Source organism: Pangasianodon hypophthalmus, chromosome 8 (genome assembly GCF_027358585.1).
Source record: "Pangasianodon hypophthalmus isolate fPanHyp1 chromosome 8, fPanHyp1.pri, whole genome shotgun sequence".
In the NCBI taxonomy this organism is placed as follows: Eukaryota; Metazoa; Chordata; class Actinopteri; order Siluriformes; family Pangasiidae; genus Pangasianodon; species Pangasianodon hypophthalmus.
Genome location: NC_069717.1, coordinates 10,278,713 through 10,337,380, shown reverse-complemented (window position 1 = coordinate 10,337,380; position 58,668 = coordinate 10,278,713). Strand labels below are relative to the sequence as shown.

The 58,668-nt window shown below is 39.9% G+C and overlaps 3 protein-coding genes across 4 annotated transcripts in view; all 3 read left to right on the top strand.

Annotated features, from left to right (window-relative positions):
* The first annotated feature begins 10,349 nt into the window (after positions 1-10,349).
* On the top strand, positions 10,350-20,662 carry si:ch211-156j16.1 (uncharacterized protein LOC564557 homolog). Of its 2 annotated transcripts, none has more exons than XM_053236471.1 (4): positions 10,350-10,602; positions 17,000-17,503; positions 17,657-17,762; positions 18,362-19,235. In XM_053236471.1, the coding sequence occupies exons 1-4, from the start codon at positions 10,539-10,541 to the stop codon at positions 18,477-18,479; spliced, it is 792 nt and encodes a 263-aa protein (XP_053092446.1). In that variant the 5' UTR covers positions 10,350-10,538; the 3' UTR covers positions 18,480-19,235. The 2 variants fall into 2 exon arrangements, with proteins under 2 accessions (XP_053092446.1, XP_026786625.3); XM_026930824.3 differs by lacking the exon at positions 18,362-19,235 and adding an exon at positions 19,300-20,662 and having other exon boundaries at positions 10,356-10,602.
* A 12,611-nt stretch (positions 20,663-33,273) lies between these two features.
* On the top strand, positions 33,274-42,327 carry prdm2a (PR domain containing 2, with ZNF domain a). Its single transcript, XM_026927791.3, has 3 exons — positions 33,274-33,426; positions 34,724-34,825; positions 35,004-42,327. Exons 2-3 carry the CDS (start codon positions 34,807-34,809, stop codon positions 39,629-39,631), a joined length of 4,647 nt encoding a protein of 1,548 aa, XP_026783592.3. The 5' UTR covers positions 33,274-33,426; positions 34,724-34,806; the 3' UTR covers positions 39,632-42,327.
* A 2,938-nt stretch (positions 42,328-45,265) lies between these two features.
* rimkla (ribosomal modification protein rimK-like family member A) overlaps positions 45,266-58,668 on the top strand; it is an 18,566-nt gene continuing 5,163 nt past the window's right edge. The window contains exons 1-4 of the mRNA XM_026918291.3: positions 45,266-46,178; positions 52,519-52,749; positions 55,562-55,648; positions 56,774-56,977. Coding sequence (XP_026774092.1) covers positions 46,016-46,178; positions 52,519-52,749; positions 55,562-55,648; positions 56,774-56,977 — 685 coding nt within the window. The 5' untranslated portion in view covers positions 45,266-46,015. The remainder of the gene's footprint in view (positions 46,179-52,518; positions 52,750-55,561; positions 55,649-56,773; positions 56,978-58,668) is intronic.

Below are 58,668 nucleotides of genomic sequence, written 5' to 3'. Positions count from 1 at the left end.
CTCGTCCCTCTATGTGCTGCACTTGTCATCCTGTCAGCTCCTGATATCTCTGTAGTTGTATCTCTTCATCCTCTGGAGTCCTCCTTTTCACAGTCTGCACTGCTGACACGATGAAGCTTGCACACAGCATGAAGTGAGCAAAATTGACTGCGCTGCTGGGAAGAAGATTACATACACACATGCAAAACAATATCACTAAGGCATCATTTTCATATAATTGTCTTTCCGCAGCAGGAAGAGCAATATCTAAGCCCAGAAGCATATCAGTGAGAGCAGCAGGTTAGGAGTCTAGAGCATTAGCTCATGTTAAATAGTTAATGTAGCTATTACTGAGTTACATCACTCTGCCTCTTCCTGCTATCACTCATTACCCCACTGATATATAATATTCATACAGGAAAATCTAATTCAACTGTTTTTCTTATCCATCAAATTCACCTGCTCTGACTTGGAAACATGGACACATACATAATGTCTGTAAAAGTGATACTAATAGACAGGGTGTGTCTGCCCTTAACATCTCCTCCTGTCTTACACACACACACACACACATACTTTGTAGAAGGCTAGAGAGCATACACTATTTTTGTGGTACACTTAGCATTTGATTTAATCTTGTCTGATTAATTTTAGTTTCATTTTTTTAATGGAATTGAGTAAAGCAATTCCCTTTATTGTAAATATGTTGTGCTCTAAAAAAATAATATGCTGTTCATTCAGCGTCTCTCCATCATCGCTGTGACACTTATTGCTTTTACAGCCCAGTGAATGTCAGGCCAGACCCACCCCCACCCTAAAAGGCAGCAGGTCAGAGTTCCTGTTTTCCATTATGCTGTTGGCTGAATTTGCAATCAATCCAGTTGGAAGCACTTGTGCCTCAGCTGCCCTGTGAAGATCCTGACTCATGCTGAAGGACGTTTGTGAAAATTGGGCCATTTATCTGTAGCTATAATGATGGCTTTTGGGTTGTAATTATGCTCATACAGGTGCAGGCTAATATCCTCCTCCATCTGTTCAAAAAAAGAAAGAAATCCTTACACACAGACCTAACAGACATTCTGTTTCACTCCTAAACACAAGGGGAGGTGAAAAATCACTTGGATACCACCTTGTGTGTGTGACCTTCCAACGAATTCAAGGCGTGACATACAGCGAAGGACTTGCAATAAATGCAATAAATCATATTCCCACCTTTTCCTTTCTGGACCACATGTATGGAGCTATCTGCTTAACAGCTTGTGACTACAGTCAGAGATATACTCTAGGTAACCTGTGCTCCAAAGCTGGTGATACACCCCTATCATCTCCTATCCTCTATTCTACCACCATCATGTATTTTTCTTACATTCGATTACCTTTAGGCAACTCTGTAGCACTAGCCTTTTTAACTTCACTCACCACACTGTAAGAGAGTTCTCTCTGTGTTATTTGCTCAGTAGCAGCACCCACCTCTCATCCACTGGGACTAGTTCTCCCTTCTCAAAGCTTTTCACATCCCCCACCATCTAGCTGACCAAAGAGACTGTGCATATGTGCTGCTAGAAAGGTTGGGTGGGTCTCCCTTGCCATGCCGCATGGTTTCTTCTCGAGACTACTAAGATAACTGGACTCAGCTAATGCGCATACTGGGACCGGAGTCGGGTTCTCTCTATTCTCCCCTCCTCTCTGTGCTGGGTCAGGTCCTCCCTCTGTGTTATGGGCTCAGAGTTGTGGTTTCCCCTAACTGTACTGTACACTTTTCACTGCTGCATTATCTTCATTAGCTGCTGCTACTGTGGAGTCAGATTTCCTCATTCATCACTCATTCTCTCCACCGCATTGAGTCCTCCCTCTGAGTTTTTCCTCACAGAGTTTTCTCCACATTCACTGCTGTCTACTGACTAGGAAGCCTGTGGGTTAGCATTGCTAACATGGTCAGGTTGGTTCCATCGTCACGCCTATGTTACTGTGTTTACTACTAAGCCTGATATGTTAGCCGGATTGGAATAATCTTTCACCACACCAGTTCATTTTTTTTTTGCCATTTTTCCATATCCCCTGCTGTCTGACCAACTAGCTTTCTTGTTATACTCCTGGCATGTTTTCTCCCCAACATTACACAATAATTCTAGGTTTAGCAGAGTCATGCATGTATGCTCAGGAGAGTTTTAGCACACAAGCCAGGTCCTGTGCCTGAGGGTTTGGCCCTTCAGAATGAATTGGCTACTGAGGACTTGCCACTGTCTAGCACTGTTGAGGAGTCCTTGATGAAAGGTTATTACTTTGGAGATTGGGCAGCCTTCACCTAAGGGCATAAAATGCCCATGTCCTAGAGGTTCTTGCATTCACTCCTACACTAAAGGTGTATGTGGCAGCCACTGAACTGCATCACAGCACCATGGATAGTATCTCCTTGGGGATACATAAATTTGTGACAACCTTTTTGAAAGGGGCGAGGTGACTTTGTTCTCCATGATCCCCTGGGAGCCCGACATGAGATCTCTAAGGAACCTCTTTACAAGCCTATGCAAGATGGGGAGATGAAATGGGTGTCTTTATAAAGCTACCTTTTTTTTTTTTATTTTGATTACACCAGCATCCTGCATGCATTGGTAATGAAAATGAATCTGGAGTGACCTTGTGGGTGAACCCGGGATTTTTGCTGAAGGTTATATGACCCAGTTTGGCAAACCAATCTATTGATCTTGCAACATTCTATGAAGGTGAGCTTCCTATTTACACCAAACGGTGACCATCCATCATCAGATCTGCATATTTGTCAGAGAGCAAGACATGTGGGCTCCCTTGTCTAAACAGAGAAATTTCCATGACTGTGACCGTGACAAGATGGCATGGCATGGCATGACATAGTATGACTGTGTATTTGAGCAAATACAGCATTATTACAGCAAATCACCTTGTGACATTGATGTAAGATCTAGGTGATTCTCACTGCCCCTACAACCACAAATACATACATATCTGTTGAACTGTGTAAGGCCTTTTACTTACTCTATGCAAGTACGCAGATGTGACCACAAATGCACAAGTTGACGCAAGTCGTAGCTGCAACTGGCTAATCAGCAAGCAATCAGCAAAGATAGAAGCAAAATGTATATTTGCATACTTCTTCGATTTTGATGTGACTGGGGTAAATTTCCTATATACAATGTGTTACAAATTTTGAACGCACACAAATTCCAAGCTCGTAGGCCGGGAACCTCCCTTGTGGATCCCATTTAATTGTTGCACTTGTTTATTTATGTAGTAGAGGTGTGATGTAATATCATTATCTGTATTTGAATCTGTATGTGTTTAGTGCTCAAAATATTTGTATCTGTTTTTGTGTACAGATGTAAACTGGAAGTGGGCGTGGTCTGTGCCACTATGCTCTAGCTGAATATCTTTGCCAGAACTAAATTAACAGCGCTGCGCATTTCTGATATATATCTCTGGTTTCCCGAAATGATTGAGAAACAGAAAGAAATCCAACCTTTTCTACCTTTTCTCGAACATTTTGGGCTCGTTTCTAGCTCTCTTGTGCGGTTTTTGAGTGTAGTTGGGTGAGAAACTTGAAACCTGGCAACCCTCTCCACGAGCTATCGCGAGAGTTCAACATTAAAGTAAAAACCTCATGCGACTTTTCTTTTGTTTCGTCCAGGCCCTGAGGCTAGCAAGCTTTATGATAATAATAATAATAATAATAATAATAATAATAATAATAATAATAATAATAATAATAATGATGATGATAAAGTCCCTACAGCACTAACTGATCTTTGTGTTTCTCTTCTCAGTCTGTGCCATGTGCTTGTGAATGCACTGCAGTGCATGATGAGCAGTTTATAAACTGTATATTTAATGCACTAAATATAATTTACTGCATGATACAGCTAAACATATGCAAGACATTGACCAAATTATTCATCTCAGTATCTGCTGTCTGCTTCTTGACCAGATTCACTGAAGAAATTTCAGGATATCATACTGAACCAGTGTCACCAGAGAGATAATTGGGAGAATACTGACACCTGGTGTTCAGAGGGATGAACATGTCTGATTTTTATTGGGCAGGTCATAGGTTCCCAAACCTGGTCCCAGAATACCCTCTATCCTGCACATTTTAGTGTTTTTTCTTTGCTCTAATACACTCAATCAGCAGGACAGAAGGTACTCCAGGATCAGGGTTAGCAATCTGTGGGCTAGGTGATTTAATACTTGTATTGCAATAAATGAACTCAGGGTAGCACAGCGGGTAGTGCTGCTGCCTCACAGATCTGGGGTTTTATCCTGTCTGTGTTGAGTTTCACACATTCTTCCCATGTCTGTGTGATTTTCCTTTGGGTTCTCTAGACATTTAGGGGAGAAAAGGTTCTTCAAGGGTTCTTTAAGGGTTTGTTGAATAATAAGCCTCTATAAGGCTGATATGTAGGTTGCTGACTTTAGTCTGCCCCTAAGTGTAAGTGTGTGTGTGTGTGTGTGTGTGAGAGAGAGAGAGAGATTCAGGTGTATTCTTGTCTTTTGCGTACCCTGAGCAGGATATGAAGATGAATAATGAATATGGTTTTCTGACAGAATTATGAGTATTGTCAGTGCCTCATAACACATCGATTGGATGATAAATTTATACTTGTACCACTGTTTTTTATTCTTCCTAGTTTTCCTTGTTATATAGCAACCCTGGCACATTTTGTGAACATGACCTAAAACTAGATCTCTTATACTGATCATGTCTGAATTTAGACAAAAGTTCTTTAACAGGGTCATCTCCCTGTGACATCAATAACTGTGGCACAGTTGTTTTTTTTTTTTAAATGAGAGACCTTTAAAAATGCATCATTAGTCTTGTCTATCCAACACAACTTGCTCATCTATCTGATAGTCTCTATTGACAGATCAGCAAAAATCATTCCTAGTTAATGTACTAGGTGGTGGTGGGAGGTTTACTGGTATAAATGAGATACAAGAAGAAACCAGTAGAGAATTTCAAATAAAGTTTCTATCAAAAAAAGGAAAACAAAAAATAATCCTCCTTTTCCTATTAAATACATTTTTAATGTGTCACTTTGTTTGTAAAACAAAATATTGTGATATGTAATTTAAAATACATATTATAAATAGGTGATGATTAAATATGCTTCATACAAATGTCTTCAGACTCATACTGCATATATAGTAGGTGATTACAATTAACTTCCCAGTAGACCATTTTAACTAGCCTTTTGTCTTCATTAGAACAAGTATGTGTCAGCAAGTGTCAGGTGCTTAGAGATGTTAATGTCTGATTTTTAAAAGTGTGAGTGGTTCATTGTATTTAAACCAGACTCACAGCCACAGTAACAGCCTACAATGGTAATATACAAATTACCATACAAATGCCTTCTGTTTTCTTTTCACTTAATTAGTCATGGACATTTGAATGACCAAAATCTTTTCTTTTTTTTGTAAAACACATGCTGCAGGCTTAATATCAAAAAATAAATAAATAAATAAATAAATTATTACCCAACTCAGGTCCTTCCTTTTCTGATAGGTCTCCAGCTAATGATGAGATATATAAGTGTGTGTTGCCAGAATGACTATGGAAAATAACATGAATTGGTTTCATACCATTAAAATCACAGGCAGTGAATGGATTTGAGGCTTTCCTGAGAGAAATGGCTGTGGTGTCACAAGGCAGCTGCGAAACATTACACCCACCACATAAAGAAACACCTCATAAAGCCCTGTTACCAGAAGCCAGTGCTGAAGTGTCACAGTTCAGTTAGTGTTTTTCTTTCTCTAACACAAGTGTTGCTGGTCAGATGAATCACCACAGGCATGAATTCACCACTTTTTTCCTGTACTGACAAGAGAAAAGAAAACATGTTTACTAGAAACTTGCTTGTTGAATTCAGCAAATACTGTATACTGTATGACGTTAATATAAAACCACTCTGATAATAACAGGATTAGGATGAGACAGACATGAGAGAAAGTTTTACCAAAACTGTTCTCATGTAGTTTTATCCAACATCCTAACAGTGTAGCAGTACAATAAAAATAGTTACATGCAGTTTTTTATATATTTTTTCCATATTCATATGTCTATGCTGGTAATGCACAATCACAAATTATTCCCTCTGAAAATGAGGTTCCATTTCTTTCAGTAACCACTTTATTCTGATCAGGGCCGTGGGTGTGAGGGGGGAATACACAATGGATTGGATGCCAGTCCATCATCATGCACACACACTCACACACACACACAGTCATACACTCCTAGGCGCAAATCTTAGACAATCCACCTACAAGCAAGAAGGGATAAAGTTAAATAAAATTTTTATATCCAGATTTCTGTAAAGCTGCTTTGTGAATTTTTGGGAGGCTGGAGGAAACCCATGTGGACTTGGGGAGAACACGCACAGAAACTCTACCCAGTCACCTGAGCTCAGACTCAAACCAGGGACCCTGTAGGTGTGAGGCAGCAGAAGTACCTGCTGTGCCACCCCCATTAATGAAATCACTCTATAATACTTGTTTTCTCTTAAATGCTTATTGATTACCCAAACAACTGCCCTTAATAAATTTTAAGTGAGGTTCAGTTAATGAGTTTTTCATTGTTTTCAGTTCATTTGTCAGTGCAGAGCATTACAATTTTTTATTCATTCATTCATTTTACTTCCGCTTTTCCTGGTGGGGTTCTCGAGGAAACAGGAGAAGGTCAGCCCAGACTTCTCCATACCCAGCTAGAGATTCCAGCTCCTCCTGGGGGATCCCCAGACTTTCCCAAGGCAACTGTGAGATATGATCTCTCCAGCAAGTCCTGGGTCTGCCCCAGGATCTCCTCCAGTGGGACATGTTCGATACAGCTCTAGTGAGACTGGGAATAATTGTAAGGTGTCCAAAAACACCTTAACTGACTCCTCTCTGTTCAGAGGAGCAGTGGCTAGTGGCAGTGGTAGATAGACATTAAGTTGAAAAAACGCTGGAACATTTCTTTGATACATATCCTAGTGAATTATGCTTTTCATTACTCCATATGAACCTTTGATGCAATAGCATAATATATTAATGGCATGACATGCTTGACATTGAAATAGGAATGAATCCAGTCATACACTGCAGATGGCAGTTTTCTCATCTCTAGCCTGACCCTATATCACCATGTTGCCTTGATCTACTGCTGTTGGATAATATTGGTTGAACTGTAGTACTTTTCCCCTTTACACAATTTTGCTACAGCCAGATTAATGATAGATAGATAGATAGATAGATAGATAGATAGATAGATAGATAGATAGATAGATAGATAGATAATGGAATAGGAATATTGATGAAAAAAAATCTTCTCATTATATCTTTAAGATCATTCATTTCCCCCTGCCTTTTTAGCGACAGGATTTTCATTGGAATTGGAAACCTCTACTTACGAAGAGATTTTCAGACCAGCTGTTACTGAAACACTGCAGGAAAATGTGAAGAACGCTATGAAGTGAACAAGTGCAGTCACATAATACATCCATGCCCCACCCAATACTGCACAGACATATGTATATTTGAATTCTCAAATGCAATTTGTGGTTAAAAATGAAAATTGTATTTGGTGTGCTGATATTGTGGTTTCATTTACACATACAGTAGATTTGCACTCGATCAGCGTGGGGTCAAAGGACTCTAAATGGAAAAGGTGGCTATATCCATATCTCTAATATGGTGGAAATCTCTGAAGTCAGCACTTGGTATAATTAGACAAAATTACACTATATGGCCAAAAGTTTATGGAAACCTGACAATCCCACCCTAATGTGCTTGTTAACATTACATTCCAGATTTAGTCCCTCCTTTGCTGCTGTTATAGCCTCCACTCTTCTGAGAAGGCTTTCCACTGGATTTTGGAGTGTGGCTGTGGAGATTTGTGCTCATTCAGTCTTTACTCATTAGTGAGGTTGGGCACTGATGTTGGATGAGGAGGCCTGGTGCACAGTCTGCGCTCCAGTTCATCCCAATAGTGTTCAGCTGGGTTGAGGTCAGGGCTCTGTGCAGGCCAGTCGAGTTCTTCCACTCTAACCTTGGCAAACCATGTCTTTAGGGACCTTGCTTTGTGTACAGGAGCACTGTTTTCTCCAAATTGTACTAGGTATTTGACTACACACACAAACAACACTGAGTACAGTATCTGACAGTAGAAAATACACAACCCTGATATAATGTTCAAGTTGCTAGATGTAGGGAAATTAGGAAAGTATCATATGTGTTTAGCAGCAGTTATGGCTGGTTTACGTCCTAAACTGCTCTTGAAAAAAAAGCTTTTATAGGTTTTGTTTTGATTGTATAAAAAAATTGAGGACATTCTTTGACAAAGCTAGTAGACAGGGTGTGTAGAGTCAGTTATGATCTTCTGTGCTCACTTCCGTATGTTGGCTAGATACAAATCCTGGATGGAAGGCTGGAAGGCTGCACGCAGTAATCTCTTCAGCTGTGCTGCAGTTTGTTCTTGGCCTTCGTTGAAGCAGTTCCATACTAGACAGTTTCAGATATTGATAAAATGGAATTAATAATGGCTGTGTAGATCTGCATAACAATTGCTTGCAGTCGTTTAAGTTTCCTTAACTATTGCAAGAAGAGGTTAAGGAAGCTTAACAGAAAGAAACCTTGGGAGGAATTAGACTCAAAAGAGAAGCCATTCAATTCTTGGTTACACAAGACAGTGGGCTTTTGATCATCCCATAGATAATTTTTCTCAAAATAATCTATATTTTGAAAAAATATTTTTAAAAAATGTGACAGAAATATATACATTAGTGTATTATAATATATGTAAATATATTGTGAACAGTAATGTCCTGATGTATATGAGCATTATATGCATACAGTATATACACACAACACACTAGCATACAATCCACTTTTTTGCTTGATTGTAGCAGATTGAACTGTTTGTCAATAGTTGCAAAAATACTATAATAGAAACGTTTTGATGCTTTTCATTTCAATTTTAATTTAATCCTTTGCAAAATGAACATAATTTAGAACCTAGGTATATGTTGCAAAAGCGATTTCATGGGTAATAAAATGTAAATTTTTTCTAATGTTTTAAAAAAACATTAAATAATTTTTTAGTGTTTTTAAATGACAGTATCCAGCACACAAATAGAAACAGGCTACTTTATTTGTTTAAGGCTTATGGTAAAAGACACCAAAAATAGTCCAGGCACATTATAATGTAGATATCTGTTGATGACGAGTGAATGGAGTTTTAGGGTTTTACGGAGAATAGACCAGAAATTCTATGTTTATTCTTCATTCTAACAAAGTCACAAAGCCCCCCTGAAGGTTGGATGGATTTAAATAGGTGTAGATGAATGAGGAAATGAGGCAATGGCCCATGAACACTTCATCTGAATAACACTAGAAGTGAGCTGTGATGTCATGCTGTGACGAATGATCTTTTGTGTGTGTGTGTGTGTGTGTGTGTTATAAAGGAAGAGACCTTTCCTATATAATATCCTTCTAGTAGCCTCCATTTGGTATCGTTGCCAAAACATTTGTTCACCTTTCATTTCCTAATTAAACAATCAGCTGCAAAATTGCTGCCACACTGTAAATAAAATGGATTTAGTTACTTGATAAAAAAATACATGTAGCTTAATGAAGCCTATAACACTATCAGTTTGAATCTGATTAATCTGTGTGTGTGTGTGTGTCTGGTCACCAAACATTTTGCTGGGGACCAAATTCCTAACCTAAATGGAAAGCATTAATTAGCTGTATTAATCGTTATGTTAATAGGAGGTCCTCGCAAGGATAATTAGACAATGTGATAGTATGCAAAGATTAAATGGATGAGCACCAAATTATTTTAGAGTTGAGTTGCCTGACCCAGACAGAGTGAATCTTACAGTTTGTGGTCAGTAGGTGGCACAGTCGATGCTCTGTTGTATGTAACCCCATCTTAAACACCACGCACAAACACACACACACACACACACACACACAACCCTAATACAACATCAAATACACTGTACCAAAGCACAAACACCTCTAAAGTATGAGGTTCTTATATGAGGATTTATATTCTATATGAGGATTAATATACTATCTATCTATCTATCTATCTATCTATATATATATATATATATATATATATATATATATATATATATATATATATATATATATATATATATATATATTCAATTATATATGTATTTGTTAATCTATCAGACTGCACCCAGATTCGCTACGTGTCCTGGTCATTGTGTGAATATGGTGTGAGCTGAGAGGCAAGGGAGTGTGAGAGCGTCTCACTTACTAAGTTAAAGAAGGCACAAGGGGCAGGACCACCTAACACGTGTGCCCAACCCCCATTTCCATCCTCTAAACACACACACTGTTCCTCACACACTCTCCTTCTCTTTGACTTTCTTTCCAGTGTCTCTCAGAGCTGTGTGTGCTGCTCCTGCTTCATCTATCATTATTCATCTCCACTGTGTGTGAGATAACTTCTGCCTCTGAGATCAGTTTCAGGAGTTCCAAGAGCATTCATTCTGAGTTTCATTCAGAAATCTGAAGACATCATGAAGTTTGATCTGCTGCTGCTGTTTGCCCTGGTTGGGTATTTTTGTACCATCACACATGCAAGTAAGTCAATATGCACACACACTCACACACACACACGCACACACACACACAGTACATTTTCTATCATGCTTTCATTCATCATTCATTCTTCAACTTTTATGTCCTTTGACTTTTTCATTCGTCCTGCCTGCCTGTGCACACACACACGTACACTCAGACCTGTTACTCATGAGCTCTTTTACTCCTGCATATGAAAGCTTCTTTATTTTATTTTATTTCTTCTTCTTCTTCTTCTTCTTCTCTGTGAAGTGTTCACCTCAGGAGCCTCTCCAGCTCTCTTTCTTTGACTTTCTTTCTTTCTTTGACTTTCTTTGACTTTCTTTGACATTCTCTAAGCATGGCATGATATTGGCTTGTTCAGTAGTTCGACAAAAAGTTTTCCTACAAAAACAAACATTTTAAAGGGAATCTGTGTATTTAAATATCACTTTCTTACTTTGTTTTCATTTTCGTAATCCACTGGATAGTAATGGAAATTTCAAGTAATTGCTCTAAACTTGGTAACTTAGTAGAAGTGATAAAGCCACAGATTATGTCATGTGCTGTTAAACTCTCTCTCTCTCTCTCTTTCTCTCTCTCTCTCTCTCTCTCTCTCATTTGAAGCACTTTTAAGACAATGACGTAATGGTGCCATGTGTCTTGGCTCAGTTTTTACAGGGAGATCTCTCTTTCTTTTCTGTCTGCCTGGGCAGGGTCATGTGAGCATATTAATAGATCTGGCCCTATATTTAAGAATAGCATTTGGTGTTCTGGTGGCTAGTCAGACTTTTCGTCTCAAGCTTTGAAGCGTGTGTGTGTGTGTGTGTGTGTGTGTGTGTGTGTGAGAGAGAGAGAGAGAGAGAGAGAGAGACTCAAATTATGCCCATGCAGGGTGGGTCCCTCACCTTATATCTCTTGCTCACTCCACTCCTACATGTCACCATCTTTGGCAGGGTATCAAGCTTTCACCCCCACAGGGTCTTGTGTATGTGTTATTTTTAAAATGCAACCTTTAGACACGTCAAGTGCCTGTTACAATCCTACGAACCTGGCATGACAAACAAACTCTTATTAAAAAGCTGTCTTGCAACACACTCATTCCATTTGTACTTATCTGCAATTAACTGCTGTAAAAGTGGTAATAAAAGCATTAATGATGATTAACCATAATATTATAACCATTACATTTCTATTTATTTGCATTAATGATGTGAGAGGAAAAAATGATCTATGACTGAGGCTAATCATGTTGTCTTTAGTGGATATGTAGTAGATGTGAGAGATCTTTTTGAAAGCTGTGCTAGAAAAAAATGGCATAGTGTTTTAATTTAGTAAAGAAAACATGTCATTAATAGTAAAAGTATTATAGATTGGTAATGTGTATACATATAATAATAACTGTGGTTAATGATCACTAAGATTAAGCATTTAGCACTGAATATTTAGCACGTATTTAGTGTGTGCACAGATATTTATTCCAACCATGAGGCACAATGTCTGGTTTCACAAATTATTTTTCTAGACCATCAGCAAAAAATATACTTTACAGGTACATTTATGTTGTCTAACATACAATGTAAGTGTTCTCTGAAACAATTATGCACCTCATTGTTGTCCCACTACAACTAAAAGTACAAAGCATACCTTTGAGGGTACCACCCCAGTGACGTGTGTTTGGACGTTAAAGCCTCAGCTTAGTCCTTTCTTTTAGAGTGTTCTTTGATAAAAAAAAGGTACACAAGTACAGTTATCTATAAGAAGGTATCTATAAGTACATTCAGACGAGCATATGATCAAAAAAAGCTGTGTAATGTTGTAACAAATATGTGTAGCCATGTACTTGTTCCATGATCTCATAAGAAATTAAGAAAAATTTGAACAGATGAGAGTTGTAAGAAAATATAGAAACACTAACACCATCCCTATTCTCAACCTTATCCCTAGAAACTATTCATATGCATTGAGTCATGTGAATAGTTACAAATTTACTGAGACAAATTTACAAGTCTGGGATATATTTTCAAGCCTTAGACCATGTTTGTAGCTGTCAAAGTGACTACCAGGGCACTAGAGGACCTGAGTAATAGCGTACATATGTTTTGGAAGACGCCCGTCATTCATTCAAATACTTCTATAGCCAGGGTTGAATTTTAAAATTTTCAGAAAAATGTCAGTGACAGTGGCAGAAAGGTTTCTCTCTCTCTCTCTCTCTCTCTCTCTCTCTATCCTACTATATTCTAAATTCTTTGGGGTTGTGTATATAGAGCAGAAAGAGGCTGAACCTATTCACACTTTCACAGATCTGCATATATAATAACATCCAGATGATGCATCATTGCACCACTCTGTCTCAGGACATGAAGGACGACTTGTGTGATGAGAACAACTTTCACAACATTGTATCATCTTTTGGCTGTCTCCACTCTAATGCAATTTGTGTGTGGGCGCATGTGTGTGTGTGTGTGTGCGTGTGTGTAGGAGTATGTACGATTTTATGAGTTTCTGGGCCTCCCCAGCAAAAAAAAAACATTCCAGTTTCACACTCCCCTCATGGACACAGCTTGAAAAGACAAGATCTTGACCCCCACCTAACCCCGCCAATCATCACAATTTGCAGTGGTAGCTGATTGTGATGGTGATGGATGTGATGGTCTCTCTGTCTCTCTCTTTCTCTGCCTCTAGGTCTCTCTCTCTCTCCTACTTTATCCTGCTCCATCCCTCCCCTCTGCACAGTCTTTCTTTTCCCTTTTATGGTACTTTTTCTTTTAGCTTTAGGGAAATTTTCAGTCTTGGTCATAGTTACTCATTTTGTAGGTCGGGCATGCTGATTTTCAATCACGTGCACACACACACACACTCTCTCTCTCCATCATCCCATACACCCGATGGCAGATGATATCCTATGGCTTGAGGCCATAAATGAACCATACACCCTGTTAACTCTGTTACACAGCCCTGCTATTTCTACACCATGCCTTCCTCGTGCACCAGTGCTACGCTGTCTCCTCTGTGTCTCTGCTTCTAACCACTCGTACTCCTAAAGCTGCCTCTGCTGTCCATGTCCTACAGCTGTGCTGCCACGCCTAGAACACAACTCACCAAAGCTGTGTGTAAGAGCTAATGTGTGTGTGTGTGTGTATGTGGGTGGGGGGGTAGGGGGAGTACATTTTAATTATACAGCACATTTAAAGGCAACATTCATTGACCAAAGTGCACAAATTGGTTTGATTTTCAATCAATCAACACACACCCATGCAGAGAAAACATACACTGGCAACTCATTCAAATTTACACAAGAGCTGATGGATATACGTGTTTTTTTTCTAAGATTAAAAAAAAAACACAAAAAGAAGAGGCACAACTAACGTCAGCTAGACTCGATTGCAAAAGCATGGTTGAGAGCGAGAGAACAGATTGCTCTTTTTTGCTTCACTCCTTGCCACTTTTCTCCGTGTGTATATGTGTGTGTGTGTGTGTGTGTGTACAAGCATGTCTGTGTGTGTAGAAGTTGCTGCAGGAGAAGGAAACCATACTTAAGGCTAATTGTTGGAGTCCACAACATAATGAGGCAATTGTTAACAATGTCTGTTAGGCATAAAGTGCACACACACACACACACAGACCACACTAACATAACCCTCCCATCATCATTTTCTCTCTCTTTCTCTCTCTCTCTCTCTCTCTCTCTCTGAACAAACAGGACACAAAGTTCTCTACTCAGGGACCACCTCCTCCTAGCCATGTCTGTGTGTGTTTTTGTACCAGTCTGCTGCTAATGGTGGTTTTGTCTAAATGCCTTATAGCATGCGTGGCCTGTAGTGAAAAAGATAGCAGAAATGCCCCCTCCAGCCCAAAAGCCATGGCAGAACAATGGAAGACCCCTGAATAAAGGGAAGGGAGAAAGAACCAAATGACATCATGTCCTACAGCAGTTTGACGTTGAAGTTGGTTTCCTGCATTCAGTTTACTATACTCTTATTATCTGAGACAAAAAAAAACACATTTACTGTAAATGCCTGTAAAAATCTATAATTATAACCTACTATTTTAACCAACTACAACATTCATCGGAGGCGAAATGCACTGTTGCATAAAAATAGTTTGGTGCATCCTAAACATGCACCAATTTACATTTATTGAAATGTTACCCATTGTTAGCTTGATTATAACACCAGGGAGGGTTGTGCCAGGAAGGGCATCCGGGGTAAAAACTGTGCCAAATCAAATATGCAGACCAGTGATCCACTGAGGGGACCCCTAATGGGAGCAGCTGAAAGAAGAAGAACAACAACCCATTGTTAGCTTGATTGATTAGGATTGATGCAGTTTATGTACTAGGGAAGATTCTAGGTGTTAGCTCGGGGCATCGGGGAACCGGTGGGAAAGACTAGAATGGCACCAAGGAGGTTGCAGAAAAATCTCAGAATTCTATCTCTACTTACTTTTAATTTAGTCAATTTATTACATCCGCTTCAGCCAAAGCTAAAAAAGTACATGTACATGTTTAAAAAAAGAAGTTGTTCACTTTAAGTCAAATAAAATATATGCCAACCAATCACAATTTATGGCAATCCTGCGCCAACTGAATGAGCTATCTGTAATGTCATCAGAACAGTACCACTTTTCTTGTACGTTCGTCATGTGAAAGTAATAATAGGGGAAGGGCCAGTATAAAAAAATCTTTCTGCAGTTCTGGGTTTTCCCGAGCAACAGGGCAGCACAATTAATCTTGCTATCTACAAAGAGAACTACTGCTCTGGATGAGGTTTCACTAATGATTCTCATTGGGGCATCTTCGTACCATCTAGGCATGGCAGAACTAGAAATAGCAATTAAAGCATATGGGCTGGTTATATGTTAGTTTGATTTATTACAAAAACTTTAGGTGTATAGGTAAGCATAACAGACAATCAAGACCCCAAATATGCAATGCGTGCACATCTGTGGTGTTGTGCGTCTAGCAACTTCTGACTGGTTGAGCGGGAAGTAAATGATATGCTTAACCCAGACCAGAACTGGAATTTATACTAAAGCAAAATAGAGCAGTTTGAGGATTAGTTGTCAGAAGAGATGAAATGTTATATGAGGTATAAATCCTGACAGGGTGTGGTGTTATTGGAAAATAATCAGCAATGGGGTGGTGCAATGCGACCTGATGTGAAGTGGAGTTACTGTTATCACCCTGAAGTGGTATAAATGTGTTAAGCATTTTTATTTATTAAAGGACAACACATAATACTTTTTTATCCATAATACATCTATGAAACAAGTTAAAGGAGTTCTAATTATACATTTTCCTTTGTTAAATAACAGGGATGCATGAAAAAAAAATGGAAGTCAATGTGTGACAAATTTCAGTGTAATGTTATCAAAAATAACCTTCGTTGTTAGACATTGATTACTTGCATAAGGTGTAGCTCCTACTACTCTGCAACTTTGTGGGTGAAATTCTCTACTCCTAGGTTATAGCATTGGTCTCTGGTGATCAGTAGTCAGGGATGTTATTGTAAAGGGTGGTTCCCTCACACATATGGGCTCCAGCTGGCTTTTTTTATGCTAAGAACATCTGTGCTAGTTAAAGATCTTGGGAAGACACTTGCAGTCCAGTTCAGTTTTAAGAGTGAGACGTTTTAATGATAAAACTGAAGTTATTTCCTCCCAAGGAACTTGTGCTTCTTCCCAGCTCCATCTAAAGGAAATGAGGCGACATTTGTGGAATGAGTGATGACGCAGGCGGGATATGAGCTGGTTAGGGTGGGGTTTAGGAGGGGCCTTGCCTTGGAGGTGTGGGTAGGATATTCTGTGTGTGTGTGTTTTGTGTCATTTTAAGAGAGACAGTTTGTGTCAGAAAATATTGACTCATCAGTGTACCACTCCAACTACCAAAACAAGAGAGGGTACATACGTATGTGTGAGAGGCAGACAAAAACAAGATCTACAGTTGAGAGAACAGTCTTTATTATAAGACCATTAATATCTTCCTGTATTGAAGAATAAACTGCTTGACGCGGCATTTTGAAAAAAGTACCTTCATCTAAAAATCTAAATTAATATGCAAATTGAAAACACCATTAATATGTATCCACCCTTTTTATGGTAATGTAGAGTCCCATGGCCGTCATTTGCATAATGAAACATGATAGGTTAATATCTGATGATCTTTATGATGCAATAACACTTTCCAGTCAAAAGTCAATTCCAAGTCCCCATACTTAAAACAATGAAGGAAAAAAAGAAAGAAAAAGTAACAATTTTCACACTTTAACCAGTATGCATACTCTAATTCATTTCTCCTAAAAGATCTAATCATAAAAACACATTTTTACACTATATTTCACTATATTTTAAACTGATTCATTTGTTAAAATGCTGTATAAGCCATAACATTTCTACATTTGTTGGTTTTCCTTTCGCACAGGTACTCTTGTGGTACCCACAGAAGCGGAGTCGGCGCAAGTGACAGGGGCTTTCGTGCCCACTGAGGCTTCAGAAACGTTTAAGGAGGAGGAGGCTGCTCCAGACAAAGTTGTCACCGAAGCACCGGCATCAGCTGCTACTGAACCTGCTGTGGAGAACGGAGAGACGCCATCACCTCATACTGAAGTTGCTGTGGAGGAAACAGTGGCACCATCAGTTGATAATGAAAATCAGACGGAACAAACAGAAACACTGTCAGCTCATTCTGAAGCTCCTGTGGAAGAAAAAGAAACACCAGTAGGAGTTACCGAAGCTCCAGCAGAAACAACTGAAGCAGCTGTGGTGACGGAGGACACTACAGCCACAGAAGGTACACCTAAAGTTACTGAGGCAGCAGATGAAGCTCCAAAAACAGGGCTGCAAGACACGTCTAAAGGGCCAAAAACAGAACCAGAGTCTGGCCAAATGATCGAAACAGATCAGGTGGAAGTGGAAGACTCAGAGGGTGAGATACTCACATAGATTTATTTACATTACAGCATTTGGCAGATGCTATTATCCAGAGCAACATTACAAATATGCTTTTTAATCTCATATACACATATCAAAATTAGTTATGTTTACAACACTCTCTCTCTCTCTATCATTCTTTCTGTAGGTATGAGCACAGGTCACGTGGTGGGCATTGTGTTTGGTGCACTGGTCGCTGTGGTCATCATCATTGCAGTGATAGTCGTGGTGGTCAGGAGGATGGGCCAATACACGTAAGTGCACCAGCTACATCACAGTTTTTTGGAATATGCATGTGGTTGCTGTGCTAGCATTTTTGGATTGAATACCACTCGCAAATAGTGCAATGGTTATAAGTGTTTGTCCATCATTAGAGAATTTTGATCTTGAATTGAGTCCAAAAGGGCATATATGGCCCATATCTCAGGGTGGGAGGGGTTTACATTTATATTTACATTTATGGCATTTAGCAGACACCCTTATCCAGAGGGTCTTCTAGAAGTGCTTTGCAGCCTTCATCAAACATAGCCTTATGCTAGGACAAATAAGTCAGGGTCTACAAATAAGCTAAAGCACATTAAGCTAGAGCACAGTTAGGAAGGAACTAATACACTACAGAAAACAGAGTACAAATTACAGGTTTTTTTTTTGTTTTTTTTTTGCCATTTCTATCAAAACCCTATATAGATAACATAGTATGTCACAGAGAAGGCACATGTTAACCTTTTCCCTCCTAGGCTGGTAGCTGTCATTTTATAGGGGAAAAGTTGCTAGTGCAAAAAAGGGTAAAAATCTAAAAACAAAGAGGAGGAAACATTTGCATGCTAACAGTAAATGGTTTTCTGTGTTGTAGGACTGGAAAGAAACAAAAGCCTCTTAAGCAAGATGGCCTCTCACTCTCAGTAATATTACCACGCGTTGATCAATCATTTATTAATATAACTAATTCTAATGCAGATAAAATGATGTGACATGATGTTGCAACTCCAGTGTTGTCCTACGCCATTTTCACTATTATGGGAAGATTTCATATATATATAGTCCACTGTGGTATTCTATTTCTGTATATCCATATCTGATGATTATTGCAGTCTAATCTTAGTCATATGTAGTCTGTTCTTAATAATTTACAAACATGCCTGAGGTAAAGACTAACAGCTGTGTGCTATGTAGCTAAATTAGTAGCTTCAGTCATTAGTTAGCCATTTTCACCAGCTGCCTAACAAGAGGGTTCTCACAACTTTAATCACTTGAAGAGCAGACATGTTGTGTTCACCTTGCTATGTCAAAAGCAAAAAGTAAGCAACATTCAATTTCCCAGTGCTGTGATTAGAATGTCTTTATGCACCAAACTGCAGCCATTAGCCTGTTTTGTGCAAAGAGAGAACCCCCCCAAAAAACGCGGAGTAGCAACATAAAGTGTCATCAACTTGTACAAGACATTCGTGTTACTAACACTAATTCAACACCAAAGATGAATGTGCATTTAATGCCAATAACTTTGGGTTAATATTGATAACAAAACATTAATAACCATAAATGAGCAACCTTCAAAATTATACAGTAAACATGTCCTGCTCTTATTATTAAGATGCATAATCAATCTGTCTGTAATTTCTTTCCTTTGATTAATCTTGAATTCTTTCATAATTCTGTCAAGGTAAGGGGAAGTGTGGAAGTTCATATATACATATATATGTGTGTGTGTGTGTGTGTGTGTGTGTGTGTGTGTGATAGTAGGTGTTCATCATTTGCTCAAACTAAAGTCATTCTGATGTTGGCTCTTTTTAGCCCCTGAAAAGGAAGGCGAAGCGACAGGAAGAAAAGAAGAAGAAGAAGAAGTTCTGGAAATTCTGAACTACTGAACTGATGTCATTTCCTGTCATTAAATAAGCAAGCTAGGAGCACTCTAAACATCCAGGACTATTAGGGCAGCGTCCTGCCTACCCCCAACCCTAGAGCCATTGATATGGACGCTCTGCCCTTCCCCCATTAACCTCCACCATGCGACACTCCCCCCCCGCCCCAACCTCCACCATGTCCCCCCATTCCCCGCCAAAGATTAAGACAGGAAGTAAAGGAAGAGGAAGAATTAAAATGTGTAACATATAGTTATAACACGTCTGGGTTGTTATGAGGACCTAATGAACAAACACATTAACAACCAACAAATACAAAAAAAAAAGACTAAAATTTCTTTAAAAATAATGGGGAGAGTTGAGTTAAATTAGAGAAATGCAAAATATTACAAAGTGTAAATAACACAAAAAATGGTCATAACTCACCAGGCTTAACCTTTTCTTTTTTATAGCATTCTATGTATCGAAAGCATGCATGCACACATACTAGCAGTCCTTGAGTCTGTATGCACATTCAGTTCCATGTGGCACGACAACATTAACGTCCTGCAGTAGTATGACGCATAAAAGGCATCTTATGACCAGATTACAGACAGATGGAAAGATAAAGAGACTGTAACCTGTTGTAAGCTGTCCCATGCAGATCCTGTAAGGACAAATTGGACCTGTATGATATTTTTCCTATGTTTCTGTATCTAGTAGCTTTAATCCTGGCATATAAAACTTTGAACATTAACAGAATGGCTAGCAGCTCGGATACTTTCTATGTTCAACTCTTGCAGTTCATTAATGTGAATTTGAATTGACGTGGTTGTGTTTAACAGCCTCCCTTTTCAGCAGTAATCACATCATATTTACTTTGCTCCACAGTATAACGCCAGTGTGAATGCTGCAAAGTTTTGCAACCAGAATAATTTTTGGAAATTTTGTTCAATCTGGAAAACATTTAAGAAGCTTAGAGACACTCAGTCTCATCAGCCTTTGACATCATGTGGTCTGGCTAACAGACTTGTGTGTTAACCTCAGGTTCACTGGACTAGAAGTGGCTCTTTTTGCTACTTAATTAAGGGGTGTGTGTTATGCTGTGCTTGCTTTAATATGTGCACTGACTGAAACAATGTTTAATGTAAAAGGGTTTGAGACACTGCAACTATTTGCAACGATACCTTTTTTATGCTTAGTCTATACGCCAGGTCCTCACTTTACTGTCTGCTGTCTAAGTCATTTTATTTAATTGCAGTGTTTTTTTTTCTTTATGGATGTTCATACTGTTTCAGTAAAAAAGTGAAAACTGACATCTTGATGTGTTGCGTGTTACTATAAGCTTTCTGTTATGTGAACTCGAGCGTTATTCAAAAATGACGTTTTTCAATATAAAAATAGTGAAAATTGTCCAGTAACAGTGCACATAACCTCAGGTATTACCGTTATTAGACTAATCTTCACTGGTATCACATCATAACCGGGTCTTTCATTTTGCTGTCCCTCGCACTGTACCTACGTGGTGTAGATTTGGTCAGTTAAGTAATGTGAGGCACATAACGCTGGCACTTGTGTGTGCATTTCCATGTGGTTTTAGGCAGCAGCCCAGCTCGCCTCTCTCTGGCTGTGAACAATGGAGCTCTTATAGCACAGAGTCTCAGTCAGACTCTCAGCTACAGTGTGTAGGTGCCACGAAAAGATTCTGCACGTTTCAGATGGGTGGGACACTTCCTGCATGTGCACTATAGCACACATGATGACAGGAGATAGGAAAACAAGGACCAGCTTATACACATTGATCAGAGACCATATAGTAAGATATAAGGTATAGGAAAATATATCAGTAACACTGAAGTAATCAGTTACACATTAATCCATGCATATATATATATATATATATATATATATATATATATATATATATATATATATATATAGAGAGAGAGAGAGAGAGAGAGAGAGAGAGAGCATATTCAAAAGTTCTCACACATGCTCATAAATTCTCTCTCTCTCTCTCTCTCTCTCTCTCTCTCTCTCCCTCTTTCACACACACACACACACACACACACACACAACCACACTCAATACTTACAGATAAACTTGACACCATCTCCCTCTGCCTCCTCTGTACTACATGTGTATTAATCTTTGAGTGCAGAGTCGGGGGATATTTTGGCCAGGGTCATGTTTACCTCAGAGTACAACACAAAGAAAGCCTGAAAACTACAACCATCTCACCCCCCCTCCCCCTTTTTGTACACACACACACACACACACACACACACACCATTGGCCCTCTTGGTGTACTATATCAGCAGAAGCGGGCACATGATATAGAGCAATAATACCCAACACCAGTTGGATCATGACGGATTGGAGTCTAGCATCGTTTGGAATCAGGATGAATAGGGTGTCAAGTCACTAAACTGTGCTGGACTCCTGCCCTTAATGAAGCTGGGCAAGCATGACGTAGACACTGGTGAGGGTGTTTAGTTTCACTCTAATGGCTCTGTACCTGAGTTTAATTCTTCCGACTAAACTGATCACAGCCAGAAACTGCGGAAACATTTAGGCATGCTGTCACATCTCATATTTTTAAGCCTATAATTATTATTTCACTTAACCTCATTTGAAAAAAATCATATGCTTTTCACATGTTATTTTGTAAATAATATATGATTATGCAAAAAATGTGAAGGTGCATTGTTAGGCATGTTATGCCTGAAATGGCAAATTGGACATGTGAACAAGTAAACGAGTGACATAATAATAATAATAATAATAATAATAATAAGAAAGCTGCCAAGCTGCCATTGCTGGGCCCTTGAGCGAGGCCCTTAACCCTCAACTGCTCAGTTGTATAAAAATGAGATAACTGTAAGTTGCCCTGGATAAGGGCGTCTGCCAAATGCCATAAATGTAAATGTAAGAAGAAAAAGAAGAACAATAATAGGTTAATAAAGCCACATATGAAAAAGTAACGTGAAAATAAATGAATAATATGTAAAATCACATAAATGAATTATACAAAAAATAAAAACATATGCACTACAAAACCTATTTAATTGCATAGTTTGTACAAGTTTCTGGAAAGGTACTGGCAGGATTCCTCCAAAAGATATTCCTTTAAAAGATATTTCTTTAAATTATGTTCATTTATATATTCCTATAACTTTGTACTGATTTAGAATGATCTTTCCCTCTAAGTGGACAAGTGGATCCAAACTACTCCAGCAAAATGCCTCTCACACCATAACACGACTGGTGTTTTTCCTTTAATTTGTCACCCATCTGTATATAACACTTGATGAATGCCTTAAAGTAGATCTGAAGAGTTAATGTCTAAACACAAAAAAAAATCACATACGGCTACAGTATGTCTTTCCAGCTGCCATTAGGATCACATTCATATTGAAAGAACCCGTTGTTGGAGTATCTAAACTCAGCACAGAAGCTGTAGTGACTCCTGATTGGGGCTTGAAGATGCCAAAAAGACAATTTTCACACTCGGGAGTTAAGAGCTCAGACTCACTGGAACAGGCTAAACAGGATATCTTGTTGCTCCGCTGACATTATGAATTCAATGAGTGCACTGTATGTTGTAAGGTACCAGTATGTCTAGGTTTGAAAGAGATGCTGTCTTTTCTGTTTCCACCAGTACACACAGGGCATGATTATCAGAAAAAAAAAAATTCATCAGAGCTATACGGGGTAGACTGAATAGAAACTTCTGCAGTGCTACAGTGCCTGATCAAAGTACCCAATTTCTTCTTTCTTCCTTCCAAACACATTTTTCATAAGCAGGAATGAAATACAAACTAGCCATATTGTCACCTAGTTGTAGACAAATGCATGGGACATGTACTGGTGCATCAGGCATAACATTTTAGCCTATGATATTTAACTGCTGTGGTTATGTGGCTATATAGACAAATGATGCCATAATAAGTAAAGTGTACTGTAATTGTAATTATGCAAAGTTCAATATGCTACAACAAATTTTTATGGTGTGTGATGTTATTTCAACCAATTAGCAAACTTAGCAACCAACTAGCAGAGCTACTTGCCTTACCTTATCCCTTGTGTTTTTTCACTATTTAGCAGTGTACTGTTCACGGGTTATATTGATTTTGGGCAGCTGAGACAGATACATCTATGTTTTTGGAAAACAGATATAGAAAACCACTTCTCATGCCTATGCTCCTTTCAGTTGTCCAATTTTCAGGTTAAATTACCCAAACATAATCCATGTAATATAATATTTTCTTCATTAAGGTTAAGTTATGTATAGATGCAAGTATGTCATAGAGTTAGTTTTATAGTTCATGCAGCTTCATTTATGGGCTCCATAAAAAGACCACCGTAGTGACTGTTATAGTGATAGCTTGGGAATGATGCAATCCATGTAAAAGGCAATATTTGCCCTCACAATGTTGAGGATTGTTTGTCAGCTCGTTTGGCTTACACTACCTGATGATTATCACCTCCATCTGTTTCTATTTACCAAAACCAGAATTAATACCTCTGTATAATCTTTATGCCAGTTCTTCACTTTTTATCCAGCACTACTGAGTTATGTTTTTTCTTTTTGCTGGTCCTTGGTTCTTATTTTACTTACTGTTTAATCTGTACATGCTGTTCAATCTCTCTCCATTCTGGACATACTTCATGAGGAATGTAACTGAATATGAATACATTATTCAGATTGAACTTAATAATGTGTTCTAAACTGATACAAATACATATATGAATAGGCAATGCACTATTACTATTTTTTTTAAAGCAAGGGTTCACATCTGGTTATGATACAAGGTGTGCTCTGAGCAGGGTGCAATAGGAAGTTTTTACTTTCTACAGATATGAAGCTCACAGGACAAAGACCATGTTCATTAACATAAATGTATGGTGATCCTGGTCAGAGTTGGAGTCGTTTAAATTAGGCTACTAGTTGCATTATATTTTGGGAAACAGAATCAACTAAATGTGTGAGGAACTGTCAGAATTAACTGACCACAGAAACAATCTGGGGGTATAGACTCATATTTAATAAAAAAAAAAACAAAAATAAAATAAAAAAAAAAACCCTCATATAGACCATGTGCACATTGGCTTTAATAGTGGCATTCCATTACACTCCTAGTATCTATACACTTATTATTTATTTAATAATTGCACAATTTGTTTAATTAACTGAATGAATGAATTTTGTGGTATATGTTAAAGTACATGCATGTCTGAGAGACTTCAATGTATGTTTATGAAATCTGGTGAAATAGAGAGGATTATGTCTGAATGTAAAGAATGACTGAGTAGTGTGTGAATGTGTGTGGTTATGTGAATGTCTCTCTCTCTCTCTCTCTCTCTCGCTGCTTCTCACTTCACTGTAAGTGCTGCATTGTGGGACACAGCTGGAACATGTGTCGCCTACGTGTGATAACACCGATCAGAGACTTCCATTGTCCTGCTGCATGTGTGTGTGTGTCTGTGTGTATGTAATGTAGCATTGTGTGCCATGATCTTCACACTCTGTACTCTGGGACATGGCACAGGCCTGCATCAATCCCTGACAGTGTCCTTTGCCCAATGTTTGCATGCATTAATCTGACAGTGTTAGAAGTGCCCATGTCATTGTGGTTAGGACAACTTGTGTAAGTTCGATAAAGACTTTGTCTTACACCACTTTCCTCTTTCTTCCAGCAATAACGGATCTTAAGCAATTTGAAGGTGAAAGTGATGTTGCTGTAGATACATTGAGTATTGCTGCAAAAATAGGATGGAAGGAGCAAAAACAGTGCATTCGATTAAGCTTAGCTATGAATTATTAAGAAAGGTCACGAGTTGTTGGGCCCTTAACTTAGGGTCAGGAAGTTCTATGTTCTAATGCCATCTCTTCTCATCTCTGCTACTTCTTCTACATTCAGGTGTTCTGGCACAGGCTAAAGATTTACAACCCTAGTCCTGGAGTACCCCCTGTACTGCACATTTCCTTACTCTAATATACCCACATCACTGCAGGAAGGAGTATTAATTTGATGTGTGCTGGTAGCAAGAAAAAAACTAAAATGTTCAGGATAAGGGTTGGGAACCTGTAGCCTAGGCAAAGCTCATGCATGTGCTTTGGGTTGTGGCTCTGGAGAGAACGCTCAAGGGAGGGGTTGTATATATTTGAATTTTAAAATTCACAACGGCATAGTGGTGTTGCTGCCTCACAGTGCCAGGATTCTCGGTTTGATCCTGAGCTCAGGTTACTGTCTGTGTGGAGTTTTTCATATTCTCCCATGTGAGGTTTCTCCAGGTCCTCCAATTTCCTCCACTTCTAAAAAAACATGCCAGTAGGTGGATTGGCTAATCTAAATTGTGTGAATAAGTGTGTGTGTGTGTGTGTGTCTTTGTCTTTTGATGGAATTGTGTCCCATTGAGGGTGTATTTCCACCTCACACTCAGTACTCCTGAGATCCACTACAACCCTGACCTGAAAATGAAAGAATGAATGAATGAAGAGTTTCACATCAGTTAATGTTATCTTTAGCTAGAATCACTGCCTGCTCAGCTAATTGTTTAGATTGGATTTTTTTTCTCACTTTTAGGTCACTTTGCATAAAATTGGCATCTGCCAAATAAATAAAGGTAAATTTAAACCCAGTGAAACATGTGATTAAGCATGGGTCTAGTGTTCCTGTGTTTGTAAGAACATCGTAAAGCACATTAATTGTCATAGGTATGTCAGGCCTATACCTTATTATTTTAGGTTTGATACACTTTACTGAGACCCCGTGTTATCTACTGTTTATCTATCAAATCTAATGTTCTATTAAGTGCTGTTTTTAAATGCTAATGTTTACTACTATACAAAAATCTTGAAATCAGTCATATGTATAGTATCAGTAAGCTCTGGCTTAAATGGTGTGCTGTGCCTATTACTTACTAAAACCCACTCACAAGCATGTAAATATTTCCAGTATACTACCTACACTTAGTTATGATGAAGATGAAGGTGACAGTGGAAGGTCATGTCTAGGCAATGATAATAATATGGTATGTTTTCATCTAAATGTTGCCAGTAACTATATATATATATATATATATATATAGTGACTTTGACAAGGGCCCAATTGTGATGGCTAGACGACTGGGTCAGAACATGTCCAAAACAGCACTATCCTGTCTGGTCCAATCCCACAGAAGAGTCACTGTAGCACAAAGTGCTGAAAAAGTTAAGGTGGTTTTAATGTTATGGTGGATTAATGTTAATGTTATTATAACTATTAGAACTACTATACTATTAACAACTATTATCAACAACAACTAATAGCTTGTTAGATTGCAGGTTTTTATTCATTATTTTAGCCATGACATTTATTTACAAATTAACATATTAAAATAATGAAATCATTAAAATATTCAATTTCCCCTCTAAAGTTATTTAATTTTTAACTGCTTGCTTGATCCAGAGCATTTTTGACACACATCTATTGCAGTGAATTTCAGGAATGCACCAGATATCTACACCACACTTCTAGATATGATTTTAAAATGGCAACATTAGTGCACTATATAATGTATAGGGTGTGGTTGCAGACATACGCCTGGTTCTCCTCATGCTTCATCTCCACAAACTGTGAATGTGTCTGCTTCTCATTATTTGTCTTGTTAATGCCCATTAGTCTATATATTTAAACTCTTTATGTTAGATAAGCCTTGTAATGTCTTGAGTATTTTTCCCTGAGATTCTGTCTTTGTTTTGGATGTACAGGAAAACTTAACTTTGCCTCTGTTTTGACCCCAGACATGGTGTGGTTTTGGACATATGTCTGGTTTTCCTTCTCTTTATAATAAAGAGTCTCCACACATATGTTCTGCCACGTCCCAATTGTTACAACGCAACTGAAATTGTACTCAAATTATGGTGTCTGGGTCCACATATTCTGTGTTCTTTTCTGGTAAAACCTCAGCGAACCTGTTATTGTTATGAATGTTTGAATGTCAGAACTGGCTTAGGTACACTCAGTTACAGTTGCTATAAATATGGCATGAAACGAAACACATCATAACCACAAAACCTCCCACTTCGTTCACAGGCCTAATGAACAGCACAGGATGTTAGTAATTGTTGATCTGTCTGTGTTTAGCATCCTGAATGTATCACCAGAGATACAGTATGACAAGCAGGGGTTAACAATATGAGAACACCAATTCAATATATGTGTTATTATATAGAAGTATCAACATTAATATCAAGGAAATGTAACTGGACCTAAAACAGTTTGTGGATATATCTGTTTCTGTATATCCTAGTTGTCCTAAAGGGTCTCATTTAACCAATAACATTTGGGTGGCCAGACCTGAGATTTGCAGTTCACTTGTCATAACATTAGACAGTAGTTTTGTGCCATGCAATGCAATGCACTGGAGCTCAGCTCAGCTTGCCATTGACCAAAGGTGAAGAAATTCTTCTCCCTTGAGCCACCCTCTAGAAAATCCCTGATGACATGCAGTGCACATAAACATTCAGACACAATAAACATTCCAGATTAATTCAATTTTATTTGTATAGCACTTCACATAAATCCAGATGTAGATTCAGATCCATAATGAGCAAGCCAGAGGCGACAGTAGCAAGGAAAACGTCCCCGAAACGACATGAAGCAGAAACCCTGAGAGAAACCAGACTCAAAAGGGAACTCATCCACTTTTGGGTGACTATACTTTTTATAAATTATTGCTCTTCTGCAACTGCAAACTTTAAGGTCACACACTATAAAGTGTGTTAAAGGATGTTACTTGAATATGAATAATGGACTAAACACAGGACAGTCTTTACGATTACAGCAGTTTAATTAGATTACAACAGTTTAATGTTACACACATGTATGCACATGCTTACACAGACAGAGGCGGTCCTGCAAACTACACATACAGGTCAGTAGGGCAGTAGAACAATAACACACACACACACACACACACACACACACACACACACAGAGTTCAGGATCATGTGATCAGCTGCCTACCACTGTACATGTGCTTGTACACATTAACATATAAGAACATCATGGTTGGAACATGCCGTTCACATGTGGGGCTAAATGAATGTGCTGTGTGTGTGAGAGAGAGAGAGTGTGGGTGGATGAACAGATGCAGGAGTGTAGGTGCACATTCACCCGGACCACTGAGATATCGCTAGAATTCACGATTGTTGAGGAGAGCAGAGCCTTGCTGAGTGAAATCTGTGAGATGTACATTCCACACACACACACACACACACACACACACAAGAGAGAGTGCTATATCTAAACTGGCTGTCTGATGGATTCTGCTTTAGATTTATGGATGTGCTGAACACAATGTTCAACCAATACAGACACACCCACCCACACACACACACACACACACGCACACAAACAAGCATGCACACACAGTTATGTCACTTCCACAATTGGATTTAAATCACACGAGCCAGTGAATGCCAGTATTAAATGCTTTTTCCACAGTCATTTTGGTCAGCAAGGCTTGTGCCAGGAAGACTCAACACCAGCTTTATAATCCTTTCCTACTCTGTTCAGAGACCAAGCAGTAATAATGATGTGCTGTGGGTTATAAGTCTATAAAATCTACAAACTGTAACTAACTTATAAATCAGTGAATAAGTGAAAGATGAAGTGGTGGCTGAACGGTTAAGGCTCTGGGTTACAGAAGGTTGGGAGTTCAAGTCCCACCACTGTCAAACTGCTACTGTTGGGCACTTGAGCAAGGCCCTTACCCACATCTGCTCCAGGGGTGCTGAATATTGCCTGACCCTGTGCTCTGTGGGGAATAAAAAAAACTGCATTTCATTGGCTCTGTACTTGTACTTATACTCTGCACAATGACGATAAAGTTGAATCTAATCTAATAACAGACTTGTAATGGCAAATATATGTGTTTATCAGAATGAAGGCATGAACAAGGGCACTAATGCTGACAGAAGAACATATTCTACAAGAAACACAAACACTTCACATATGTATGTTCAAAACTTCAGTGCTAGATTTACCAAATAAGCCCTTACATTACAGCCTGAAAACATGATCACACAGTAGACAAGCAACAAATGAACACCCCAATATAAATTTCATGTGTTCTAATTCTAAATCGTACATGACTCCCCTACATAATAAATGACTAAACTGCTGCTGTGCCAGGCGGATACTTCCTCAACTATGTGTAGAATGTGCTTATCAGTGTATCACCTAGTACACCATCATGCATGTATACTGCACAATATATGCATTAACTGCAATATCTGGAAAGTAACTATGATAATCACAGAGTTACATATTTAATACTCAATTTAATGAATAAAAAATAAATAAATAAATTGCTAGATAGTTGCCTCCTATTTGTATTCTTAAAAATGAAATCTTAAAAAGCGGTCTCCATAAGTCATGATGAAAAGTTGACACAGATCCAAGGTTTGGTTAACATTTAGATGCTTCATGATTCTACTGTTTCTACAAAAAGTCTATGAATAGGGTTTTAAAGGAGCATAAATATACCTAAACATTATTTATGATTGTAGCACAAGTAATCAAACAAACAAACAAAAAGAAAACAACAGACACCCATCAGTCAATTAGAAATGAATGTTTTAATTGGCCATGGTATAAATGGTATTGTCATATAAGATGCAAAGATTGGGCGAGCTGTTTCTGATTTCCCTTGCTTGAAAAGTGTCTGTATAAGCTTTAACATTTGGATCCTACTGTTTCTTATTGTTAGTGTCTGCCTCCATTGAAGCATGTAAAATCTAAAAGATAAGAGCCATTAAACATTTGATGCATCAGATACAGAAATTATACTGAAATGTTTACATATATTTCGGCTGATCTAATTATTACAGAAGAATAAAAAATCTCGGTGAATGATCAATTCTAAATGGCTTGTAGTACAGCGATTATTAGTTTTCAATACTTTGGAAGCTGGATAGACTGTGATGGGTTCAGTACATGGTGAAATGTTTTATTTAAAAAAAAAGAAAGAAAGAAAGAAAGAAAGAAAAGAAAACAGGGTTTCGTGATATAGATCCTTTAAAGGACTGAAAGACTGACCTCCAGTGGTCATCTGTAATAATGACAAGAATGAAAGAATCATAGAATTCAAATTCTCACAAATTCTCACCCAAGTTCCACACCCTACACAAGTACACCAGCCTCAAATAGCCAATCCCCACACCCCAGTCCCCACCCAGTCACCCACACATACCTCCATACATCCACCCACACACACCATTACCTTTCTCATGGATTCTTTGAATAGTCAACAGATGTAGCTATCTTCAATGGTTCTACTTAGAACCTTTTCTGAAATGGATGCCCTCTATTGAAAAGGCCCTGCAGAGGGCCAAACCAAAGAATGATTTAGGATGCTAAATAATTGATAAGTTGGACAAAACAATAATCAGCATATCATAATCAACATTACAATTCTAAAATTTTAGATTACTCTGTTATTTACTTATAAAAAGCCAAAATTAACCACTCATTGCATCCAGTCATGCTTTGAATGCATTGGCCAGCTTTAAAAGTTGATGGGCATCAAAATTAATCATTTGGGCAGTAACAAGAAGGGCAGATAAAAATGATAGATAATTCTAAATCATGGAGTTAGTGAAGGTACATAATTATAAGAATAAATTAACTGATGGCGGTATGGTGTTGCAGCAGGTAGCATGGCTGTGTCACAGTTCCATGGTCGCTGGTTTGTCTGTGTGCAGTTTTGCATGTTCTCCCCGTGTCATGTGGGTTTCCTCCAGTTCTCCGTTTTTTTGTCCCTCCTACCAAAAACAAGCAAGTAGGTGGACTGGCTACATTAAACTGCCCTATTTGTGAATGTGTGTTTGGATGTGCTTTGAGGTACTAAATCTGGTCATTACCTGATGAGTTAAATCAGGTTTGACCTACTGAGGTTGGTAATGCACTGATTAGTTGTGTCAGGTATGACCTAAATCTGGTCACTAATTGATGAGCTGAATCAAGGGCTGACCTATTAAACCTGATACTTAACTGATGAGTTAATGTGTGTTTCACCTACTGTCTGTCAGATTGACAGTTCAGTGTGGGGCTGATGCTGTCAGTGTCGTGGCAAAAACTCTTCAATTCAGAATAAGAATAACAACTTCCAAAGACAAAGGGTTCAGGATGCCAAAAATCAGTAGACTTTATTGAATCAACCAACAAAGCCGAGATGTCTGCAGAACACCTGCTTTACATAGTCGTGGCCCAAGCCTTTACAGAAATGATCTCATCAGGCGGAGTTTTCTCATTTTTTCTTTTAAATCATACCCCTACCTTTCGCCACAATTATTTAATTGGCCCACTGACTTAGTTTTAATTGTGGCATGAGCTCAGCCAATCTATTTTTTAAAAAGAGTTAAAAAGAGCCAATTAAAAGATAAGACAGCATATGACATAAACCTTCTGCATATTTAGTACTATTCGGTACTTTCCACAAACCAGGTAATTCCACTACATGTACCATGAACACTTGGTGTAACACTCTGACATAGGATGAGATCATATCACCCTCCCTTCTGGATTACATATTTCACTAAACACTAATTGGAGCACTTCAAAGCGGTTACATTCTTAAATGGTTACATTCTTAAGCCTTTGATGTACACCTTGATTACTCAGAAAATAGGATACAGAAAAATGGCTAAGAGAAAATAAGATACAATACAAATGCAGTATAAATGAAGGATTAAAAATCTTCCAAATCAGAAATAAATGCTTGTGAATGAGGTGGTACCCTGAAATGGTAAATGGAATCAAAGGATTTTTTTATTTTATTTATTTATTTTTTTATTATACAAAGTTTGATCCTTGGGGGGCACGGTGGCTTAGTGGTTAGCACTGCTACTTTGCACCTTTGGGGTTGTGGGCTCGATTCCCACCTCTGCCCTATGTGTGCTTTCCCCATGCCTTGTGCCCTGTGTCCCCCAGGACTGGTTCCAGGCTACCCTGTGTAGGCCACGTTGTACAGAAGATGGATGGATGGATGGATGGATGGATGGAGGTACCTTGTTTCTGACAGCAAAGGACCATATAGAACTGGGTTTGGATAAGGATTTATGAAGAAACTTCTACTACAGTTGTCGTGGCAGATACTTCTGCAAATCAGAATAAGAAAATGAGTTACAAAGACAAGGGGTTCTGGATGCCAAAAATCAATAGACTTTATTGAATCAAACACAAAGCCGAGATGGTCTGCAGAGCATCTGATTTACATAGCCGTGGCTCACGCTTTTATACAATTCTAAAAAAAATAATGTCATTGGATGGAGTTTTCTCTTCTAATCATAATTCTTTTAATCACACACCTGCCTCTCGCCCCAATTATTTCACTGTCCCCTTATCTTAGTTTGAACCGTGGCGAGAGTTCAGTCAGTTTATTTTTTAAAAACAACATTAGCCTTCAAACACTAGCCTTCATCTTAAAAACACCACCTTCAAGGTCACACCAGTTTGTTCTCACAGAAATATCCTTGTAGGATCACAGGCATAAAGCCACCCTTCTAAATGTACTAGAAATGGTACAGTGTAGTATACAAGTGAAACTCTGAAAGTTAATACATGAGGTAATTTAAGGTCACTTTTCAATACTTGCATAGATACTGATTGACAAGTGATATTGATACAGATAACAGGATAATTCTTCCATACAGTTAGAATTAAGTTAGAATTACAATTCCCTTAAATTCCTTAGATGAGCATAGTTGCACCATGACTTATGGGTTTCTCAGCTAATGAGTTGAAAATGTATACATGCCTTTTCTCAAATGTCTACTGCTGTACTAAATAGTAGGTCAAACGTACACGCCAATGGCTTATTTAGATATACTATTTAGTACGGTAGTATGCAGTATGGATACAGCCTAAGCTCTGTAGGCGAATGAGCGCTCGCGCATGCGCAGTTCGCTGCGTGCGCTCTGCTGCAGTGACAGTGAATATCAGCGTTTAGCTTTTAGCCACCGGGCCTCGTACTGCAGCACCGTTCAGGCCAAATCCTGCCCACATGTGACCAGATACCAACAAAGCCGGTAAGAAATGCACAGGTGTGCAATTCCTCACCTACTATAATGCTATTAATAAACTAGACCAGGCTCGCCCACTGCTGGGAGCTAATGTAGTAAATAACATCTTGTTTATATTACACGACGATGACAGTTAACTCGTGATCAGCTGACGCTTTGCAGATCATCTTGCGTTATTTCGTATAACCACACCTCATAACGTTTGCTGTATTGTCGATGATTTTGCAATGCATGATACAGCAGATAATCCCGCCTGTGTGTGTGTGTGTGTGTGTGTGTGTGTGTGAGAGTGACTGTGACCTTCCAGATTGCGGTGCTAGAGCCGCGTTTATTTAAAGGAGCTCTGTCTGAAACACACACACACCACACCACCGCAACATGTGGGCTTCACCTGCAGCGAATGAATAAAGCCATTATATCATTCACTTTCAGCTGTTAACTCGTCACCGACACACGTCGTGCAAGCCAGTGGATAATTTAGGTTTGTAAGAATATATATTTAATAAGCGCGCCGACGCAGTTTGTAATCACATTGCCAGTGTTATGCCATATAAACAAAACCATAGCCCGAGCAGTCAGATCTTGACATCCGGTGTAATTTGCGTGGTTGGTTTACTAGTGTCTGGTTATACTCTCATACCCTCGTGATAATATGGCGTACTGTGTGGTTTATAATCAGTCTATTTCTGTGCATCGGCGGTAAACAAAGCTTGGTCAGATTTATGAGCAAGCGTCTTCGCACATTGCTCAAATAACAAATAATAAATAATAAAACGCATATTAAGAACTCCCTAAATGCCAAAGTGCGTCTACACTGTTCCCCACCTTATCCTGCACCACCCTGCCTTATATCTTGCTGGGGAATATAGTATCTGCTATAAACCGTTGAGTTTAGGTTGAGTTTGGGTGGTGGGAGACTGTACAGACGTTAATTTCAATGTGGAGCATGACTCTGTTATATAAAACCATGCAGCTGGTTACATGAGGCATAAATGATAGATCAGGGCTAAAAAGGGATTTTGTTTCAAAGCAGTGCAAGGAGAAAGGCTGAAGTATTTTATGAGCTTTGGAACAAATAGAAGGGTGTGACTATGAATTTGTCAAATTTTGTCAAGCCCTGGATTGTAGTTTAGCACATTAAATAAGTGGGATGGTGTATTCTGGTGTGTAATGACTCTATATAGGTTACTTTGTTTGTCACTGAGACACATACACACATGCACAAATACATTCTCATACACAGTCTGTGTGAAATATGTGACATATAAAATGAGATATTAATGGTAATTATTCTGTCTCCCAGGCAATAGGAAATCTCAATAAAAGCACAAAGGAGCTGGAACAGTAAAGCCAAACAGGTGGTTGACAACAGCCAGTGGGGCAGACATGGGCGATTCTGAGAATGGTAAACATTTATATTGATGTCAACAATAATAGAATACCACATAGGAAAATATCAAAGTGGTATATTTAATTGCTGTGTGAAATAAGCCTAAATATGTTCCCAGAATAATTGTTTATTAGAAATTATTGGTAAATATTTTGGATAGGAGCTGATGTGCATTTTTAATCTGTTGCATTAGTGAAAGCAGAGGAGCAGCAGCAATATGTAATTCTGCACTGCCCCACTGATAGTCATCAGCATTCTCTGACTGGGGAATCTCCCCCTCTACGTGACTCACTGAAGGAGAAAGAGAGTGAGGCAGAGGGAGGGACTGATGACATGATGGAGCAGTCTGAGGAGGACCAAAACATTTTGCCAGCACAGAGGACTGGTAGGCCAGCCATGGAGCCAGTACCACTGCAAACCACTGATGTAATAAATCAAAATATACCCTGTAAGACCAGTGAGACAGAACTCTTGGAAATGCTCAAACAGGACAATAAATCAGACTCTCCCTCATGTGAAGCAGATGCTGACCTGGACCCTGACTATGACCCTAAGATTAACCCTGATGGCAACCACCAGGGTTCATGCATGTTCTTCTGTCAGCACTGTCAAAGACGGTTTACTACCAAGCAAGGCCTGGAGCGGCACATGCATGCCTTGTCATCCTGCCACACACAGATATTTAAATGCCGCTACTGCCGAAAGTGCTTCAGTACACAGTTCTGCCGACGACGGCATGAGAGAAGACATAGTAACACCAATAGAAGGACAGGTGGACTCATAATTAGCCCTGCTCCACAGGTTGTCGGAGAGACTCAGGGAATGGTCTCTTCACAAGAGGAAGACCAACTTACCCTGACTTCCCAGCCAGTCAGCAACTCTCTTGTGCCTGATTTGGAAGGAAGAGGTGACTCGGATGAATTTGGAGAAACTAAGTGCTCTTTTGCCTGCAAGTACTGCAAGAAAGCATTTGGAACTCACACCAGCTTGCGAAGGCACGAGCGCAGGATACACGAGCGACGTCTGTTACCCAGAGCAGTCCGTCAGAAAGTTGTAAACTCTCATGAGGTTCAAGTTCAGCATTCCAGTGGTGCGCCAGAAGCGTCTTCCAGTACACAACACAGTGATGAGGTCAGGCAAGAAGAGGAGTATATGGTCGATATTTCCAGCAACATCTCTGAGAACCTCAGCTTCTACATTGATGGGAAAATCATCTCCACCAGTGCTGTCACTAATTGTGAAGTGATGGAGCTGAATTCCGCTGCTGCTGTGATTGGTCTGGATGCCTTTATCGTCAACCAAGCTCAAATTACACAGGCCCTTAAAATAGAGTCTAATGACTGCAGCATGACCTCTGACCTCTGTGGTCAGTCCTCTGGCAGAAGGAGGACATCTACCCCACCTTTATTGCCACAAATCAAAACTGAACTAGAGTCTGAATCTATCTTAACAACACCTTCCTCTGCCTCAGAAGGTACATTGATTGGCACTGTTTTCCCCCGGACATTAGAGACCATTGTTTTACAAAAAGAGAAAACTATTTATCTGTCCCCCAAGCTAAAGCAGCTCCTACAGAACCAGGACAGCAGTAAGCCATCATTTTCTCAAATCAGTGAAGGCCAAAAACTCTGTCCACCTTTATCACTAACACTTTTACCTGCAACAAGTAGCAGGTTTAAGAGAAGGACAACATCCCCTCCTAAATCTCCACAGCAAAGCAGTACATCAGTGCTTAAATCTACCATTGTACAGGAAATGGATTCTTCTGCACCTAAAGTGCCAAAGATAGACAGTCACTGCACATCTACTGTGATGAGCTTATCTAAAAAACAAGAAATGGAAACTGTAAATCCAGCTACAAACAGTACTGAAACCACTCAGGAAGTTCTGCCATTGGACTGCTCTGCATCAGGGACTGGCGGCAGGTCATGCAATCAGCAGCCGCTAGATCTCTCCAGTGCTGTGGGTAAGAGAGACAGTGAGGTCTTAGCTGATTGTATTCTGGATCTGAGCATGAGCAGAAATCGTATAGAGTCTGACTCAACTGGATGTTTAGCCTTCCAGACATCAGTTAGGAGGACTAAACCCAACTCAAGCATGTTGGAGAAAGTATTGCTAAGCCAGTATGCTGCAGTGGATGTTCCTACACCAGCAGATGGAATTCTCAATGGTCCTTTAGCAACAGATCTAGCAACAATGGCTGTGTCTGAGCCAATTCCTGCTAACCCTGAAAGTGTTATGTTTGAGCTGCCTCCACCGTCTCCTCCTGCACTGAATGCAACCCCTTCTCTGCCAAATTCTGTTGCACTGCACACTGCCTCTCCAGCCCAGCCCCTTTCAGCTACTTCAGAGCCCACAGAGATATTCCTACCAGCGGAAACATCCATAACCAATCAAGAGCTTCACCCTATCTGCTCCACTGCTCAGTCCTCCAGTCCTGTAGTGCTCAACACTCCTGTGGAACTCGCTGTTGGAAATTCTTTGACAGCTTTTAATGTGTCTCTTCCCAATTGGCTTAATTCTGCCCCTGGAAGTGTGACCCATGCACTCATTCCCACAACCCCAAGTCTAAGTTTACAAGGTCCTCAGTTTCTTACAGATGCATCTGTGTGTGAACTAGCACAAAGGACCTTGGTGATTGATTCTGTCCTGTCACCTGAAGCACATCTAATTTCTCCCATGTTGGTAAACCAGTCAAACATCAGTTCCCTGAGTTTTTCTCCAAATGTGGTTGTTATTGAGTACACTGTTGCTCTGGAGTCGTCTAATACCACCCCTGTTCCCCAAGCTAATGCTGGTCACGCTCTCTTTGATAAAACACCACCAGATCACACTGAGGCACAAGAACCCCAGCCTTCCTCTCAACTACAGACTGCCAACATCGAGCCATCAGTTCCAGAACTGCCAGAGGATGGCACTGTTGAAGCTCAAGATCAACGACTGGACTCATCATCTACTGGAGAATCATTAGAGAATTCAGTAGATGCAGTACTGCCATCATTTGGTCCCAGTGGTTCAGAAAAAGTAGAGACAGCAGTGGAGCCTGCAGAAAATTCATCCACCACTGATGATCTCAAACTGGAAACCTCAGACTTTTCTATACAGAACAACCCTATGCGTGAGGAGCAATCACCCTTGCCACCTCTATGCAAACGCTTTATGTGTAATGCCTGTGATGAGCTCTTCCAGTCCATGAAGGGTCTGAGTCAGCATATTGTTGAACACTCAGACACTTGGCCGTATAAGTGTGAATTTTGTGTGCAGCTGTTTGAGAGTGACACTGGTTTATTTGAGCACCGATCCAGTTATCATGGCATTGGTAAAATCTATGTCTGCAAAATATGCTCCAAAGAGTTTGCCTTTCTTTGCAACCTAGAGCAACATCATCGAGATCTCCATCCTGGTCAGGAGTGCTCACACACTGAAGTAGAAAATGGTAAGTTAAGACCTGAAAACCATAATAGTCCAGTAAGAGCTGATACTGTTACCACAACGTGTCCTACAAAACACAAACGTAGCCAGTCCTACCAAACAGCTCCAAATCCAGAGGCTGACAATAACTCTGAAAACACTACTGAGGAGTTATACACTACCATCAAGATTATGGCATCTGAAAGTGTCAAACCCAAAGTTACCGATGTGCGTCTTGGTATTAACCAGCATTACCCAAGTTTTAAGCCACCTCCATTTCCATATCACAACCGAACACCAGTTGGACCAACCACCACCACGGCCACTAACTTCACCACTCATAATATCCCACAGACTTTCAGCACTACAGTTCGCTGCACCAAGTGTGGCAGGGGCTTTGACAACATGCCTGAACTGCACAAGCACATATTAGCCTGTGCTAATGCTAGTGACAAAAAACGCTACACTCCAAAAAAGAACCCCATTCCACTCAAGCAATTTGCAAAAGTGCAAAATGGAGTTCTGTTGCCCGCTAGAGGAGTCAACCTTAGACAGAATGTTTCTCAAAAACTTGGACAACCAAAAAAGCTCCATTGCCATGAGTCAGAAGCTAAGACAAAGCTGAGTGCTCATAGTAAGAGGAAATCTATGTGGGTACAAAGAGGCAGACCAGTAGGGCGAAAGAGCTCACAGGAGGAACTGGAGGTTTATGTTTGTCCTCACTGTAGCAGGGAGTTCACTTACCATGCCAGCCTGAAGAAACATATGGCTTTCAGCTGCCCAATGAAACCTATTTGCAGGAAGCCTCCAAAAAGAAAAGGTAGCATTGCATCAACACAGGAAAACCATGGACGTATCCGCACACGTGTATCAGATGTAATAATGAAACCACAAAGGTTAAATCAAGGACAGAAAACCTTAGCCAAAACGCAGACCCATGAATCTGGTTCAGCCAGCAATGTGAATCTACCAGTCAAGGCTCAAATTGGCAAAGGGAAAATTACTGTGCGTAATTTTAGGCCTAAAACATCTGATATTCTCTCAAGCCCAGCAATTCACATAAGTAAAAAAAGTAGACTCATTCTGATGGATGCCATTCAGTCACCACTGGCATCCAAGTCTTTAGTAGCACTAGGGAAATCTCAGCAGCAGAGCAATGGGGTACACAGTATGGAGAGGAAAATAAAGCAAAGAGAGGTTGAGTTGAAACCCTGCACAGAGGAACATTTATCTCTGCGAGTGAGAGGTCCCATTACTCGCAGTCTACAGCAGGTTACATCTAATGTCACATCTAATACTAACAAAAAGACTAACTCGGCTAATCCAGCGAAATGCTTAGTCCAGACAGATGATCAGAATGTCACTGCACATCAGGCAGTTGAAGAAATAAAGTCAAAAGACTTGAAGTAAAAAAAAAAAAAAGTTCAAAAAGGCATTAATACTGAAACTCTTGATCTTGACCTATGACAAGGTTATCTGTAAATATTATCCACTGAAGGTTGTTTTTTAATAGAAAACTTTAACATTATAAGGAGACCCTGAATGGGAATGATTGAGAATTAGATTTCTTAACTGTGCTCAAAACCGCAGTGTCCTTTTAACAAGGGCACTTGTTTATAGTGAAATAACACAACATCTGTGGCATACATACATTCATAAATCACCTAAAATGGTTTTAAACCTGTTTTCACATTCTTAGTCCTTTAATACCAAACACTGCACATTTTACTGTTTTCCTGTCTTATTAACAAAATACATATGACTTAATAGTAAGTATGGTGAGAGGAGGAAAGCAACAAAAAAAAAAAAGCAGTGCAGACGAAACTGGACTACAATTGGGAAACACTATTTTGTGTATTGACACGCTTTGCAAATTGGCTATATAGTATAATAATATAATAATAAAATAATTTAAAAAAGTAGATAAAGGCATTACAACTACTTACATAAAACAATTTTATAGTACTCTAGTAGTTAGTTATACATTAGCAGATCATTTGCCAAAACATAAGTTAACAGAGTTTAATTGATGATCTTATTTGCATAATGCAAACTCGTGTCACAAAGTTGGGTTGAAATATTCCTATAAACACGAATATGTCTATGAATATGTATGCACTGATAATGAGGCCCTCCAGTAATTTTTCATATAGACTATTGTAGATATATAATGTTCATCTGTCCTCTAATGTCTCTATTAATCCTAATACCCCTTATCTAAATAATGCACTTATTTTGTATAGTTTATCAATATCAGCTTTCAGACTGTTTCCATATGTAAAACAATCAGTGCAGCAGCTACAGTCTGGGTTATTACTCCTCCGCAGTCTGAAACATCGTCAGTACTAACCTCACTGAAAACATCAGCAGGCTTGATAAAATTCAGACACACTATTTTTTTTTATTTATTTTCTATATGCACTTTATCACAATCGCAATAATTGGCTTTTATGGAAGACATTAGTGAATTACTGAATATTAATTAATGTCATATCAAACAAGAATACATATACTCCTCATTAAGGAGACTATATTTGTTAATTATTAAAGCGCCATATATCTGATACTTATTTTAATACATGTAAATGTGGTGGTTGGTAGATTTGATTTGCTGCCCATTTAAAGGCACATTTCCGAATGGGCAAGGGTACATGGCATAGTGTTAGAAAAAAAGAGACAGTGAGTAAAACTGGGTCAGCATTGCCACTTCTGCCACATCACTTCAGTGTCTTTTGTCACTGTAAAAGGGCAACATCTGAGACAGGAAACGTGCAGTCTGTTCTGAGACTATTATGACTATTAAGCACATACGAGGAGCACTGTGTAGCATTTGTTGTGTTAATTATATTGATGTCCTTATGTGTGTATGTTTTAAAAACATTTGTTCTGTGATTTGCACAATCCATGTTTATAAGCCTATAATGTGTTGAATATTGGGAACAGTACCGTCAATACCATTTAGGGGAAAACCTAGAGAAAAGCCTTAAAGGTTTCTGGAGAGAACGTAGCTTTGCTGCTTTAATGATAAATTATATTTTACTTCGGCACTGAAGGATTGGTGTTAGATTAGGATTTGTCTAAATATCACTAACAGGGTTTTTTTTTTTGTTAAGTTATAATGGGTAAAATGAACGGTAATAAGGGTTCACGGGTATATGTTTACATTAGGGCCCATCACATAAAAATGGCCTGCTGATTAGCTGACAAGATGAGTTACTTTTTGTATATAATAAAAGGTTAGTAAAGTCAAAGTACATAAGCATGGGCATACAGTCTCAAACTTGAATACAGCTGATTATAAAACAGTACTATTAATCAGATTGGGGTTTGAGACTGAATCCTTACCTTGCAAACAGAATGACTTGATTCACTTCATAAATGCTAGTTTTAATTTAAAACACATTTTAGCACCTTGTAAATCAGCATATACCATGAATCTGAAATTTCTGCTCTCATACAACCAAACTAAAATCATGACACTCATGTACTTAACCTGATGGAGAAGCTGTGAATAAAAAGGATCTATAAATCCTAATTTACTTGTGATATGTCTGTAGAAAACTAATGTTAACATCCAAAGCATGTCTCTGTTTGAGCCACAGTGCTTTTGAAATGCTGTTATGTATGATGAAATAAACTGCTCTGTGATAAATGCACAGGTAGACCAGTGTGTTTATATGGCATGTTAACCATTTTTCTACATTCTAGGAACAAGACATAAGATTAATCAAATAATTGTGATAATAAAATAAATTACAATCTATAGTTGTGAAAAACATGACCACCCTGGCAACATTAAATGTCTGATGGATGCTGTGAACAATATTACTTTAAAATATTTTACCTTTAAAGGATGTCTTTTGCCAGCAGATGGCGTGCTGCATTGCAATAATATACAGGAAATGAAACCACTTTCATCCATTTTCTGATGAACATCTGAACCAACATCACAGCCCTGTATCTGGCTTAGTAACACATTTACATTCATTCATATGCTTTTAACCAAAGTGTCTTACAGATGAGCCAGAATTCAGTCAGAGGTTGAAGCTTAAAAGGAGCTCAGAGTGATACAAATGATGCAAAACTAAGGTTCCACCATCTGACAAGAACCAAGTGCATGAAAAACCACAAGCATTATCAACGTTATAGCCACAGCCATTACACAAACACTAGCCACAAAAAATTCAAATAACAAAAGATACAATCATGTGAGTCAAAGAAAGCTAAATTGGAATCACAAAAACAATACACAATAATAATAACAACAACAATAATAATATCATGATACACATAACTGTGAGGGATGCATGTCATCAATCATGACATGAGGCAGCATCATGGCAAAACAGGTCACACCTAGATAACCATAAACTGTTGCTTAAAGGGTGTAACTGCATCTATGTGCAAGTGCTCTCAGAGGGGCTTCAGGCATTTTTTGATGGTTTTGAAGGATTCATTTGAGAAAAGAAATCTATAAACACATTGTGCAACAAACTACAATTTACAAAGTCTGGTGTGGATGTACTATTGCATTCACTTCATATATATATATATATATATATATATATATATATATATATATATATATATATATATATACACACGCACACATATAATATATATGTAGGTGGCACAGTGAGTCCGTGTCATTGCTACCTCACAGCTCCAGGGCCCCTGGTTCGATCTTGAGCTCGTGTTACAGTCTCTGTAGGGTTTTGCTTGTTTTGCCTGTGTCCCTGGGATCTCCAGCTTCCTCCCACCTCCCAAAAACAGAATTGTCCTGTGTGTGAGTGAGTGTGTGAATCTGTGTGTGCATGGTGCCTTGTGATAGACTGGCATTCCCAGGGTGCGTTCCCACATCGTGCCCTGGATAGGCTCCGGATCCACCACAACCCTGACCAGGATGAAATGGTTATAGAAGAAGAATGAATGAATTAGCAGCATTTTCTTGCATGGCCAGTAAGGTGTGGTTCTACCACATATCGTCAGGCCTAAAAATTATTTTAATACATACTTTATACAAGGAAACTGAAGGGTTTTAATAATTTAATCTAAAATCTATTTGAGTATGAAATAACTGGGTTGAAGACTGCTTGAAGGAAACTAAATCTACCAAGATTAGTTGTACATTAAAAGCCATTATCTGGCGTAGCAATGTGACAACATGCATTCGCATGATTTACTGTGTTAAGCAAGTCTGAAATTAGCTATGGTATTATACTGTTAACAATGTATTGGTAAATTATAGGCTAAGAGCACTATTTCTAACACTCGTATTTAAAACCTGTAATAGCATTTTGCATAACCAAAGAACTGAGCAGACACTGTGACACAAATATCAGCGTTGATATTGTGCTTAATGGGTATCATAGCATAAATATTAGTTCTGTTCCACATCTGAGCTGAATTACAGAAGTCACATTATTTAATAAGCAAACTGACAGGGATATGGAGCTTCTTTCTTCAAATGCATGCTCTACCAGAGAGATGAGGGCTTGAGGCAAATTAGGTCTGTTCTTTACAACATGTGGAAGTTGTTCTGGGTTTAACAACAATGCTGTAATGGAAGTGGTGTCTGGCTATATTGAACATTTCATTATTTACTTTTCCCCAAATCTCCTAAAAATAAAACCTGATGTTTTCTCCGTTGTGACTGAAAGGCAAAAATAGACTGACAGGAAACAAAGGAAACACTAGCTAGCTGTCATAATGTTAGCAATTTTGGGTGATAGACACATGAGCACTGTGTGTCCGAGTATAAATTTGCAGCTGTGAGCTTTGAGCAGCTGCAGATGTTACATCAAACTTCATAAAGCATAGATTTGGACATAATTTGTACACTACTGCTGAGCAGTCCAAAATTACAAGCAATTTTTTCTCTGCATAATAGGCAAATATGGGCACAAAAAACGCGTTTCATTTGGCTTTTTATTACGTAATGTTCCGGTTTTAGGTGCGCATTTATTAGATGCGCAGGCACGTGAAACCAGTATTGACACGATCTAACCCTCGTCAACGGCAGACAAAGCTGATTGGTTGAGGGCACTTGCATGAGCGTTTGACTGATGCATCCTGTCGGGGAGGGGCGGAGTCAGTGACCCGTAGAGCAACTGAAGCCTATGAAATGTGCACAGAAAGCGAATCCAAACTGCAGTCAGTCTGCGTGCCTGTGTATGTATGTATGTGTGTGTGTGTGTGTGTGTGTGCGCGCGCGCGCACTAAAGCTACGCTTCTACAGAGGAATCACAAATCATACTTTGCTAAAAAGACATGCAATAGAACTCATCCATGTAGTCTTAATTCATTTGGGTTCATTGTTTTCATTTAATCGACTGAGCCTTTTGTTTGGTCTAATTTTGAGTTGTGTAAATGTTGGTTCTGAATAAATCCAGTGGAAATCCTTCTCAGTGTTACTGAGGTAACTTATCCTTAAAAAGGGCCAGCTCATTCCGGCTAACTATTGGCCAAAGGTGACATCATGTTCAGAAGCCCCGCCCCCACCCACCCACCCCCGCAACGCGCGCAAACACTGCACGCGGACACGCGGCGTAAACAAAGCAAAGCTCGTGCAGTGTCTCTCCTGGTGCCGGTTCTGCCGCAGAGGACCAGGTGGTCCTGCATTAATTTCCCCTCCATCATTATTGAGAACGCAGACCTAGTAGAGAGCTGTAGTCTTGTCTTTATCTGTTTTTTAATGGCGTATGTCTGAAAATATCTTTAAGTAGCATACTCACTTCACAAAAGGCGCTTCTCTGTTAGTGTAATGAAGCTGAAAAGCATTATAATTATAAATATTAACACTTTAAGGAGCACTGCGTCACAGGCAAAACTTTTGTTTTTAATGATCCATCGCCTTTCAGCACAGTGAGACAGAAACACCGCACCATCAGTACCCACCAAACCCGCCTATGCCCGGTCTGAACCGGTTCGGGGGAAGAGCGCGCTCCCGTCACGCCCCCTCCTGTCACGCGCCAAAACACAGAAGCGCGCGACCGACCCCAGCTTTCACATCCTCATTGGCTTATTGAAGTACTCGAGCCTCCGCATAGGCTGTGCTGTAATTGGCCGACGGTCTCCTCCTGCTGACGACGACAATGTTGTTATTGGTCAACAGCGGAGCAAGCGCTCGATTCTCATTGGCTGCGGTTTTTTTTCTTTACAAACGCGAGGAAGAGAGTTGTAAACGAAGCGCGTGCTTGAGCAAAATTGCAGGGTTGAAAATATAGCTTGCGCCGTTTCCAACCTCTTCAGCTCAGCGGTTTGTGTCAAGCCTGGATTCTGCTCGTCACTACCGCCTTTCAGTCCACCAGTGAGACTAGGGAGCCGACGATCCGCCTTCTCTCCATCACTGCGTCTGTTCTCCACCATTTTGTTGAGGTTTGCAGCCATACCGCTAGCGCGTGAGTGTAGAGTGTAGTGAGCCCCGGCGTTTAGCGCAGCGGCTTGGAGGCTTTTGTTTGCTCCGTGACAGGGCAGTTAGAAACGGTGCCCTCTTTCGGAGCTGTCGCTCGATAGCCGCAGAGCAGGGAGCAGCCTTTCTCAGGTTCTAAGCTCAGATTTTCAAATTGGCTGCATTATTGTATTGTTTGTGCTGCGGGATCCTGGATCGGGTGAGACGGGGGAAGCTGGCAGTCGGTGGAAAAAAAAATAACAGAAGGAGCTAACTTCAGTTAGCCCCGCGGCTGCGCCCCCATTGTTTTGAGTCCCGTCACCACCCGAGCCCGAATCCCGCGCGCTCTTTTACATCCCCAGATAAGCTTTAAGAAAAAAAAATAAAAAATTTCGATATTAAAAATGTGCTCTCGGGTGTGGTTTGTAACCGACCGGCGCATTAGCCAGGAGTATCCTCAAGTTCAGATCCTGCGGGCTCTGAAGGAGCGATGCGCCGAGGACGACGTTGAATTCCGCTATCTCTTAATGGATGAGATCGTTATAACCATTACGGACGGCCAGCTGGGTAACTATAACACACTATAACACATTATAACACATTATAACACAGATGTTTATGTCTAACCTGTTAAATCATTTGGAGGCATGGTTTAGAAGACTTAGTTTTTGTAACGGATAACTAGCTGAGAAATGTGTTGAATGGGTGATGGGCTGTTATGAGATGTAGTTCATGCTATGAGATGTAGTTAGCTTCATGCTTATCTGTGTGACAGTGACCGCCTAACCCAGTTTTTTCCAGTCAGACTCTGTCTGAGACCATCCCGGATGTTCGTTGGTGACCATTTTGTCTGAAACCTAATCAAATATATCGACCTTCTGGGACCAAATAAGAGAAAAAGCGCATCTGTGGTGTCGTGTTTTTGAGCCACAGTCAATGAACAATTCATTGGTTAGCGTGGTCACGAGCGCCTGGTCGCGCGGCTCTAGCGCGCTCATTATCAACACATAATAAAGCGCGCGCGCCATTCATCCTATACACTAACGACACAGACCCTAAATCACACGGATTAATATTTACTGACGGAAACATCCGTTTAAAAAGACAACCCAGACATTTCTCAAACGGTTTTTTCTTCCCTTTTTTTTTTCATTATCCACTAGTTCAGTCTGCCGCATTAGAGATTGAGAGCCTTATAGGACTGTTCGGTGTTTTTCACTGATGAGCTGCTGAGCCAAAATTGGATCCAGATACTAGTGGCAGATTTGCTATATGCATATGTATATGTATATGTGGTCTCTCTTACGTAAGGTGGTTTCCCAGGATTGACAGCTGTGATGATGATGTTACTTCTCATCACACAGCTCATACACTCTACATATTGCCAATTCTCACTCACTCAAGATGAAAAACAGTGTGTGTTGCTGTTATCTAGCAGGAAGAAGACACACGGAAGGCTTATGATAGGGAAAGTACGTGATTCAGTTTGTTGCAGAAGGAAAATGTGGAGAAGAGGGAGACATGACCGATTAAAGGAGAACGAGTTTGTTTTAGGGCCGTGACGCACCACAGCATCAGCCGTCGGATACTAATGAACGTCGGGCCGTAGTTTTTGAGGTGTGTCCATGCCGTCGTCTGTCCTTGTCACTGTTGCTAGAGCATATTCGGTTGGCATCGGAGGTTGGAGGTTCAGAAAACTGAAAAGAAACCAAAGTCATTCAATCAAGCAAACCGTACTTCTGCTCATCAGATGTAGCTATGAAGACAAGATGGCTGAGGAGACAGAATAGCGCATTTAGATTCCAATCAGACCTTTTAAGTAAGTCTATAATGGCGTTGTAAATACAAGCTAGACTAGTTTGTCCCAAGTTGCATACTACCGCAGTAAATAGTATGTCATTATGACATACCACACGACTATTAGACCACCCCTACAGACCACTATTAAATTCTTTTTTAAATTATGCCTATGGTCAACTCTTTCCTTTCATCCAGGTGCAGAACGCATGCATATGTTAGGTGCCAGCTGTCGTCTTAGAGACGTTTTTGAATGCAGATTTTCACAGAAAATGTGAGGCGATGGGAGGCAATCAGTCAGCCTTGGTTGACGCTGGTTCTTCAGCGTCAGCTTGGTGTCTCCTGGCTCTTGCTTGTTACCATCTGGAGGATTGGCAGATTGGTCAGTCTGCGGTTTGGGGTGTAGGGGGTGGCGTGGTGGTGGTGGTGAGGGGGGGGATGCGCACTGAAGAGGGTAGTTAAAATTTGACATTTGATGGTTGGGTAATGCATTACCTTCATTTTAAGACATGGCAATTTTTTTTTAAAGCAGTCCAAACCTTTGTGAAGTTGTGGTCACTTTGTGGTGTCTTCTGGAATTTCGATAGCTCATTTACTTCTGAATAGTCATAACATTTTGGGAAAACTGAATGCTGACCTTCAAAAATATTTACAAAAATATGTCAAACATTTAAACTTTTTCACAGGGTTACACAGATAGTAACTAGAGCTCAGTAGTTCCTGGCGTTTCTTGGTATAATTCTTTCTACCGGATTTTATCGGTTTGTACTGCTAGCTGAAGATTAGCAACAGGTGCTCTGTCCTCTATTTTCGAGTGATCGTATCTTATGGACTGCTTCTTCTACCTCTCTTCAATTTGGAGTTGTTGTCTAATAAATTCTGTTCCTCAACATGATTCACAGGTTCACACCTGTTCAGAGAACATGGCATCACAACTGGAGGAGGTGTGCGCTTGGCCAGGTTTGTGCGTGGATGTGTGTGAGGTTAATCTTCTAGCCTGAATCCTGACGAGCTCAGATTAGGCCCTTGGACAGCTGGTGAGCGCTGGGATTTACAGTTGCGTCATCAGCACAAGACCCCTTTTGACTCGACATTTGACTTGACTTGAAAAAAGTAAGGGCCAACACAATACGATAAATAGTCATCATTTGGTTAAAAGAGGTAAATGAAATTCAAATTAAAATGCAGTGATTTGAATTTAGGAGTGACTTATCAGGACATACCATACACGACCATACGGTTCTTATGCAGAGGAAAGAAGCACTGCAGTCCTGCCCTATCCACATGGCACAGCTAGCACTCGCACCCGAATTCCATCTGTAGGGTGCTTTTGTAGTTGTGCAGCTTGTGTGATGGGTAGAATAGAGGGAACGTGCTGTGAAGCCACACGAAACAATCACCATGTATTCGAGACTTGTGACAGTGGGAATGTCACATCCTGCAGTATGTGTGACAGAGGGAGAGAGTGGCGCATCACAAGTGAGCTGCAATATGGCACTGGCCATTCCTCCAGCAGACGAGAAATGTAACACAGTGGTTTTGCTGTCACTGCTTGCTTTTCTACACCAGCACAAAATAGGGCTTCCATAGTCATGAGTTTAATACTTCGTCACACACGTACACAGTGCAGCTGCTAGGTAGAGGTACAGTGGTAACATGCATACACACTAGCTAGGGCTGCATGAATGATTTACACCATGAATAGTGTTTAAAATACCACACTTTGCATTTTAATCACCTAACGAAGGTCTGTCAAAACACAAATATTCTAAACTTTTTAGCTAAATTGCCCTTCTTGAATACTTTTCTGAATAAGTATATTTCACTTATGACATTTTATTTTCATATTTTTAGTTATGTATCAACATTCTATTTAAATACAGAACACAAACATGTACGTAGGTAGTTTCCAAAAAATATGTTTATTGGTGTCACTCTTTCTGTGGCTAAATCTTAAATGGCATTTCCTTGGGCATGTAGTGCACTACGTAGGCACTAGAATGCAATTGTTATACGCTCTCTTAGCAAAAGGGTTCTTGGCTTCCTGCGTGGAACACTCTACACAGTGAAGCACTTGTAAGATTTTTCCAGAGAGATAAACAGAAAACCATTCAAGATAATACCAAGTTCCATATGTATATTCAGCTACATTTTTAAAGGAATTTCATTGGTGTTGTGTTTTCAGATTGGAGTGCACAGACACACAAACAAAACAGATTAATCTCTGTAAATGTTACTCAGGTCATATGTGTATGAGTGTTATAGAAAGTTATAGATGATTCATGTATGTTTGTAATGGTACACACAACACTTTCTTTCTTTCTTAATTAATTAATTTATGTATTTACTTACTTTATAAACACAAAAAATTGAGGTCTGTGAGCGCAGGTGCCTTATATTGCACATGCATGCACTCTGTATGTGAGTTTGTGTGCATACGTGGCCCACAGACTGTTTTTCCTGGCGAGGAAATACTCTTTTCAGAGCTGTACATAGTTTAGGCTTGAATGCATTTTTTTCCCCTTTTTGTGTTTGTGTGCATGCATATACTCTGCAATACAGAAATGCAAATTAAACAATCAGAATTTTTAACAAAACCAACATAAAGGCATTTACAGCCTGGACTTTACCCCTAAACTATAGATCTGTAGTGCAGAGAAGTGTCAGGGGAATGGGAGAGGGAGAGAAGAGGATCTGGAGAGAGAAGAAGAAAGAAGGCGGGAAGGGAAGGGGGTGTTTTGGGGGGGGGGGTTGGGGGGGGGGGGGGGGGGTTGGGGTTGTGGCCACAGATGACTTTACCATATGAATGTGTCTGATTCTTTCTGAACCCCAGAGAACTTGTTAACCCGGCTTGTATTGCTGAGCAGTCATATCTCCATGCGTGCACACACATGCACTGCATGTATTCTTCAGGTTATGCGCCGTAAAAATCCAAGTGCATCCGAAACAGCAGCTTGTGTACGCGCACAATCAGTGTTTTGTCAGAAAGCAGAACAGTAATGTCTGTCACAACTTTCATCCTCTAGGCTGGAATGATCTGAAAGCTGGATAGTACTTTGCGACTTTGATTATAAGCGCACATTTGCATTAATTGCAAACGCACAATGATCATAATGGTCATATTGAAAAGGCCGCTTGTATTCAGAATGCTGCGCTACTGACGCTCTCTGTGTGCAAACGTTGTGCTGTAGCCATGACAGTCTGCTTCTTCTAAAATGGCGAAGTAGAAAGGAGGTGGTTATACAGATGCTCCCTCTCTCTCCCTCCCTCCTTTCTCTCTCTTTCTCTTCAGATCAGTCTCCTGTTGTGTGTATGGTGGTTCTTCAGCAGACGTACTAACTCACCATAACTACAGCACAGAACATAGCTGACAAAAGTAACAATAGCTGACACCGTTTGTCCCTCAATAGAGTTATTGTACTGTTAAAGATCTGTTTGTTTGTATGGGATTGGTTCGTAATATCAGGAATCATAGCAACTGAATAAAAAACCTTCAGCAGAATTGTTAGTAATATAAAGCCACTATTTCATTGCCACACAAGTTCACGCAATGACATACTTTACGTTCAGTACTTTATTGTTCCATCCCCAAAATTAAGATAGATAATATTCATAATACACAATGGTTGATCTGATCACTCAGAGAAACTGTACAATAGTGAGAGTGTAATTAAAGAAAACAGCTGGTGAATATTAGGTGTTGAATAAAGCTGAGATGATAATTAAAGCTTGAAAACAAAGAGAATGAACTGGAGGATATGGGTTAGTGGGTCACTGAAGAGATAAACGGCGAAGTTGAAGGCCGTGTGTTTGTGTGGTGTTGTGTAACTGATCTGGTGATACTGAGCGATTCAGGAGGTCAACAGGGATGAGATGTTGTCTGAGTTTGTGTTCCTGCCAGTCTAATTTTGCATGTCTACACAGACTTAGTGGCAAGGTGGGGTATTAGTCCAAATTGGCTTCTTATTAGATACTTTTTGAGAACGGCTCACAGTTCAGCTTGTCCTACAGCAGATTAGTACAGCTGCAGTAGGTCAGCAGGAGAAGTTGGCAACATGGTTATATATCCTGCGTTTTGACCCCTTGCTACGGTGATATGGGAAACACCTGAAAATTGTGTAAGTTGAAACAGTGGTCAAAATGAACATCATTAAAATTTTCCCATCAATAAAAACTCCTTAAATGGGAAAGGAAGTGGGACGTGAAAGAAATATGCTTTTACTTTTGTTTTGTGACAACTTTATGTAGATGAAATTTGACCTGTGAAATTGCGAACCTCAAACCCAAAAAAGGCGGGACTGTGGTTTCTTTGGTCGGGGGAAAATTGGAGGAGATGCTTATTATTAGCAGTCATGTCAGGCTTTTGCATCACTATTTTTCTGTTCTTACTGTCTAGGAAAAAACACAGCAAACCTGCAAATACCCTGAGCTATTTGTTATATAACTCTGGTTTATTTTTTTGTTGTTTCTGCATGCTAGGATTTTCTTGTTAGCAATGCTGGTACAAAAAAAAATTATAGTGTACAATTAAAAGTGTTGTGCCACAGACTACTCTGGTGGCAGCCCAAAAACAGCTAGTTCCTACTATCATATTAAACTGTCACTCCAAACCAATTATTGCCTAGCCGGTTTATTGTCTTCATTTTGTCTGTCGTATCAATTTATTTATTTTTTTTTTGCAGCATGGCAGTTGAACGTGAAGCTTGTTTTATACAAGAGGACAAAATAATATGATCTTGGTTGTTATTTCGGTTCTTTTGGTGGTCACAGTGTTATACGTAAATTTTTGTTACAACTTTTGATGAGAGACTGCACACCTCTTCCGTGGTCATTCATGCAACACTCAGTGTAACGAACATAAACCAGACACAATCCTGGTGCTTTTGTAATTTTGCTCAACTGTGATAGAAATAATATTATGCCAGGATCTCACTAATACCAATAAATCACTCATCACTACCATCGTATATTGTGACAGCTAAGAAAATGGAAGAGTTGCAGAAACAGGAAGCTAAAACCAAATACCAAAGAGTAGAAAGTTAAGTTACAAGTGCTACGCAGGTGCAGTGTGTTCAGTGTGTATTGACTTGTTCTGCCGTCTCATTTTTAGGTCTGCGAGTGGGGCAGGAGGTGGTGACGTCTTACCCGCAGGTGGCTGTGGTGCGTGTTCCTACTCCATGGGTGCAGTCGGACAGTGACATCACTGTTCTGAGGCATCTGGAGAAGATGGGTTGCCGTCTGGTCAACCGGCCCCAGGCTATCCTTAACTGTGTCAACAAGTTCTGGACCTTCCAGGAGCTTGCTGGACATGGAGTCCCACTGCCTGATACTTACTCCTACGGTCAGCATTAACACACACACACACACACACACGCTCTCTCCTACAGTTAAAGGCATTTACATTTACTCATTTTGCAGGTGCTTTTATTCAAAGTGACTTATATTTAAAACAGGACACAATCCCTGCAGGGCTGTGTCTGTGGCTGTCTGGCAATCCTGGGATATAAACTCTGATCTTCTGATCACTAGTGGTTCCTACTGTTAACTTCACATGCATACGGTTAGACAAATTCTCACAAGTTCACACTCTTCTACTGGCAGAATTCTTTTTCTTATATTTGTACAGGCTCACAGCCTACAGGTTTGTATCTCCACACTTATTATCTGCCCATGCTTGCATACAAGGTTCCCAGAGTGCTCTGCTGTCGCAACCAGACCAGCACGTTTGCTTGCATTTCAGCGATCCCCTCCTCTCTTCTTGAACAGCGGTGGAAAGAGAACTGAAAAAACAAAGACTTCTGCTAGTTCAGCAAAAGTCAGTCTGGGAGAAAGTAAAAATAAAGCCCATTCGGAGACAGCAAGTAAGAATGAAATGAAACTTTGAGTTCTATTTACAGGATTGGCTTGGACATCAGCTCTTGCACATTTCAGTCTTTAACTCTTGAGAGGCTCTATATTTCAGGGATCTTAATGTCTGAGGTTATATTTAGTTCTGATCTAAATAGAGCTATAATGCAGGGCTGCTTTAGGCACTAGTGATGTACAGCTAAATGTAGCTATAAATACTACAATATAGATACAATATAGATGATGTATTTCCTGAGGAAGCAGAAGATTTTCTTTGCTTATTTATGCATACACAGTGTGGAAGCTATGGGACACTATGAGCATGTCGAACTTGACTTGAACAAGACATAGTCTTGAGTTCTCCGCACGCACACATCCACACATGCACAGATGCACACGAGGGGTTTATGTAACAGCATTTGGTGGGAGAGGGAGGAGAACTCATGACCATCTAAATGAAAATGAAAACACAGAGGGAGAGGCTCATATCTCGGACACCCCCGCCCCATGTTTCAGAGCATCTCTCTCTCGCTCCTCCTCCCCCCGTCTCTGATGGTAGATGTTGGAAAAAGCTGCAGCAGCTCAAAACAGGGATCAATCACTGCACCAAAGCAGGAAGCAGTAAGCACTGCATAACAAGCAGAGACTCCAGCAGTCTGTGAAGCCTATGCAGTGTCTTCTCAGTGTGTCTGATGCCTTGCAATAACTGAAAACCGCTTTTCTCTTCAGCTCAGATGAGCAGACAGAGGAACAGTTATAATTAGATTTCTCCCTGCTTTTCTCTCTTTCCCTCCTCCCTGTGGCCCTCACAAATCACTCGCTTTTTCCTGCATCTTTTTTTCCACTCCGCAGTCCAGTGCACATCTGTCTCCAACGCCTTCGTAACAGTGCCACATCATACACTGCTTCAGCAGCCAAGACCTCAGCACTTGGACCAAATGGTATTAATTAGTATAAAGCACGAGGGTTCCAGACTGTTAGGACATAACGATGCAGTGATTTGTCTTTTGATTCAACAGCACTGTGGATCATCACCAGCTGTGTTTAGATACTAAGGATTTTTGTCAGCGCAAATGAATTCATTCTGAATATTAATTATGAATGAATATTATGTACTGGAAATCTGTTGCATGTGACATGTCATTTTAAACAACATTTAGGAGTTTAGCAGGGGGCACAGTGGCTTAGTGGTTATCACATTTGCCTCATGTCTCTGAGGTTAGGGGTTCGAATCCTACCTCTGCCCTGTGTGTTGGGTTTGCATGTTCTCACCTTGGTTCGAAGGTTTCCTCCAGATAATCCGGTTTCCTGCAAAGACATGTGTTGATTGGCATTTCCAAATTGTCCGTAGTGTGTGCGATTGTGCCCTGTGATGGGATGGCACCCTGTCCAGGGTGTCCTCCGCCTTGTGCCCTAAATTCCCTGAGATAGGCTCTAGGCTACATGCGACTCTGTGTAGGATAACCGATATGGGAAATGGATGGATTTAGTGGTTTAGCGTCAACGTTACCAAAACAGTCATGCGTATGTAACCCAAGTATTAAGTTGCATCATTTGTGTTTTTATCCTACAATTCTTCTCTTGCAAAACTCCAGTGTGCTTATTGAACAGATGTTCTGTTTCAAAATGTTAGCTGGATGCCCATTCCACCACTCATCTGACCCCACGATTATTTAAACAGTTTACACGTGTAACGTTATTTCCTCACGGGACCAGTGCTTTGTACCCACCCAATTTCAGAATGCAGTGCAGAGATTCTGATTGTGAAATTTACAATTTCACATTTTCCATGCCAGTTATTCTTCTTCTACAGTGCCTTTGTGAATTATTGGCACCCTTTGTGAAAACGAGTTCTAACAAAAATAAAAACCATCTCTAACATCTTTGTTCTAACAAAAATCATTCTCCTTTTTTTTTTTTTTTTTTTTTTTTTAAATAAATAAGTATTTTCTTTCAAAAATATATATACAGAATTATTGACACTTCATATAAGAATATTTTGAATAAATACAAATTATCATTTGTAGATTTGTAAATCTCAGGTTGCAGAAAAAATATGTAATTAATGAATATAATCATAAGAAGAGAGGAGATTTGTGATGGGTTTGAATGTGTTTGCTGTTTAATGTATGTAAATGTATGATGGCACTGAGGTGGTTTGTTAGGATTTTGTCTGTTTTATCACATTAACACTCTGTCTCTTTCCAGTATGGGCCAGTAATCTCACACGTAGACTACGGTGGAAATTAGAGTCTGGTCATTAATGCGTTAGTAATGTGTGTGTGTGTGTGTGTTTGTTTCTCCAGGTGGCCATGACAACTTCCGTAAGATGATTGATGAGGCAGAGCCATTGGGTTACCCGGTTGTGGTGAAAAATGCTCGTGGACACCGAGGTGAGTGTTGAACCTGCTCTGCTGCCTTCGTTTTTTGCATCTGAGGGCAGGTTTAGAGAGCAAAAGTGCTCCTTGTGTAAGTGGCTGTGCTTCTCACTTTCCACATGCACATGAGTGAGATTAGAAGACAATAGAGCATGCTTGGAAAACAGTTAAACAGGGGACCAGGCAGAAATCGCAGCATCAGCTCCACTGGCTGCTCCATGGTGAATGAAAAGCAGCACACACACACACACACACACACACACCAGCTTGATTTTTTTTTTTTTCCCTCTATAAGGATTGCAGAGTTGTCATGGTTGTTAAAGCCACTCTGTTAGCTGCTTGCTAGAAATGTAGGCCTGGTCCTGAAAAATGGGCCTGTATATTGTGGGCCAGGACCAAAAAAAAAAAAAAAAAAAACAGGCCTAAGGTCAGATTGAACATTGTAAAGTTGGTGTCTGACTTTGGAGCTTTCACTGATCTGTTTTTCTTGAATAATCTGAAATGATTAGGAAAAATAGATTTCAGCAGTGTGTAGTGCAGTGTTTAGGAAATATGCATGCACACACAAACACACAGTATGACTTCTGGCAAGGTGTAAAGGTTAACACTGGCTTCAGGGTGAATACTTAACACACACCAAGGCTTCTCTTGTTCGTTCAGCATTTAATTAAAACACCAGCAGCATTCCACCTTGTTGAGAAGAAATACATTCTTTTAACCAGTGCTCTGCAGGTGTGCTTAACTAAAATTGTATGTAAAGTGATATTAAATGGTCTTAAATATTAAGCCAAAATTGTAGTGGTGATATAGTGAACATTAAAAAATACTCTTCAGAATTACAAGCACACAAGGAAAATTGTCTGTTTATATTTATTCTACAATCCTCTCTTCTGTAGAGGAGTGTGTGGCTACCAGTAGTCTCAGTTTAACTCGCACACCTGACTTGACGAGTGTTTTCAACTGGTTCAGAATGATTCAAAAAGACAGCAGATTAAAAGTAGCATAAAGCTTTTAAAATGTAAGACCTTGTAATTTAAAAGCATTTAATATTTAATCCTCAAGTCAAATAAAGACCTTTTAAGAATCTGTATGTAAGCTGTACTTGGCTGTGATGTAACTGTTGTGTATTCACCTGTACAGGTAAGGCGGTGTTTCTGGCACGGGATAAGCACCACCTCTCTGACTTGTGCCACCTAATTCGGCATGAGGCTCCATACCTATTCCAAGAATATGTGAAGGAGAGCCACGGGCGAGACGTGCGCGTGGTGCTCGTGGGCGGCAGAGTGATCGGATCTATGCTGCGCTGCTCAACAGACGGACGCATGCAGAGCAACTGCTCCCTCGGTGCGTGTGCTAGGAGCCTTCTGTCATGTCTAGTGTAGCAGGCCAGTTTAGTTTAAGCTAGTCTTGACCTGAATGATGAGTATCTTTGTCTAGCTCACTGCAGTGCAAGTACAGATTTGACCACTAATTGCAAAAAGCATGCATTCAAAAACACTACAAACCAAAACCATGAAATACACATATAACTATCTCCCACACCCCAAAACATGCCTGTAAGGGAACGAGCTAGTCTAAATTGCCTCGAGGCTTGAATGAGTGTGTGAATGCGTGCACGCATGGTGCCTTAGCATCCCATTCGGCGTGTATTCCTGCCTCATGACTACATTCCTGGGATATGATCCAGATCCAATACTCAGGATTTCTGAAGATGAATGAATTAATGTACTTGACAATGTAATTTGTATATAAAATTGCAGTATCTTCTGCCAGTTATAGAATTTGGAGCCTTTCAAGCAAGGTATCTGTTAATGAAGTTCCTTATATTTAAATTTACAAAAGCTCCTGGGATATGAATGTTTTTCTTGTCTAACTGGATTTTCTCTCGTGTGTGTGTGTGTGTGTGTGTCTGTGTGTGTATACACACTGATTAGCCATAACATTAAAACCACGTGCCTAATATTGTGTAGGTCCCCCTTGTGTCTCCAGAACGGCTCTGACCCGTCAAGGCATGGACTCCGCAAGACCTCTGAAGGTGTGCTGTGGTGTCTGACACCAAGAGATTAACAGCAGGTCCTTTATGTCCTATAAGTTGTGAGGTGGAGCCTCCATGGATCGGACTTGTTTGTCCAGCACATCCCACAGATGCTCGATTGGATTGAGATCTGGGGAATTTGGAGCCCAAGTCAACACCTTGAACTCTTTGTCATGTTTCTCAAACCATTCCTGAACTTTTTGATCTTTTTGCGGTGTGGCAGGGCACATTATCCTGCCGAAAGAGGCCACTGCCATTAGGGAATACTGTTACCATGAAGCGGTGTACTTGGTACGTGTCAAAGAAATATCCACATGAATGCCAGGACCCAAGGTTTCCCAGCAGAACACTGCCCAGAGCATCACACTGCCTAATATATCCCACCCCACACATGCACATATACACTATATTGCCAAAAGTTTTGGGACGTCTGCCTTTACATGCACATGAACTTTAATGACATCTCATTCTTAATCCATAGGGTTTAATATGGAGTTGGCCCACCCTTTGCAGCTATAACAGCTTCGACTATTCTGGGAAGGCTTTCCACAAGGTTTAGGAGTGTGTTTATGGGGAATTTTTGACCATTCTTCTAGAAGTGCATTTGTGAGGTCAGGCACTGATGTTGGACGAGAAGGCCTGGCTAGCAGTCTCCGCTCTAATTCATCCCAAAGGTGTTCTGTTGGGTTGAGGTCAGGACTCTGTGCAGGCCAGTCAAGTTCCTCCACACCAAACTCACTCAACAATGTCTTTATGGACCTTGCTTTGTGCACTGGTGCGCAGTCATGTTGGAACAGGAAGGGGCCATCCCCAAACTGTTCCCACAAAGTTGGGAACATGAAATTGTCCAAAAGTCTTGGTATGCTGAAGAATTAAGAGTTCCTTTCACTGGAACTAAGGGGCCAAGCCCAACCCCTGAAAAACAACCCCACACCATAATCCCCCCTCCACCAAACTTTACACTTGGCACAATGCAGTCAGGCAAGTACCGTTCTCCTGC

Bases quoted from the DNA above. Each gene is read 5' to 3' on its own strand.
- si:ch211-156j16.1 (XM_053236471.1), top strand. From the start codon at position 10,539: ATGAAGTTTGATCTGCTGCTGCTGTTTGCCCTGGTTGGGTATTTTTGT. The intron at 10,603-16,999 runs GTAAGTCAATAT...CCTTTCGCACAG, and splicing joins TTGTACCATCACACATGCAA to GTACTCTTGTGGTACCCACA. The intron at 17,504-17,656 runs GTGAGATACTCA...TTCTTTCTGTAG, and splicing joins GGAAGTGGAAGACTCAGAGG to GTATGAGCACAGGTCACGTG.